The 52974-nt window shown below is 53.6% G+C and overlaps 1 protein-coding gene across 2 annotated transcripts; it reads right to left on the reverse strand.

The window, feature by feature from the left end:
• Positions 1–21527: 21527 nt before the first annotated feature.
• Positions 21528–50596, reverse strand: AP1M1 (adaptor related protein complex 1 subunit mu 1). 2 transcript variants are annotated; one of them, XM_028087019.2, is made up of 12 exons: positions 50437–50596; positions 44737–44893; positions 42642–42709; positions 40874–41004; positions 39749–39896; positions 30428–30554; positions 29190–29332; positions 28654–28725; positions 28111–28269; positions 23167–23292; positions 22538–22613; positions 21528–22409 (listed from the first exon to the last, which is right to left on the reverse strand). In XM_028087019.2, the coding sequence occupies exons 1-12, from the start codon at positions 50476–50478 to the stop codon at positions 22387–22389; spliced, it is 1272 nt and encodes a 423-aa protein (XP_027942820.1). In that variant the 5' UTR covers positions 50479–50596; the 3' UTR covers positions 21528–22386. The 2 variants fall into 2 exon arrangements, with proteins under 2 accessions (XP_027942820.1, XP_027942821.1); XM_028087020.2 differs by lacking the exons at positions 42642–42709; positions 44737–44893.
• Between the last annotated feature and the right edge of the window lie 2378 nt (positions 50597–52974).

Here is a 52974-nt window from a genome sequence, read left to right on the forward strand (position 1 = left end):
GTGCACAAAGTTTCAGCAGATTGGCTTCCTTAATCACTTAAAGCATAGACACGGAGCCCCTGCTGGGTGCCGGGGACTGTGGAAGTCACTTTCTTCATGGGGTTCTCAGTCCACTGGGAGATAAGTGATATCTCAGTAGAGAGACTAGTAGAATTCTACTGAAAGTAGAATTTCAGGTACTGAGGTGCCCAGGAGAAGAATGAAATAAGGTGAGGGGGAGGGAGAGGGTACATCTGTGCACGTGGGTGGGTGGGGGGTAATCAGGAAGGACTTCTCCCAGGAGGTGAGAGAGGCCAGGGAGAACTGTGCACCCAACAGAGGGAGCAGCCAGTGCAAAGGCCCTGTGCCATCTGGTCGTTCTGTGTGGTTGGCAATGTTAGCCCCGTTGCTTAAGTGTAGCAACTAAGCATCTCGGCTATCCTGGAGGACCCCCAGGGGGGTTGGTGGCAATGCTGGCTCTGACTCCGGACCCCTCTTTCTAGGAGAAGGGTCTGAACTAGGCTTCCCTCCCGACCTGTGAGGTCCTGCCTCCATAGACCACTCATAAGGAAGCTGGACAAGGGAACGCGGGAGGGTAAGGGAGGGCCAGGCCTTGCCAGGAGCCCGGGGAACCCAGGTGCCCGATGAGCAGACAGACAGGCAGACAGGCAGGCGGCAGCCTGAGGAGGAAGTGGCTTAGTAGGTAGACAGGTAGCGAATGTGCACGGAAACCCCAGGCTGGCCCGGTCTCGTGGGCGGGCAGGGGGCCCGGGGCCTGATGCCACATCTGAGGGGTGGCTCCTGGCACCTGTCCCGCCGGAGGAGGGGGAGGAACAGCTGGGTTGGTTGGAGTCCCTGGTGGAGGCTCACCTGGTTCTGACTTGGGTGACAGAGAACTCACCACCTCCCTCCTTCAGCACCTCCCCCGCCCCAAACACCTCTCTTGGGGAAGGGGGTGGTTCAGAGTTCTGCCCAGAGGTGAGAGAGGCCTCCTGCACTTTCCAGCTCTAAAGAGGAAGGTCCTCCTTTGTTTTAAGTTTTACTGAGATATAAATGCACATGCCATATAATTCACCCATTTCAAGTGTCAATTCAATGGTTTTTAGCTTATCCACAGGGTTGTGCAAGCACTTCCACAGTCCACTTCAGCACATCTCTATCACCTCAGGAGGCAAGCGAACCTTTAGCTATCACCTCCCTAGTCCCCCCGCCCCCAGCCCAAAGCACCCACTAATCTACTTTCTGACCCCATGGAGTTCCCGTTTCTCAATACTAGTGCCAGTCCAGGCCCCTTCCCCACGTCCCTGCTTGGAGCTTCTCCCTCATGCCCATCCCAAGAGGCCTCACTTTGCCCGGTAGCACCCCCGCGGGGTCAGCGCTCCCACCATCCCCATTTCACAGACGGGAAACCTGAGGCTCGGGATGCAAGCTGATGTCCCTTCACAGGGCCGGGGGCAGGACTGGGATCTGCATCTCACCTTCGTTCTCAACCTCCCCCTCCCCAGCTTAAACTGCGAAATCTCCACTGCCCCTGAGATGAGCTCCAGCTTATGAACCTGAACTTGCCAGATGGTCCCCCCATCCAAGCCTTTGACCATGTGGGTCCCTCCACCCTGCTTTCTGTAATGAACCCTCACTCACTCCCCCAAGACCCCTTCCAGTGTCCCTTCCTCCAGGAAGCCTTCCTGAAGCCCCCCAGCACAACCCTGCTTCTCCTCTCCTCAGCCCTGACCCCTTGGCTGTGAGACCAGGAGGCATCCGGCCGAAAATCTTAAAAATAAGTCCTGTAAACAAGTCATTGGGTGCGTTAAACGCTCTAATCGGCCAGGATCATGATGAGGAGGCCTGATAAGCTGGCTGTTTTGTGCCAGCTAACCTGTGATGACATGGGCCGGCTCTTCTGAGAAGCACACATACTGCGAGGCCCCAAAACCACCCTCACCCCGCCACTGATAGCAGATAACAGCCCCTGAACTGTGGTTTTCACAGAGATCAAACTTGTGGTGCCAGGTCGACCGAACAGAGTGAGATCAAAACAGTATCTGGGCCCGGCCATGGCCAGGAGTGGAGGGGGGAGTGCGTAGGGTGCTCGTGGACGCCAGGGCGAGGCAGGGGCCCCCCAGCACTCGACCGTAGCGTAGGTTGCTATCATGCACATTGGGGCTTTATCCGTCCATTTCACAGATGGGGGAAACTGGCATCCTGTCGGCCCTCATGTCCCCTTTCCTGGGGCTGGCTTGGCCAGTTGGGTCTCAAATGCCTGTTGCTTCATAGATGGGGTTCAGGAGTGGTTTGACTGAGCCCCCGCCAGGCCTGGGACTGTCCAGGGGAAATATGAGAGGCTGGCAAGAAGTGCCAGCAGCTCGGTTTCCTCGGTCCAGCATGGTGCCAAAGTCAAAGACAAAGCCCAGTCTCTGTGAAGGAGGCAGTGAAGTCTTCCTGGGTTCAGGCTGAGGTTGGCAGTTGTTGGCTCAGGGCTCGGGTCCTGGAGAGGCTGTCTCGGCTCAGCCCTGCTAGAGACAGCCTTCGTTCCCGAATGCATCCATGCTGTTCCACACAGTTTCACACTGTTCCAGCTTCCTCAGGAAAGGCTGAATTCTCTGGGGCCTCCAAGGGCAGGTATAAAGGGTCTGAAGCTCCAAAGGTAGGGCTGGGTCAGCAGAGCAACTCTAGTGTGCTGGGGGCCCTGTCTTGAGTATGTCTACAGGCATGCTCAGAATAAGATCCAAACCCCTTGCTGAGGCCCACAAGGGGCTGTGGTCTGGGCCTGGCCACCCTCTCACTCCATCTTCTTCCATTCCCAACACACCAGCCTCCCTCCTGTTCCATGATCACACCAAGCAACAGTGCTGCCTCAGGGCCTTTGCATGGGCTGTTCCTTCTGCGGAGAATGCTATTCCATTGGCTCACTCCCTCACCTCCTGCAGGTCTGAGCTCAGATAAGGAGGCCCCTCTTGGACCTTCCCGGCTAAAATAACCGTCCCAGTCCCACGCACATCCTTCTCCTGACTCATTTTTCTGTATCACGAAGGCTTTATCTGATGTGATTTGCATGTTTGGACGTCTATTGTTTCTCTCCCCATTGGCAGGAATCCTGTCTGTCTTGCTCCCCTGCTGTACCCCTCCCACCCCCACAGCTGCGTAGTAAATAGCTGTGGACGGTTGTGAAAGAAAGTCCAGCGGAGATGTGGGGAGCGGAGGGGGCTGATTTGGGTCGGGGGAGGTCAGTGGGAGGCTTGAAGAGTTCGCTCCTGGGGAAGTCAGGGCAGGGGTGGTCCAGGCTGGAACAGGGCCGTTGGGAACAGCAAGGGGAGGGGGTCGCCAGAATCCCGTATTCCGAGATTTTGGTTCTCTGCTCCCCCTACGGGATTCTGGGTGCCGCTGTGTGTTCATGCCCAGCAAACTCTTCAAGCTTTTTATTTTGGAATAATTTTAGGCTTCTAGACCGGTCGCGCGAGCCATCCAGGGAACCCTGTATGCGTTCCTTTCGACTTTCCCCATCAACGTTCGACATTGTCAGGGTACCTTTGTCAAATCAAAGGAACCAACGCTGGTGCATTCACGTTACTATTAATGAAACGCCAGGCTTTATTTGAACGTCACCAGCTTTGCCGCTGGTGTTTTTTCTGTTCCAGGATCCCACAGTGCATTTCGTTGCTCAGCTGTTTTCTAAAAGATGGATTTTATGTATCAGAGGTCCAGCTGTGAGAGCTGGAGGGTGCTTGAGAGGGGGCCGGGTGGTGTCTGTGGACCTTGGTGAGGCTGCCCCTGAGCAGGAGGTCCCCAAGGTCAGGGGGCAGGTTGGTGGGGGCAAGGGGAGAATTGAGACTCCATCTGAGAAAGAATCTCCTGATCCTGGGAGCTATGTGGGGCGAGGGTCCCAGGATGCAGCCCTATAGAGAGCGAGTACCCCATCACAGGGGCATGTAAGGAGGCTCTGTCTGGGTTCCTGGAGGAGGTTCCACTGGGCCTCTGGTCTGTTGGACGCGGGACAGCCTCCAGCCCGAAATGTCCTGTCCAGGGCTTGGATTCGTTTCTCAGGGGATTTGTCCAAAGCACGTGTGCCCACTCTCCCGGGGAACAACCAACATCCCTCTCTGTCTTCGCGTCTGAGTTTTCATGCTGGGCACATGGGTTGTCTCTCTGAGCCTCAGTTTCCCTGTCTGTAAGACAGGGGATTCCACCCCACACTCACTAGACTACTATCATCAAAAAGACAAACATGAGCAAATGTTGGCAAGGACGTGGAGAAACTGGAAGCCTCCCACATTGCAGGTGAGAATGTAGAATGATTCTACCCTGCGCAAAAGAATTTACCCGTCCCTCAGAAGTTGAGTATGGAGTTACCATCTGACCCAGAACTTCAAGCCTCAGTGTAGACCCAAGAGGTGAAAACAGGCATCCACATAAAAACGTGAACACACATGTTCCTAGCAGTGCTATTGACAATCGCCAGAGAGTGGAAACAACCAAGTGTCCATCAAAGGATGAAAGCAGAAACAGTGTGGTCCCCCTGCCCAATGGAACAGTACTCAGCCGTAAAAAGGAACGAAGGCCGGACACAAGCTACAATGTGGATGAACCTTATGAGCATACTGCCAAGTGAAAGAAGCCAGACACAAGAGGCCGCCTGTTGGAGGATCCCATTTCTGTGACATGCCCAGAACAGGCCAATCGTGGAGACACAAGGTGGCTGCCAGGGGCTGGGGGCGGCAGAGGGGGAGACTGTTCATGGGGATGGGGTCTCCTTTCGGGGTGATGGAAATGTTCTGGAATTTGATAGAAGCAATGGTTGCACAACATAGTGAATGTGCTAAAAGCCACTGAATTGTGCGCTTGGAAATGGTTGAGATGATTAATTTCATGTTATATGAATTTTATCTCAACTAAAAAATCAAATGAAAATTAAGAACTTAAATAAAAATAAAATAAAATAAAAATCAGAGCTAGCCTCTGTGCTCACCCCCAAATGGGGGGGCTGGGGGGGGCCCTCACATACTGTCCCCTCCCCCTCCCTCTGGCCTAGCCACCAGGGCAGATTTGGGGTCCTGGACCCTCAGAGCAGTTCGGAGCAGGGTGGGCACAGCCTATCAGCCCTCCCACCCACCACACCCAGGTGGCTGCCACCCAGGCTAAGGTGGTAAAGGGGGAAGTGGGGCCTTTCGAGGTCGTTGGGCCCCTGGATTTGCATTGGCTACTTTTACATAAAAATCTTTCCAAGCTGTGCCCAGTGGGCCCTGAAGCCGGCTTGTGGGGTCAGACCGTGCATGGAGGTCAGCCTTGCTGGAGGTTTCTGCAACACCAGGCCCAGCACACTGGTTCCTGTTTTGGGGGAATGTTATCGCCACTGGCTTCTTAGAAAGAGCATGAGGTGGGGGAGCCAGCCAGCCCCCATCAAGTCCCTGTAGCTCCCTCTGCCCTCTTTTTCTCTAGGGCAGAGGGCGATGGACAGGAACTCTATCCTGGAGTCAGCAGGGACGCAAGGTGGGTCTTGAGGGGGCATGACCATGACTGTTTATGGAGCACTTCCTGTGTCCCTAGCTTTCTGCATGATCTCTTGGAACCCCCCTTAGACATGTCGCCCCAGACCTGGAGTTTAGCTGAGAACACCAGGACTCAGAACTCTGATGGCTGGACTTTTGAGGCCAGGCTGGGCTCAGGGCGGCTGCCGTGGTGCGAGCCCAGGCTGATAAAGCCCCCTTGAGATAAAATGGGGAGCTGACCTGTCACCATTTATTCATTTATTAAATATTTACTGAGCACCTCCCAGTGCCAGGGTCCAGGCTGGGAGCCAGGAATCGGATGGGGAAGCAGCCAAGGAGGTCTTGCCCTCCCGATGACTGATGGCAGATGGCCAGTGGACAGAAGAAGCCAAATGAGCAAGGTGACTGTGGAGAGCACAGGGAGGGCACAGGACAGGGTGGCAGCGGCGTCCCAGAGCCACAGTGAGGGGCAGGCAAGGCAGGCAGGGTCACGGCCGCCTGGTACTGGGCGGCCCCTGACTCGTGGCTCCTCGGTCGGTCTCTCTTCTCTGCTTCGGTTTTACTCCCATAGACCTGAATTTGCATCCCTGGGATACGTCTTCTTTCTAAAACTCCTACCTTGTCCCCACTGTGCAGTATCTCTCTCGGGGCAGGTTGAGGGGTGCCACCACCATCACCACCACTGCAGGCAAAGGGTTTCCTCCTCAGCCGCGGGCTTCTCGGAAAAGCCACCCCCAAGGTCCCGGGCTCTGAGACGCTCCCTTGGGCTGGCCGGGCGCCCTCGGGCCCACTGGACTCACTGCCTACCAAGCGCCCCCTGCAGCGGATGACCTCCCTTCCCCCTCCCAGACCCCTAATTCCCAGAGGAGGACAAGGAGCCAGCGAGCTCGGACCAGGACTCAAACCCAGGGGGTTTCAGTGCATGGGGGCGTTGGACTGGGAAAAAAAAGAGGCCCTGGGAGAGCCAGACCAGGCTCCACCTGACATGGAGGCCAAGCAGCCTGGCCTCACTGGGCCTCAGTTTCCCTCTATGGCAAATGGGCTGAGCACCTCTCACTTGCTCCTGTTTCTGACTTTGGTGGCCTTTACACGTGTCCACCCGTCGTCATCAGCCTCCACTTAAACATCTTGGTGGGATCGCATATTGGTCTTGGAGCAGCGTCCCGTGCCGACCGCGGCTTCTGAGGCTGCACGTGGCCAGTCCCTGCCCTCCACCTGGGCCACCCGGGCCTCTGCCAGATCCCTAAACACATCAGGCTCCTTCAGGACCCCAGGCCTTTGCACCTGCTGTGCCTGTCGCCTGGGATGCTCTTCCTGCGTCCACCCATGCCCCCAAACAATCTGCTTACTGCCTGCTCGTGTGCCGGTGTCGGCCTGATGTCAGACTGCCTTCTTTCCTTCTCTTCTTCTTCAGCATTTCATTCAAGAATAGTACAGAGACATAAAAATGCCTAATCCCACATATAAAGCTTAAAAAATTTTCACAAAGTGAACACACCCATGTAAACAGCACCTAGGTCAAGAAAGAGAACATTCCCAGCCTTCTGATAAAGCTTTCCTGATAAAGCTCCCTTTTGAATTGATGATGAATGGTTACATGAGGGGCCCTCTGTTCGTGACATAGCTGCTCAATAAGCTGCTGGGTTCATGGGTTGCATTAATAGAGGATAGACTCCAGAATGAGGGAGGTGATTTTCCTTCCTCATGCTGGTCTGGTCAGAGCAGGCAGGCAGCTGCCCTGCTGGTTTGGAAGGGGGTAGACATATGGCAGAGGATTCAGTGTGGCACCTGCTCACACCTACCTGGCAGGGCCCAAGAATCTGCATTTTAACTGCAGGGTGTGTGTGTGTGTGTGTGTGTGTGTGTGTGTGTGTGTGTATGTGTGTACGCTTCTGAATCGTGCCCTGGGGGAGGGCACTGGAGGCTTCAAGGTGTTTAACTAGACAAGAACAGACCAGATCCTTGTCACCTGCTCCTGGTGGCTCAATGGCAGAGCAGGGTGGGGTGGGGGCCCACTCAGAGGGAGCCACCACCTCTTATCAGCCAGTTTCTAGGCCATAAAGCAGGCTGCTTTGAGTGGTAGTGAGCATCCTGTCAGGAGAGAGATGCCAGCCCAGTGCCCCCTTGGCAGCAAACCAAGCAGAAGCTCAGAACCCAGGCTGACCAAGACGGGGCAGCTTTGCCTTTTGCCCCCCACTAGGCCTTGCAGAGAGGTAGGCAAGGAGGACTTCGGGGACATGTAGCCACACTGAGACCTTTCTTGGGGGGAGATGAAGCCCCGAACTGGGATGACCTGCCCGGGTCATCCAGCCAAAACCAGCTCTCCAGGTACAGGCCTGGCTTGGAGCTCGGGCTTTGGGTGGAGTTCAGGTCGGGTTATATCTGGCACAGCCGTTCCCTCTCGCCAGCTGCAGCTGCCTGGGGTGGGGACGGCTGGGCATGCTCCGCCACTCGCCCACAGGTGCTGGGCCGGCCATTTACATAACCACGCTTGGCCTCCCCCGCCTGGTTTGCCGTCCCACCCCCTCACCTCTCACCAGGAAAAGGCTGAGGGTCTGAGAGCAGGAGCCGACTCCAAGCCCCACTGAGCTCTTTGAGTATTCTATTTCACTTCTGCGTTTCACTTTTACTGTCCCAGGTGAAATGTGCATGTTTGTCATCCCCCGGAGCAGTAGCAACTGGGCCTGGGGTGGCTCCGTCCTGGGACGAGGGGTGGGGGGTGGGCAGCCGGTGGACCCGAGCTTGAATCCCAGGCCTGCCCCCGGCTGGCCTGAGACCCCTGGAGCTGCCCTTGACCCCCCCCCCTTGAACCTCCTGTGAGGGGGATGGGGTGCGGGAAGGGACCCTGGGCCTGTGTTCCGATGCGCCCCTGCTTCCGCTTTGCTGTGTGGCCTCAGGCAAATCCCTTCCCCTCTCTGGGCCTCAGTTCTCTCCTCTGTAAAACAAGGCTGTCTACAGCCACATCCTCATAGTGCAGTCTCTCTGCTCCAGCACTTGTGCAGGGTCTGGCTGGGGGCTGGGCCGGGGAAGGTGAGGAGAAGCCTGGGAGAGCAGAGAGACTGGACCAGTCATATGTCCTTGAATTTGAGCAGCTTGAGCTTGTATGAGGATCTCAGTCTGAGGCTAGTTTAAAATTCAGATTCTTGGGCCCTGCCAGGTAGGTGTGAGCAGGTGCCACGTCGGGCCCAGAAGCTTCAGGAGGCACATCCGTGTTTCCTGGGACAGGACCGAGGGAAGGCTGTGAAGACGGGCAGCTGAGGCACAGAGAGGTGAAAACACTTGTCCAGGGTCACTCAGCAAGCAAGTGGCTGCCCCAGGACCGAAGAGGGGTCTTCTGAATCCAGAGCTGTGGGCGGGGGGGGGGGGGGTGCTCCAGTGGGCAGCGGCACTCGGCCGGCAACTGCCCCCGCCGCTCTGGACCACCAGATGCCCGTGTCCCCGCAGCCTCGCCGGTGGCAGGGGCTGCCGAGGAACGTGAAGGCTCAGGCTTCCCCCGGGAACAGCTCGGAGTTGAGTCGGGGTTTATATAGTGGCTCCGAAAATATCTGGCCACGGATAGGCCGAGGCGGGCAAGGGTGCGGCTGGCCAATGCCGTGGCTTCCTGTCCTGCCAAGATGTTTCCTGCTGATAGCGGGGCCCAGTGGCCTTATCTCTGACCCCAGGGCCACTGGGAGGACAGCCCCCCCCACACACACACAGAGGACAGGCTGTTCTGGCCCAAACAGGAGCTGCAGGGACCCAGGAGGGGGTCAGGGCGAGCAGCCCCTGGCAGGTGGTGGGTTGTTCAGCCAACACATGTTTTGGGAAGGAGCACTATACGTGGAGTCCAACTGCTCCAAAGTTGAGTTGTGAAATCTGGGGTTAAATGGCTGTGTGACCCTGGGCAGTTGGGCCCCTCTCAGAATTACTCTCACCCATTAAGTGGGGATGGTGGTGTCTCCAGTTTCTTGCAACCCTCCCCACCCCCGGCCCCCCAGCCTGGCCTCTCAAAGACCCCCATGTCTGGGGAATACAGAGCTTGACACAGACACTCCCTAGCTTTGCAACATCCAGACTCAGCTGGAGGGACCCAGGGGTCCATCTGGAACGACTGCCTGGAGGAGGGGAGTCATAGCTGGGGTTTAACGGATGTGTAGGAGCTCCCCAGGCAGAACTCGTGGAAGGGACGGCCAGGCTGAGGGAACATTGTGAGCAAATGCTTGAAATCAAAGTGCCACGCTCCCCAGTTTGCAGAGAAGGAAACTCAGATTCCCAGAGGAAATTATGCTTCTGAAACCCGGCTCTTCATCTCACACCCACTGCCCAAGACCTGAGCTCCTGGCGGGGGGAGACATGTCCCCTCTCAGTTGGGACCCCGGGTCCTTGGGGACTTTTTAGATTTCAGAATCAATTTTGCTGTGGCTTACGGTGGCCTACCTTAATAACTCCACATGCTTGATTTGGTGTAGGTGTGACACACTTTCTCGCCCGTCTGTGTCCTACGAATTCACTGCACCTACACTGCTTTATGACCTGATTTGCCAAAATTAAATGTTATTCTTTTCATTCACACTCTGATTCACCTCTGTCACATCAGCTCCGCTGCGGTGTCTGGAGAGGGCCTCAAGGTCCTGGTGGCTGGGACTCTGACCGGAGCCACCGGGAAGGAAGGGGCTGGGGTCAAAAGTGAGTCCCCAGGTGCCGGCCGGGGTCTGAGAAAGGGTCTCTGGCCCTGCCTCTGTCTTGCCCTGTGGCTTCAGGGAGGCTGTCCGCACCCTTGCTGCCTTCAGAGAGGCCAAGGCTCCCCCAAGGTGCCAGAGCCCAGGACTGTTCGCCCCAGAGGCCCCATCCCCCACTCGCTCACCCCGTCCTTCCCTCCTCGCTGGCTCAGGTCTGGGGCTTTTGTGCACAACACAGGAAGGATCTGCGGGGAAGGAGGTGAGGGCACCTTTGGTTTGGGCGTCTTTAATGTTTTTCAAGAGATGTGAGCCAAAGGTGGAACTTTGTTCAATAAATCAGCACTGTCTCTGTGGGGCCTGAGCGATCGCCTGGTGGGAGGATGCAAAGCCACGTGTCAGAGGGGCTCCTATGGATACATGTACGTGAATATTCACAGCAGCACGATTCACAGCAGTCAAAAAGCGGAAATCGCCCAAGTGCCCATTGTCGGGGGAATGGATAAACAAAACACAGCCCATCCGTACAGTGGAATAGTACTCAGCCATAGAAAGGGACAGAGCCCTGACACAGGCTACGACGTGGGTGAACCTTGAAAACATCGTGCTGAGTGAGAGAAGCCAGACACAGAAGGCCACGTGGAGCATGATCCCATGTATATGAAACACCCAGAGCAGGCAGATCCCAGGAGAAAGCAGACTGGGGGGCTGGGGGAGGGGAGTGGGGAGACACTGCTAACGGGGACGGGGTCTCCTTTCAGGACGATGGACATGTTCTAGAATTAGATATCAGTGCTAGTTGCACAGCTCTGTGAACGCACAAAATGCCACTGAATTGTCCACTTAATTTAAAATGGTTCATTTCATGTTGTGAATTGCACCTGAATTAAAAAAAAAAAAAAAAGATTGAAAAAATGTGTGGCAATTTCTTAGGGATGGTTTCTGGCTGGTTTTAGAAATTTTAAATGGTGAACCTTTGCACTCTCTGTCTTCTGATTTTTTTTGGCTGCGGGTAGGATGGGCTCCCCCGTTACACACAATCAGCGCTTGATGGGAAGACCAGTTGCTGGAGCTGGGTGGGGTCCATGTTGACACCAGTGCCTCGGAATGCGTTCGCGCTCCCAGCCTGCTGGGGCCCTCCATGCAATGTCCCCCAAGTCCCCTTGGAGACGCCTCCCTGAGAGGCAAGGGCCACTGTGAGCCCCCTTCCCACATGAGGGACTGAGGCCTGAAAGCCCAGGTCCCACTCAGGTCTGGCGGCCTCCACGCCTCCCAGGCCCCCTCTGTTGCGTCTGGAACCCACGGCCCCTCCCTTCCCAAGCGGTGGTGTGGTGGGGGCCGCAGCGTGATCCCATGCCTCCGCACACACCCACTCACATAGCCGGGCTCCTCCACCCGGGCCCTCCTGGGCCAGCGGCAACCTGTTCTCTCGGAAGGGAGCGGAGCCAGGAGTGGGCTGGGAAATGCTCTCAGCGTCTGAGCCGGTTGGGGGGTGGGGGGTGGGCAGGAACCGCCAGGGGGCTGGGAGTGTTCTGGGCTTTGGTGGGGAGAGGAAACTCCCAGGCTGTGGGTCTTAGGAGCTGGGACCTGCTGAGTGACGCTGGGCATGTCCCTTCGGCTCTCTGACCTCAGATCTCTTTTGTGGAATGGGCTCAGTAGCAGTCAGTGCCCCTCAGAGGAGATCTGAGGGATGAGTGAAACAAGCGAGGGGCCCAGCGGAGGAGAGCCCCCACTTTTCCGACCGAGGTAGGGACAGAGAGGGCTGTGCGGGTCTTAGATGGGACGACCGAGGAACACCGGTTTTAAAGCGAACAGCCAATCCTACAGCAGTTCCTCAAAAATTAAAAATAGAATTGCAGCCGATGAATGGGTGAACAAAACGTGGTGCATACACGCAATGGGATATTATGCAGTCTTAAAAAGGGCAGACATTCTGACACAGGCCACAACGTGGATGAACCTGGAGGACCTGTGCTGCATGAAATCATGTCACGAATGGACAAATACCGTACGATCCCACTTCCTGGAGGTCCCTGGAGTCGTCAGAGTCAGAGACAGTTGATGGTGGGCGCCAGGGGGTGGGGGAGGGGGTGGGGACTTAGTGTTTAATTAATGGACACAAGTTTCAGTTCGGGAAGATGACCAAGTTCTAGAGACAGGTGGTGGTGATGGACGCACAACGATGTGCGTGGTACTTCATGCCCCTGGAGTCTGCGCTTAAAGATGGTGACTCCTAGGTTGTATATTTTACCACAATTGAAAAAAAAAAGAGGAACCAGACTGATGATCATTCCTGCTGGAGCTGCTGTGGGCTCAGACTGCACTAGGAGAAGTTGCTGGGGTGTCCCTCTCACTAGAGGATTCCCCAGCCCCTTGGCAAGCTCCAGCTCAACCTGCAAAAACCCAGTACTAATGCCTCCTCCTCCAGGCAGCCCTCCCTGATCTCCTGGGTCAATTCTAGCTCTGCCACTGCACCCCCCAGCCCTTCCTCTGGCTCATCCCTGACCCCTTAGAGCTGGAGTGTCTGTCTATCTCTGTCAAGGAGCGAAGCTAGGCTGGGGTGAGGGGTTGGGGAGTGGGGAGCCCAGCTTTGAGGGTAGGAGAGTAGGGCAGCAGCAAGAGAAGGGACACTTAGGGGACCAAGACCCCTTTGCTCAATAAGCACTGTCGACTCCCCTGTGCCCACACCTTCCGTGTGGCCCAAGGAGGCCCCGCTGTGTCGCACAGAGCAGGATATGCGTCATGTGGCCGGGACTGGGCCGGGGCCGAGGCGCAGAGAGGGACATTAGACCGACTCGGCGACACTTGAACCCGGCCTGGCCCTGAGTGGGGAGTTGGGGGCCCTGCAGGAGGGGCAGAAAAGATTGTCCTTCCAAAGGCCAGCTTTGAAAACAAGCGTGTGTGTCTGTGTGTTGTATTCGTGTCTCTGTTACGTGTTTCTTTGTGTGTTTATGTGGGCTAGGCATGTCTATGTGTCTGTTGTGTAGCGGCGCTGATGTGTGTGCTGAGTGCTGTGTGTGTCCGTGAGTTGTGTGGGCATCTCTGCGTGCACGTTGCTCCCCTGTGTGCCCACGTGCCTATGTGGCAATTTTGAGGAACCGAATCCCCAGGTCGGATGTGTTTGCTGCCCAGAGGGTGTGGGAGGCTCCTCCACGCGGCCTGGCAGCTCCACCGTCCTCAAGCCTTCTCGGCGCTCTGGCCACACCCCAGTTCTGACCTCTTCTCTCCATCGCCCTCCGCCTCTGGCCCCCAGCTTCCCTCCTGCCTGAGCAGGGACCCCCTGTCCTCTCTCCCATCAGCTGCTAGGGGAAGCTGTGAAACCCTAAAACCCTCTGTGCTCCAACCCTGGGCGCCAAGCCTCTGCCCCTGTCCCAAGCCTCAGGCTCCACAGTGAGTTCGTGCCAGGGCCGGACCTTCCATGCTCCCATCAGCCCCCACATGCCACGAGCATGGAGATATCTGTCACCCCCACCCCGCTGCCCCCCCCAGGGGAGGGGTTTTGTCCGGGCTAGTTGTCTCCCTGCATTGAGAACAAGACGCAGTACACAGCAGGTGCTCAATAAATACCTGAATGAATGAGTGTGAAGGAGGGGATGGAGAGGGCAGAGGAGCCAGATGGGGTGAGGACTTGCCTGTGGGTTTGGGTCTGGTCAGGGGACAAAGGCTGGGGAGTTGGTGAAGCGCCATGAGCTGGCACCTCGTGGTTAAGGAGCGTCCCTTTGGTGGGCTGGACGAAGGGGTATGCGCCAACTTGGGGGGTTGGGAGCTGTCAGAAGCTGGGCTCATCCAGTGCAGGGGTTCAGGCGAGGGGAGGGGGGAAGGGAGGTGAGATTCAGGAGGTGCGAAGAGCAGGAACATCACTGATTGATATGGAGGGAGGTGAGCCTCGATTTCCCGTTTGTGCCGTGGAATAGCCAGGCCCGTGCTCACTGAAGCAGGAGTGGCCCCTCAGAGTGAGGATGAGGAGCAGGGTGTCAGGAAAGACACCGAGTTCTTCTGGGGACCCGTCTACCCTGTGGTTTTTTCCTGGGAGGCCGGAGGACCTGAGGACATCCCCGTTTCAAGGTCAAGTAGAGAAAGGATCAATCTGAGAGGTGGAGGTGGAGCGGTGGGAGAACACGGGAGGAGGCGGTGGCTCAGAAGCCAAGGGCAGAAGGCCTGCTCAACAAGGGGGTGTGGTCGGCACCCCACTGGATTCACCCCACTGGAGCCTGACCGGCGGCCGGTGGTCTGGATTGCAGTGTGGTTGGAACGTGCACGAACCCCAGCTGCAGTGAAAAAGTCTGCTAACAGTAAGTGCCGGTGAATCCCAGGCGCCCCATGGACAAATCTGAAAGGCACAGAGCCGAGCCAAAGCAGCCAGATCCGAAATAGGACACACTGTGGGATTGTGTTTGTCTAAATTCAAGAACAGGGGAGACAAAGCAGTGGTGTTCGCTGACGGCACCGTGGTTCCCTCTGGGAGGCCTAGGGAGGGAGCCTGTGGGGGTGGGGTGGTTGCGGGGGTGTTCTGTGTTGATCTGAACACACGGAGGTAAACATGCATCAGTCTTCATACAAGATCTGAGTATTGCGCACATTTTGCTGCCTGTTATATCTTGATCCAAAAGTGAATATACATAGTCACTTAAGCGAACAAAAAATTGGGTAGATTTTAAATACACGAACTATCAGTAGCATTAAAAGTGTGTGGGTCAGGGACGCCTGGGTGGCTCAGTAAGTTGGGTGTTGGACTCTTGATTTCAGCTCAGGTCATCATCTCAGGGTCCTGGGATCGAGCCCCAGGTCGGGCTCTGCGCTCAGCAGAGTCTGCTTCTCCCTCTCCCTCTGCTCCTCCCCCTGCTTTCTCTCTCTCTCTCAAATAAATAAATAAAATCTTAAAAAGAAAGTGTGTAGGTGTATGGATGTGAAGCAGTGTATAGTCGCTGCTCTGAGGTTTGGCAGGCAGGGGGCTGGTGGGCTGGGGTCCCTGGGACGACTGTGGTCAGTCGGGGCAGAGCAGGGGCTGATGGGAGAGGCAGGTGGGCGCAGAGGAAAGAGCTCATCCGAAAGAACTTGCCAGAAATTTCCAGGCACGGTATTTCCAGGTGTCATGACCTTTTAACCTTATAAAAATTTAGTGAAATTCCTCAAAAATTAAGCCCGAATTACCATATGATCCTCAATGTCACTCCCAAGTATATACCCCAAAAAGCCAAAGGTGGGGACCCAAAGAGATTGAAAGGATCATGGCCCCTAAAGAGGGCGACCCAAGAGCTCCCACCTGGTTGACAATAACCTGGAACTTCCTTCTTCAAGAGACTCTTTCTTCTAACCAAGTGGCCTGCAGAAGCCCCAACATGGACACAGAAATAGTCCTAGAGAGGAAAAGGAGCCTGCTCAAGGTCACACAGCAAGGGAAGCTGGTCTGTGGGGCTCAGTTTTGGACTGGGGACCCCGGGAAAACCTGGGTGGGGGACAGACCCAGTTCCCTGTTTGTTGAATAAGGAGCTGGAAGGAAGTGGGTGAGGAGCACCCAGCTGCTCTCCCCCCAAGCCCCCTTCCCCACCCCAGGGGGCAGCTGAAGCAGGTGGGTGGGCAGCACTGGGCAAAGGGGACTGCTCTGGCCTGTCTTTGGGCCTCGGTTCCCCCTGTGTACCATGGGGGCTGCAGGGATCAGGCAGGGACTGGGCAACCTCCCTGAGCGGAGGTTCCCTGAGTCTGGGAGGGTCAGCCTGATCCCTGACTGGCCCTGACTTGGTCCTTCTAGCCCGGACAGAGTGGCCAGTGGGGATCACAGGCCCCACCCCAAGATCAGAGCTCCCAGTCCCCCCGACCCCCATCTTTAGCTTCCCTAGCTTCTTCCAGAGGGTCCTAGAAGATGCCCCTGGGCCATCGGGGCACATTCAGAACCTGTAACCTTTCTGTGACCTTTCCAAGCCTCCACTTGCACATCTGTCACAGTCAGGCTGCAATGAGAACCCCCAGGAGGGCTAGCAGGGGTCTGGGGCACCCCCCTGTTCAAAGAGGGCCTGTCCCGCCCACCTCTCCCAGGGGCTTAGTCCTAGGTTTGATTTCTGACCTGTAGGCGCCCCCTTGTGGCGAGGACTGGCAGAACCTGTGGGCACATGAGTCCCACTTAAGGGGACACATCTCTGTCCCAGCCCCGGACGACCCTGGAGCCTGGGGACACAGCAGTGACAAACCAGACAGGGGACCCTGCCTTTGGGGGCCTTCTAAGGCAGATGGGGAACACAGGAAAATGTGGGACAAAGGACAATTGCATGTAGGGACAAGCTGGAGTGGCAGGGGGAAGATGCCATTTGCGTTGAACTGTCAGTGTCGAGAAGGCAGGCAAGAGAAGGCTGCACCAGGACAGGGAACTGCGTGTACAGAGGCTCGGGGGGGGGGAGGGGGAGACAAGCTTGGGGCAAAGAGGCAGGGGTGGCAGGAGCAGAGGGAAGGAGGGTGTGAGTGGAAGCCAGAGTGGACACTGGGCTGTACCTGCAGGACGAGAGGTTTTATTCTCAAGGGCACTGGGGAGCCATGGTAGGAGTTTGAGCAGGGGAGAAACATGGTCTGAACTGCGACCTTTATGAAGAGCCATCGTAGGCCATCACAAAAACACGGGTGATAATTTAACAAATATCCATTTATGCACCACTGACCGGAAGGAATGAACTTGACAGATGCAGTGGAGGCACGTGGTCTCCGGCCGTCCCTCTCCTGCCTCGGAACGTTCCGCTGTCTAGAATTAGGAGTCAGTCCTTCCTTCACGTGCTTTATACTTTATTACTTACTCTTGGCCATAGGCAACATGATTTATGTGAGTTTAAACTTTATATAAATAACAGGACGACATCCTCCTGCAATTGGCTGATTTCATTAATATCGTTTATATTTTTAACTATCAGTATTTTTATTTTTTAAGCTTTGAAGAACTGAGGTGTGACACACACACATGAACTCTGTAAAGTGCACGTGTGTTAGATGTCCATCTCAGCGTGTGTTACCTACCTGTACACGAGCGGGAGCAGCACCCAGATCAAAATGTAGGACCTTCCCTTCATTCCAGAGGTTCCCTCCAGTCCACAGCCTCCTGCCCCCAGGAGTAGACGCTTCCGCGTGGCAGGGAGCAGGCCTCTGTGCCTTTTCATCGCTGTGTCTAGGGGGTTGAGTGGGGCCCCCACCGTTTGTGTTTCCAGTTTGGGGCTACCACAGTGAGTCCAGCTGCTGTGAGCATTCGCTTCCATGTCTTTTCGGGGACTCATGTGCTCGCTTCTCTTGGGTAGATGCCCAGGGGTGGAATTGTGGGGTCGCAGGCTGGGTGAATGTTCAGCTTTGGTGGGAACCACTGAGCATAGCTGTGGGGTTGGCCGTGTCAGCACACCCAGCCCTGACTGGTCAAGTGAGCAGAATATTTGCCTGGATGGACACACAGCTGCTCCGCCCTCCTCCCCGCTGGCTGCACTTGGGCCAAGTCCCATTGTTTGTTCTTACAGGGCTATAGGGAGCCTTCTTGAATGTTTGTGCTGGTACGAGAGGGGGTGCAGGGGCATGATGGAACTCGGGCCGGGGCGGCAGGACGGCAGTGACAGCATCACTTTCACTAGTCTCTAAGTGAGATTCAGCACCTCCCAGCTGCACCTGTCACATCATGGGGGCTTTGGGGCCCCGTGTCCTGGCCCCTCCTGCCTGCTGTGCGCGTTGCTAGAGAAAGAGCCACCAGGCAAACCTTCCTTCCCTGCTTGTCTGCTACAAGAGGGGCACTTTCTTTTTTTTTTTTTTTTTAAGATTTTATTTATTCATTTGCGAGAGAGACAGAGAGAGAACAAGCAGAGGCAGAGGGAGAGGGAGAAACAGACTCCCTGCTGAGCAAGAAGCCCGATGCGGGACTCGATCCTAGGACCCTGGGATCATGACCTGAGCCGAAGGCAGAGGCTTAACCCTCTGAGCCACCCAGGCGCCCAAGAGGGGCACTTTCTGATGCTTGGTGGAAAATGGGATCGTTTGTTGTAGGGAAGCTGCTCCCTCCTATTGCTGTGTCTGTTAGGGATGTCTGTTGTGGCAACATTTCTTTCTCAAACTTACGGATATGGTTTGGTTTGGTGGTGGGATGAGTTATAGGGATTGAGTGGCCTCTGAGGAGCCCATTCATGTTCCTGGAATCAACCCCGCTTAGTCACAGCATATGATACGGTTTACCCACTGCTCCATCCCGGTTGCTAATATTTTGTCTAGGAGTTTTGTTATTCATAAGTAAGTTTCGCCCACGGTTTCTTCTCTACCATCCTTAACTGGTTTTGGCATTCAAGTGCCGGCTGCTTAAAAGAATGAATTGGGGGTTTTCCATCTTTTTTTGGTCAGGAACTGTTAAGTGGCATTAAATTCATCTGATTTTTGATGCATTAAATATCATAACATCATACTGTAAAATTCATAAAACATAAACATACAGTTCAACAGAATTACGAGGCAAACACCCATGTCAAGACCACCCACTCAAGAAAGAGAGAGCGGCCAGCACCCCAGAGCCCCCTGTGCCTTCCCCTCTTCCACCCAAGGTAGACCCATTCTGACTTCCTCTTCTTTAGATTTGCCCCTTACGATGGAAGCATCCCTAAAGAACAGTTTCATTGAAGTCTGTTTTCGAACTTCCTTCTAAAGCAATCACACTGTATGTGTCTTAATTACTATTGATGAAGTAGGCCTTGATGCCCAAATAGGTCATCCCTTTCTTTGAGAGAAAGAGCGCGCAAGTGGGGTAAAGGGCAGAGGGAGAGGGAGAAACTCGAGCAGACTCCCTGATGAATGCGGAGCCCGACACAGGGCTCAATTTTACGACACTGAGATCATGACGTGAGCCGAAATCAGGAGTCCGACACTTAACCAACTGAGCCACCCAGGTGCCCCATTCAAGATTCTTATTCTTTGCTCTGACCTTCCATGTAAATTTTAGAATTTGCTTATCAAGTTCCACAAAAACCTGACTGGGATTTTGAATGGGAATGCCTTCAACTTATACATAGTTTTGAAGTCTATTCGTTTCCTACTGCTGCTGTAACAGATTATCACAAACATAAAACGACACAGATTTATTAACTTAAATCCTGGAGGTCAGAGGTCTGAAAGGGTCTCACGGGGCTAAAGCCCAGGTGTCAGCAGGGCTGTGTTCCTGCTGGAGACTCTGGTGAGAATTCGTCTCATCCTTTTCCAGCTTCTGGAGGCGGCCTGCATCCTTGGCCCATGGCCCCTTCTCCACCCTCACAGCCAGCAACCACAGACCGGGTCCTTCCCACACCACCGCTTTCTGCTTCTCCCTCTTCTGTCCCCTTCTTCTGCTGTTAAGGACCGTTGTGATTACATTGGACCCACCAGATGGTTCAGGGTAACCTCCCCACTATGGTCAGCGAAATAGCAACTGTAATTCCATCTGCAAATTTAATCCCCTTTGCCAGGCAATTTAACATATTCACAGGTTCTGGGAACTGCAGACATCTTTTGGGGGGGAGAGCCCGTTACTCTGCCGACCACAAGGAATGTTGGCATCTTTGATACAGATGTCCATTCTATGACCAGGGTGTGCCCCCCTCTCCTTTAGGTCTTCCCTGAACACCCTCCATAAAGTTCCTTGAGAGCCTTGTGTATTTTTTTAATCCCAGGTACTTCATTTTGGGGGGTACCATTGTCAATAGTTTGGAGTTGGCATGTGTTGTTTATTCTTTTTGATCATGAATGAATGTTTATCAAACCCTTTACCTGCACCTATTGAACCGATCGTAAATGTTTTCCTCCCTTACTCTTTTTAAGACAGTGGATTCGATTAACGCATTTTCTAGCATTAAACCATTTTACCTAAGATTTAACCTTAGACACAAGGTTATGTCCTTTGTATACACCGCCAATTCCCCTCCGATTTTATTTAGGATCTTCACATCTATGGCCATCAGTGAGATTAATCTATAATTTTCCTGTTTCATAGTTTCGAGGAAATGCTGGTCTCATAAAATGAGTCAGGAAATGTTTCCTATTTTTCTACTCTCCGGGAGTGTTTGTTCAATTCTCTTTTTTCCCCTCGAGTGCTGGGTAGAGCTCTCCTAATAAGGCCCTCTGGACCCGGAGCTCTGACCAGCTCTGGTTCTTTAGTGGCCATAGGACTACTCAGATTTTTTCCCTTCTTTTTGAGTCAGCTTTTGTTCTCTAGGAATTTACCCATGTTAACATTTTCAAATGTGCTGGCACGAAGTCGCTCCCAGCATCCCACGCCCCCTCCGGGGTTTTTGGGTGGCTTAGACAAGGACAGCCCTCCCCAGGTGTCTGGCGCTCCGGGGCACACGGCGGCCTGCACGCCCTGTGAGATGGTGGCTGTCCTGCTGTAACTTCCTTGTCTGAGAAGCTGTAGTAAACTTTCATTCCCGGTGAGAGCGACCTGTGCCTTCTTTTCATCTTGATTCAACTTCCTAGCAGCTTTTGAATTCCATTCATCTTTTACAAGAACCACCTTGTGCTTCTGCTTTTCATTGAATGTTTTCTATTTCCTTCATGTCTGCTATTTTTTCCTTCTTTCTATGCTCTTAGGCTTCTTTTGTTTTTTCCCCCGACTTCTTGAGATGGATGCTTAGCCCCATTCTGTCTTTCTCTTACATATACTAAACACCACATACCATGTGCTAGTAGCGGGAGGGCTTGCAGACAACCATGTCCTAAGCGTTGCTGGGAACAGAGGCCCCCCCTCTATACTGCGGATGACCTGTGTCCCACAGGGTCTCTGGAGGGTGCAGCTTGGCCTCCAGGGGTGGCAGTGAGGACGGGAAATGCTATTGGACCCATGGTCTCTTCTGGAGGGAGGCCAGGCTGTGGATGTGGGTGTGGGCAGTGAGGGAGGAGCCATCAAGGGTACCTCCAGCAGCTCTGGCCTGACTTCTGGGCCAGGGTGGTATCCTTAACTCAATGCAGCTGAAAGGACAAGCTCCTACTTGGGCTGATGCCCACCAGTCCTCCAAGGGGGAGCTGGGTGATACGGGAGAGGGCCAGGGGAGCACAGTCTTTGAAGGAAGAGGGGATGATCCAGGCAGGGCCAGCAGCACAGACGTCGGCGGGGGGGGGTGTGAGGCAGGTGCCCGCTGTGGGAAGACAGGGTGCTTCCTGCCTGTGTGCCCCCCATGATCCCCTCTGTGGACCAGGCAGTGGTTCTCAAACTCCAGCGCACATGTGAATCCGTGGAACCTGTGAACTCTTTCTCAGCAGGTCAGGGTGGATCTGTGAATGTGCGTTCCAAATGAGCTCAAAGGGGACATGGACGCCGCTGCTCTGAGGAACACACTGAGGAACACCGTCGGGGGGGCAGGAGGTGATGTGAGCCCCGCACCCGCCCCTGCTCACCCAGGAGGAGTCGGCCACATGCTGTGTCTGAGGGAAAGCAGGCAGTGTGTTTCCGTAATGGACTTTAATGTAATCATGACATGAACACAGGCAGGGTGGCGGTGGGTGACCAAGCACAGATGTGGATGACCTGTCCCCCCGACCCTCCGAGGCAACGGTCCTCGCTGGACACCACTTCCCCGGGGGGACAAACACTGATGCGGCTGAGTGACGGCCTCACACGGCACAGCGGACCCTGGGAAGGCACCTCCGCCAAAGCCTCGGGCGAGAGGCGACGAGCCTCTGCCACAGGGGCGCGGGCCAGGGTCGGGCCAGACACGGAAGGGAACCCAGTGTCGTGTGGGCCTTGCTGAGGAGGAGGGCACTCTGCCCTCACTAAGTGCTGCCCGAGACCTTCAGGACGAGGGGCGGGAGGCGCAGACAGTGAGGTTCACGTGAACAACAAGGAATGAATGAGACAGAAACTAGGAACACTCATGAACCTACAACATTCAACAGAACGGCAACCAAACGGCGGCCCGGCCAGCCTGGCCAGAAGCCATGTGCAGCCAGCGGCCGGGTGGGCACTTCCCCCTCTTTGTGGTGCTTGGGAGCTAACCAGCACAGAAGAGGCTGTATTTGATCTCTAGAGGGAAAGATTTCGTTTCCTTCCCCTCAAACTGACTCAGGGGGCAGAGAGACAAGACTTCTCGAAGATGAGCTTCTTCCGGGAGAAGGGGCCCAGAGACGAGAGTGGCAACGGCAGAGCAGGTGTGCCTGGAAAAGGAGGGGTCCCCGGGAAGAGCCGGGAGGGTGGCCGGTGGCCAGGGGTGCCCCTCCTCCATCCAGCAGGCTTGGCAGGTGCTTCCTCCTGGTGCTTCTGCCAGGAGCCCCAGCGCCGGGGCCGGGGGTGCTGGCCGCATGGCCCCTCACTGGGTCCGGAGCTGGTAGTCTAGAATCAGGGAGGGAGGCCTTGGTTTTCTGCACTGTACCTGAGGGGGGAGGGGCCGCCCCCCCAACCCTGGGGCTGCTCCACGTGCACCACCCTCTCAGTAGCACGCACGGGTGGGCTGCACGCACCTCCGTTCTGAGTGATGTAGCGGACCCACGGCAGAGCCTGGTAGCCACTCTTCTCGATGATCTTCAGGTAGCGCACCTAGGGCACAGGCAGCAGGGCCCTGAGCATGTACACGCTGTCCCCTCCTGGTCCCCCCACCACTCCCCACAGAGGCCAGGGAGGGGAGGCTGTGATGAGGAGCGGGCCAGCATGGGCAGGGGGCAGTGGGAGGGGACGGGAGGGGCGGGTGCCTGTCCATAGCATGCAGACACCGTGGGAGGGAGGGGTCACTGCTGGAAGGGGGGGAAAAGAGCCAGGGTGTATGTGTGTACTCTCAGGCACGTCCCCTCACAAATCTGCCACGGAGGTGCCTAGGAAAAAGAGGCCCCACGGTGGCAAGTGCGTGGACACTAGAGGCTCAGACTCTAGTTCTGGGGGTCAAACCAATCTCTGAGCTTGGAGCCGAAACACAGGGTCAGGTGTGAACTGACAGGTGTGGAGAGAGGCAGAAGCAGGGCAGCCCCGCGGTGGGCCCGGGACAGGCTGACCAGCACCCTCACCTAAGCTGTCGTCTGCAGCTCTCTGAGCCGGGACGGACACCTGGGCCTGCCCATGTCTGCTCCGGGGCCCTGGCAACCCCAGCCACGCGTACCTGGATGCCAGAGGTAGTGAAGTAGGGGATCTCAAACTTGACGCTGATCGGGGGCTTGCCCTCCTTGTCCTCCGCTTCCACGCTGGGCAGGCCGAAGTGGGCCCGCATCAGGTACTCCTTGCCCCCCTGGAGGAGCACACGAGGTAGAGACGGTCAGGCCAACAGCTGCCCCCAGAGGATTCCAGGTTGCTGGCGTGGCCACTGAGCCCCTTCCTGCATGGCTGTGGACACCCGGGGTCTCAGCTCCTCCAACGCACTTGTATTTACCCCAGGCCTCACGGACTGTCCTGTCGGCTGTGCCGGGCAGATCAGAGGCATGCTGGGAAAACCGGTGAATTCCAAGCATCAAGAGTTTCACAAACTCTCCGGGAGGGAGGACTAGTTGCTTCAAGGAAGCCCAGCCTGACAGGACAGGCCTCAGGAAGGAAGAGGGGGCACAGACAGTGCCACCATGGGACACGTGCACCCCTGCCCAGGCCAGAGTCCGAGTGAACACCCCCACGTGCCCAAAGTCTAGTAGGCAGCGTGTGCAAGCAGCTGGCGGGGCGGGGGGGGAAAGGTCAAAATGAGGGATGGTGAGTAGAGGGAGGTAACAAAAGTAAGAGACCGAGGTCAGGGGCTGACTGATGAGTTAGACTGGCGTCCTGTCCCAGAGGGTAAGGAAGGGGGCAGCTCTGGCCCCGGAGGCTGAGCAGTGATTAGAGATGGGGCCTGGGGCAAGGCCAGGAAGGCCTGGAAGCCCGGTCCGGCGCAGGAGGAAGGCATCTCGGTCTGGTGGTCCAGGCGCCCGGTGTGTCTCACCTCGAGCAGTGGGGAGCAGAGAGAGCTCAGCTCCGGCCACACCAGGACCCTGCAGTTGTTGACCCCTGGGGCTCTGGCAGGAGTGGCTGCCCACCAGGGCCGGCGGCCGTCCTTGCGCGTCTCGGGTAGAGCAGAGCCGAGCCCCAGCTCCCCAGGGCTGCGCTCAGGCTCCCAGCCCTGGGATGGTGCCAGTCTGTTCACCAGCGCCGGGGCCAGTGCGAGAGCGGGGGCTCTGCCCGAGGCAGGGACATGTGCTGAGTAAAGACTCTGGGACGAAGGGAGAATAATGTGGTCCCAGCAGCAGACAAAGCAGGCGGCAAAGGAATAAAATCAGCTCCACCAGCCTGTGTATGAGACAATAACCAGACCCCAAATCTGAGCCTTATGAAGACAAAAGGGAAAATGAAAGCAAATGCGCATGCAGATGGGCAGGCCTTCCCAGCGGAGCGGTAGAAGTCTGCTCCCCTGCCCTGGGTCCACCGTGTCGATGTCAACAGGTTTAATGCTCGCCCGGACCAGAAAGACCTGCAGGCTGGCTCACAGACCAAAACACAGCTCTGTGCTGCAAAAGCGGACAAAAGCTATGCCAGCAGGAAGACTGGGTGAAGGCGCGCCAGCGAGGGGCAGATGAAACACAGCAGGGGCTGCCGTCAGGGCAGGAAGGGAGGGCCACGGTCCTAGAGGCTGCAGTCCTACGATCCACAGGGAAAGTATAATAGTCACGAGTGTCTACGAGCGCCAACTAACAGGGCGGCAACCCCTGTTAAGCAGATGCTACATGACGTGCAAAGGGAACCAGAGGAAGGCAGCGCTGAGCAGGCGGATGCTGCCACGGCATCACGGCAGACCTCGCGGGCCCCGTACCCCGGTAACAGAAGCCTCGTCTTCCTCCCCAGTGCACCTGCGGTATTTACAAACTCTGACCTTCTGTTAGCACACAGCGAACACTTCGAGAAATCCCAGAAGTAGAAACAGTAAGAATAACACTCTCTGGGTTTAGTGCTCCAAATCGGTGGTGAGGAGAAATGAAAATCAGAAGGCCTACCCCCTAGGAAATTTAAAAAGAACCACCGGGGCACGTGGGTGGCTCAGTTAGTTGAGTGTCTGACTCATGACCTCAGCTCAGGTCATGATCTCGGGGTCTTGCAATCGAGTCCTGCAATCGAGCCCCGCATTGGGCTCCACACTCAGCAGGGAGTCTGCTTGAGATTCTCTTTCCCTCTGCCCCTCCCCCAGGCTCATGCTTGCTCTCTCTAAAATAAATAAGTAAATCTTTAAAAAAACAACAACAATCCTCTATCCAGTTACAGAATTTCTAGATGAGCAAGTCAAATATTACATGTCAGAATCTATGGGTTACAGAGGTAAGGCAGGGCTTAGAGGAACATCTTGGATTAATATAAATACTTGGATTAATATAAATTTTAAATCAAAATCATCAAATGAAAATATCTAACTTGAAAAAATTAGAAGAAAGGATGAAGAAATGCAAATTAAAGACCTATAAAAGACAGAAAAATATCACAACAAAATTAAAATACAAACCTGGAAAGAAAAAACAAAAAGACAAGCTACTAGGCAACCTTATCCAGGGAAACAGAAGACCCAAATACACACAAGAAGAAAGAATAAGGAAGAAGTAACCATCATTAGTGAATGAAAAGAAAAAAAAGACCACTTTCTCCAACTTTGCAAACCTGGTTAGGATGGATAATTTTGAAGGCAAATATGATTTACCCAAACAGTCTCCAACAGAAATGGAAACTCTGAAGGACCCGATTTCCAGAAAAGAGATGGAGAAAGTAGTCGAGATCCAGAAGGTCACACAGCCAAATTCTATCAACCTTCTCAAGACCAGATGATGTCCCGGCCACTTAAACGGTTCTGCAGCACGGAGATGGGACACAGAGTAATTACGAAGCAGGTCTAACACTAATACCTGACAGAGAGTGCACCAAAAAAAATCAATCTCCGTTGTGAGTATCAAAGTGAAAATGTTATGTACAATGTCACTGATAGAATCCAACGGTGCACTGAAAAGGAAAGATACCTCGATCGGGTGGAGCTTACCAGAACGCAGGGATGGTCCAGCTCCACCCATTGACAGACCTGAACTGACAGACACTGAAGGGGCACCTGGGTAAGTCTGTTACCCATTTGTGCCAAAACCGCAGTAAAGTAGGGCTGGATCGAGTCCACAGCCCAACGTGGCGTCGCACTTGGAGGGGACATGGCTGGTGTCTCCAGGTGGGGGCAAGACCAGGAGGCCACTGTCCACCACCACTTACAGGTCCTGGAGAGAGCAGCCAAAGCAAGGAGGCGCCAGAGCCATCAAATGCCCAAGAAGAGCAGAGGAGAAGGGAAAACTGCATCTGGCTGCAAATGATACAAAAGAATATCTGAAAACCCACAGGAATTGAAAGAAAAACTACCCTAAAGCAGACACCCGGTAAGGAATCAGGACGTGAAATTACCATGCAAACAGTGGCTACCTGCTGGAAGACACGGTGGAAGACAAGACCCCACTCACCAGAACACTGACTTAAGGCTCATCTTAACAAGAAACGGGCAAACTGGTGGGAACCTTGGGGGCTCCTGAGGATGGGGCGGTGGGGGGGCGGGGCGGGCAGTTCTGTGGCTTTCATCTGGTTCCAGGCACATGAATGTGTCCCCCCGTGAGGAAATTCATCGAACTGTCCACATTTCATCTGTCTACTTTTCTGCATGTTGTACTTCAATGAAAGTACTTTTTAAACCAAGAGAGAGGCTATGTGAGGTGTATACAGTAAACACGAAGACAGCCCCCAAAGCACTGAGTTGAGACAGGCACAAAGCCTCATAAAGGTGTTAGCTCTTCCTACTCGACTTATAAATTTAGTGCAAACAAACTGATTCTAAAATTCAAAAGGAACACCAAACAAGTAAGCAAGGAAGAATCACCAGGAAACAAACAAGCGATGTGGGGGCGGGGGGCTGCCCTTATCAGATGTTAAAACAGAGAATAAAACTCTGAGTTAAAATATGGCCTTGCTGCGTGGACAGAGAGACAACAGGACATTCAGAAAGAGATCTAATGCCATGTAAAAATCTGATATTTAATAAACATGGCATTTCAAACCACAGGGGAGAAGATGGACTTTTTAGTAAATGATGTTCAAAAACTGAATAGCCATTTGGAAAAGATAAAACTGGACCTGTACCTCCCACCATTTACCAGACCTAGTTCTGAAAGCACCTAAAATCTAAGGTGAAAAATGCCACTGTACAGGTTCTAGAAGCAAATATAGGTGAATTCCTTTACATCTGGGAATGGTGAAGCCTTTCAAAGCACGACTTAAAATTCAGATGCAATAAAAAGAAAAGACCAGGAAATCTGACTACATTAAATAATAATGAAACAAAGAAGCAATCAAAAAAGATGACACAGCAAAAACCACCAGAAACAAAGCCAAAAGATAAACATTAAACTGGGGAAAACCATTTGTGACTTATATCAAAGAAAAAGTGCTCAACTTGCCCATATACAAAGAGCTCTTGGAAACAAAGAAAATGACCAAACCTGAAAGAAAAATGAGCAAGAGATGGCTGCTACGGTTTCCAGAGAAAGAAATGCAAATGGCCCCCAGACACAAAAAAAGGAGCTCCATCTTGTTTATCATGAGAAAAAGGCAATGGGCCATAACTGGCACAGGAACACACATCCACCTTCCAGGCTCTCTGGGCACTTCTGAGGCAAACCCAGACTCCAGTGCTGAAAATCCTGAACACAAGCCAGGCAGCTATGCCAGCATGAAGTGCTCTACATTCCTGGAGCTGGTGCTGGATTCCTGAAACCCACGCTGCTCAGGCCTTGAGGCAGTCTGCTCCCCTCGAGGGAAGCTGAGTTCTGAACCAGTGTCAGAGAGAGGGCGGGGGGATGCCCTGACCCTGGAGATAGGCTGGTCACATGCAAGCTGTCTCTGCCAGCTCCAGCTTTCCCTCCTTGCTCGGCCAGCCCCTCAGCTCTCCTCTGCTGGCCTCCCAGAACCCCCAGCTGGGGATTGAGGCCCTGTGCCCTGTTTCGAGGCTGCTGTACTGTGATGGGCACAGGGAGCAGGTGGGGTGTGGGCGGAAGAGGGGCATCCCACTGAAAAGGGCACTCACCGGGAAGGACTTGATGGACCACACGATCTCACTGTTCTCGGGGACCCACTTGACACTCCCCACCGTCGTCTTGAACTTGGGGGAGTCGGCATCGTTGGGCACGGGGATGTGGATCTCCACGTTGTTGGCCGTTGACCGCCGCTTGAACTGGCTCTTGGCCTGCAGATGAGACCAGTGCAGCCAAGGTTGTGGAAGGCACAGGTGAGACAACCCAGCCCCTACCAGGCCTGGCCTGGGGGCCCCACCAAGCCGACCCCCAGTCCTCCAGGCACAGCTCACACCCTCTCACCCACCTGAGATTCTCCTTATGCCCTCCAGTCCCCTTGACTTTCAGGGCTCCCCATGCTTCCCTCTGGCTCACAGTGAGGCAGCACAAGCTTCAGCCACAGGCCTTATCTCCCAGGATAGGGAGCACAGAGCCCCATGGGGCCCCTGCCCTGGTTAGGACCCTGTGCCAAAGGCCCTGAATAGGCAGGGCCATCCACCACCCCCCCTTACTGCCCGTGTCCCCAGGCTGACGCTGTGTGTGGGATGTGCACGCACCTTGATCATGTACTCTATGCGGCTGTGGGAATGCTTTTCAATCACGGACTCGATCCATATCAAGGGTTTGACCTATTGGGGAGAGTGAAGGTGGCACTCATGCATGGTAATTTTACAGAAGCCCATCTCACAGAGGGGAAACTGAGGCCTGGGGAAAGGGACCATGTGCCCAGGTGTGAGCCCAGCATGCCAACGCCCTATGGAAGGAGTCCACAGCGAGACCGGGATGGACATAGAGACTGATGGGCCTCTGTGAAAATGCAGAAAACATCACGGGGGCTGCCTAGAATGGGGTCTGGCCCCTCAGAAAGTTCAGAGCCCCAAGCTGTCGAACACGGGCTCTGTGGAGCTTGGGCAGCCCATGGGAGCGGCTGCCTACCCTGGGTATCACCTTGTGGATGTGAGACTCATCCTGGATGGGGACTATTCCCACCCACCGGGGAGGAGATGGGAGCCTGTCTGGGGCCTCCACACACTGCCCACTGCCGTCTGGGTGGAAGCCCGTCCCGGGGGCAGGTGCCTGTGGGTGCACTCACGTGGGTGTTGAGGCGGTAGGACATGAGCTCAAACTCGCCATCTGGAGGGATGAAGGAGATGGTGCGGTCATTCTCAAAGCGCGAGAGTCGCACACACTGGTGGAACTTCACGTCCTCCAGCTCCACGGACTTGCTTTTGCCACCTGAGGGGAGGCAGGGGTAAGGGCAGGGACAGACCCTAGGCCCTCTGGGTCACTCTGTCAGCAACGCTCCCATTGCCTGGGGCTCACCCCTGGCAGAGCAGAGCTGCCCCTCAAATCTGTGGGTCACAAAGGCCAAGGGGTCCAGGTTCCCAGACAACCTCCTCTGTCCCTCCTCAGCCCCTTGGAAGCCTTGTCACATCCTGACACTGGGCACCTGCTGAGGGCAGGGCTGGGCGGCCTGGTTCACTCGGAGTGCGCAGCAGCTAGCTCAGGGTCTGGCCAGGGCTGCCGCTTGGGACACATTTGCCGAATGACTAACAGACCGGGCTGGGGATGCACGGTGATGGCTCAGGGCTCCCAGTGCGCCCTGGCCCCCATCATCATCATCCCTTGGGTTCTTGGTTCCTGGCTTGGTGTTCCATCCCACAGAGGAGCTGTGCAGGCCGGGCCAGCCAGGGACAGGAGCCGCCCTGATGGGCCGACACCAGAGAGGCCCTCAGTCCTGCTGCTGTGGAGGTGAAGTCCGACGGCGCGGCCACTGCTCCCGTGGCTGGCGGTCCCGTTTGTAAACACAGAACCTCAGTAAGCGGGGCTCTGCGGTCACTGTGGCCCCTGCCCCAGCACAGCGAGTGCCACGTCCAGGCCAGGTGGTGAGAGCTGGAACCACTGTGTGCAGCCTTAGAGCAGCCCCGACCCCGTGCCCCACGCGGGGACAGGAGCTCCGCAGGGAGGGGAGAGGACTAGGCCTAACCTTGAGCCCGCAGCTCCCTCCAGGATGGTGTAGCGCAGGGTCTCGGACCTGCTGCGTGACCCTCCCTGAACTTAACATCTAAGGCACTGGCCCTTGTCTTCTAGCCCGGGGAGCAGTAGGGGGACTTGACTTTGGGATCTTCACTCTTCTGTATTTTCTATGTCCAGGTATCGATGTATTAGTTTTCACAGTTATCTTGTCCGCAATGTGAAAATGTGTCTGAAGCAAGTGCTTGAGATCCGCGTGTTCCCTCACGCAGCTCAATATCCCGTCAGCGCTGCTCTGAGCTCAGCGCGAGGCCCGCTCTGGCCACAGGGACGCCGTGGGGCTGGCGGGGTACTCACGGCCTGTGTTGTCGAAGAGGACCTTGTCATTGAGGCCCAGGCGCAGCTCGGGCATGCCTGACAGGAAGACCCGCATCTTGATGGAGCCCACGATCTCGCTGCGCAGCACGTTGCCATTGGCACTGACCTGGGGGATGGTGAGGCGGGCGTGAGGGGAGGTCCCTGCTCACCAGCTGCCCCATTCTCAATGCCCTTCTCACCATCCCCTGAGCTGGCTGAGCCTCACCTTCCTCCCATCCAGCCTTTGTGCAGGGCCACAGAGGCCGACACAGGGACCCTGCCCTCTCAAGTCTCAGGTTACACAGGCAGGCCTCTCTCGGAGCAGGCCACACTTGCTTTTCTTGAAATCTGTTTCTCCATGTGGGGACTGAGGCCACCCAGCCTATGTCCCTACTTCCTAAAGATGGGGCTTTCAGGGCCCTGACCCCTCGGTGCTCCCCAGGGTGCCCTGAAGTCTGATACCACTGATCCAAAGTAACCGTGCATTTAAACAGATACAGTCATGACAGTAACTGACTGAGCCCTTCTTCTGCGCCAGGCGGGGCTCTGCGCGCCTCAACAGCCTGCAGGCCAGGGCTCTGACTCGGGTAACCCTCTACCTCACGTGCAGACCAGGAAGCATCTGAGTGCGATGAGAAGTCACGGCAGGCTAACAGGCAAGCCCTGAGACTGTCCTGAGGGAGCCAGGCTGCTGCAGCACCTCTTCACATGCCCATTTTAGATACAAGGACACTGAGGCACAGGGCAGAGGCCGCACGGTGGCTGGCAGAGGCACTAGGGCCACAGCTGTGACCACCACCCCTTATCAGCACGTCCACATCCACAGGTGAGGGCCAGGGCTGCAAACGCAGGGGCCTCGGGGCCGCACGGGCCACTCCTCAGAGGGCCCAGCCACACTCACATGGTGCAGGGCCTGAGTTGCCTCTCTCTCTCTGCAGAGGAGGAGGAGAATCTGTCCAGCTTTTAACTCAAGTGTCTGGAAAGCACCACATGCAAACATGCGAGCACTCCGCCTCTGAGGGAGGCAGAGAACTAAGGCACCAAGTAGATGACAACCCCAGGAAAGGCACACAACAGGACAGCAGGCCCTGCACGGTCTGGCTCCATCACCCCCCCCTTGCTCACTATACTCCGGCCACATGGCCTCTCACTGTCCCCACTTGGCAGGCAGCTCCCTGACCCCACAGCACACAGCAGCCACCTCTTCCTCCCCTGCCCCTCAACAGCTCTGTCTGCCCACCCATCTCTTTCCCCCTTCTGGTGAGGGGCTGTGTCGGGCTCCTCCCCGCTGGGCCAGCACAAGGACAGTGCCTGGGGGCAGAAGGTCCTCAGAGAGCATGTGCCAACATGGGCCCTCGCTGGCTGGCCAGGCTCTGGCACTCTGACTGGCCTTACTCAGGGGGCCCTCCATGCTTCCAGCTGTGACTGCCCCTAGATTGGGAGGGCTGTCTTCCTCCTGGGGAGTAGGGACTGCACAGCACTCTGTAACTGACCATGTGAGGTCATGAACGCTGGGAAGGCAGGCTCAGTAGGGGAGCAGAAAAGCCGTGCAGCCCACCAGGTTAATCTCAGCCCTGCAGGCAGCAACCAGGATGGGTGGGCGCAGAAGAGATGTCTGCTGAGCTGCTTCAGTACATCACTACATCCTGATGACCAGAATCTGGAGGCCCATGTTGACTCAGCTGCCAGCTCTGCAATCAGACTCAGGAAGATGGTGTTCCGACACGTCTGCGATATCCACACCCACCTCATGCTGCCCCGTGTATGGAAGATCAGGGGTCCTTCGGGCACAGACACACGCTGGGGTGCACTGGGGCCGGATACACCTTGAACTCCTAGTGCTTTCACATACAGCTATTTGGAAACTGCTCCTTGGGATTTGCTTTTCTACCCCAAGACACTCTAGAGTTAGAGGGACCATGTTCTGGGCTCATGAACAATTCAGACAAAGGTCCCGAGACAGGAGGGGCATGTGGTTACTGAGGCCACTGTCTTGCTCCACGACTTAAATAGTAAGAAGACAAATATGCTTACATTAAGTCCACTGGGAGAATGTGTTGGGGAAGCACTCGCGACAATTCCACAACCGGGAACTCACCCTTCCAGGAATCCCGCCCAGGTACGGGACATATCCCAAACACAAGTCTGAGGATGAACAAGCTCGCTCATTTCTGCACTGTCTGCAGCACCTGGAAATGGGCACACCTGAGCGAGCCACATGACGGGATTGGCCCAGTCATGGTAATCTCCGAAGTGAAGACGAAGCAGGTTGCAGGTGACACAGGGTCAGCTTGCATCCCCTTTCCCTGCCACTGACAACAACAACAAACCTGGGCAGGGTGCCCGGGCAACCATGGAAGACTGAAAGGTGCAGCAGGTGGATCCGGGAAGAACGGCGGTGGGAGCAGCGCCCTCCCTGCCTCCCCTCCGTGGGAAAGTGCAGAGGAAACTTGGAAGTGGAAGTGAGCACTGGGGTGCAGACTGAGCTCGTGGAAGCCTCTAGCTCTGGCTTCAGGGCCAGAAGGGGAACTCCTGCCTCTTAAAGCGAGTACAGAAATCCCCTAATTCCTCCCTTTTATCTGTTCTCTCACACCCAGGCCCCAGGCAACCCAGCTGCTGTTCCCAGAGGGTGGGGCAAACCCAGGATGGGGGCCCACTGCAGACAAGGACGACAGAATGGGGATCTAGAGCCCCCAGTGAGGTGGTCACAGAACCAAAAAGGGATGCCCCAAGCAGCTGGAAAGTACCAGAAAGATAGCTAAGAATAAGGAGTCCAGGAAAACAAACCCATGCAGTTGTTTATGTCTCCAGAGCTCTAGAACTGGGCCTGAGTGGCTATGATCCTAATTAGTATGTCAAAGACTTTGAGAGACAAACTGCACAGTCCCAGACCGACCAGCAGGTGGAGCATACTCTGGATAAGCTCAAATAGCAAATGGCATGAAGGCTTTGAAAACTGAACTGATACTCATGGCCCACAGACTGGGGGTTACAACTTGTGGCCTGAACCTAACCAGGTCAACTGTCAGCTGAAACACAAATATTGACATTTCTGGTATAATCTAAACAATACCTAGAATCTTATAATATTCAAAAAGTCCAGGATCGAAACTAAAACTACTTGGCATACAAAGAACCATGAAAATTTTAGCTCACATGGAAAATACAGTTAACAGGTGCCAACACTGATGCAAATACTGGGATTATCTGACAAAGACTTTAAATAGCTAGGTAAAAATCACAAACATCCTGACAACAAATGTTAAAATAGAAAGTCTCAGCAGAGAAACAGACTGCGGGAAAAAGGATCAAATGGAAATTTTAGAACTAATAAATACAATGACTGAAATACAAAACTTGCTGGATGGGCTCAACAGCAGAATGGGGACAAAACAGGAAAGGGTCAGTGAACTTGAAGACGATCAAAAGGAATCCTCCAATCTAAACAACAAAAAGAAAAAAAAAAGATGGGATAAAATAAAAAGAGCCTCAGGAGCCCTTGGGTCACTGACAAAAGGTCTAACATTCATGTCCCTGGAGTCCAAAAAGAAAGGAGAAAGAGTGAAATGATGCAAACCTATTTGAGGAAACACTGGCTGAAAATGTCCCAATTTTGGTAGAAGACATAAGCCTACAGATTTGAGAAGCCGAACAAATCCCAAACAGTCGAAATCCAAAGATACCCATACCCAGACACATCGTAATCTATCTGCTAAAAATGAAAGACAAAGACAAAATCCGGAAGGCATCCTGAGAAACACAATGCATTACCTACAGGGGATACAAATTTCAGGGACTGTGGATTTCTCATCATGAAGCATGGAGCCCCGAGGGATGGCAGGACATTTTCAAGGTGCCAAAGGAGAACTGCCAACCCAGAATTTGTTACCCAGTCAAAACATCCTTCAGAATGAAGATGAAATGAAGACATTCTCAGAGGAAGGAAAACCAAGCTGACCTGTTCTGAAAGAATTGCTAAAAGCAGCTTTTTAGGTGCAAGGGACATGTTCCCAGAAGGAAACCTGGAAAGTCAGGAAATCAAGGGAAAGCAACTTAAGTGGCAAATGTCTCGGTTACGTGGAAGACTGTTATTCTTCCCCTCTTGATTGCTTTCAAGTACGTCTGAGAATTGAAAGCAAAAATCTTAACACTGTCTGGGGCACCTGGGTGGCTCAGTCAGTTAAGTGTCTTCCTTTGGCTCAAGTCATGATCTCAGGCTCCCTGCTCAGTGGGGAGTCTGCTTGTTCCTCTTCTTCTGCCCTTCCCCCCTGCTCATGCTCTCCCTCACTCTCTCACTCATGTTCTCTTGCTCTCTCAAATAAATCTTTTTAAAAAAGTCTTAACACTGTCTGATGTGGTTTCCAATGTATCTAGATGAATATATGGAACAACTCTAGCATCAAGAGGTAGGAAAGTTTCTGGAAGTTTCACTTCCAAGTGAAGTGATAAAATATTGATTCTAAGTAGATGATGAAAAGGTAAGTATGCATTTTATAGCAACAACTAGAAAAAACTATACAAAGAGATATAGTAATGACCACAATGAAGAAATGAAATGGAATGCTAAAAATATTCAAACAGACCATAGAAGGATAGGGAAGAAAAAAAAAAACCCAAAGGAATGAAAAATAGAGGGAACGAAAAGAAAACAAACAATACAATAGTAGACTTAATCTAACAAATTAATAGTTACTGTAAGTATAAATGCTCTAAACATAGCAATTGAAAGACAGAGACTCCCAGAACAGATTTTTAGAAATGACCCAGTTTGAGCACCGGGTAACGTATGGAAGTGTCAAATCACTATACTGTACACCTGAAACTAATATTACACTGTATGTTACCTTACTGGAGTTTAAATAAAACCCTTTTAAAAATGACCCAGTTATATGTTGTCTACAAGATATATGATATAGATAAGTTAAAAATAAAAGGACAGGGTGCCTGGCTGGCTCAGTCAGTAGAGTGTACTTTTGATCTCAGGGTTGTGAGTTTGAGCCCCCACATTGGGGATAGAGATTACTAAAAAACAAAATCTTTAAAAATAAAATAAAAGGATTAGAAAAAGAAGTAAAAGGATAGAAAGACATATAATGTGTAAACACTGATCAAAAGAATTCTAGAGTGACAATATTAATAGCAAAATAGACTTCAGAGCAAAAAAATTACCAGGGATAATGAGAGACATTATATAATGACAAAAGAAAGGGTCGGTTCACCAAGGAAACATAAGAATCCTAAATGTGCTTGCACCTATCAGCACAATGTCAAAATTTGCTAAGCAAAGACATTAATTTACAATTAACAGCTGGAGCTTTTAATACTCTGTCAATAATAGGTAGAACTAGTAGCCAGAAAATTAGCAAAAAAAGCTAGAAGAATTGAACAACATCACCAACCAAGAGGATTTAATTGGCATTTACAGAACACTCAACCCAACAATAGCAAAATATACATTTTTTTTCAAGTGCATATGGAAAATTAACCAAGATAGATCATATGCTGGTTCATTAAAATAAACTTTAACAAATTTAAAGAATTGACATTTAAAAAGTATATTCTTAGATAATAATGCAATTAAATTAAAAATCAGTGACAATAACAGAAGTATCTGTGAACATTTAAAAATTAAACAACACACTTTTGTTAAATAATCCATGGGTCAAAAAGGAAGTCTCAAGGGAAATTTGAACTTTTTCTGAACAAAAATGAAAATTCAACATACCAATTATGGGATGCAGCTAAAGCATTACTTAGACATTAAAAGCACTAGATATTTATATTAGAAAAGAGGTTTCAAATCAGTATCTTCAGTTTCCAACTTAAGAAACTAGAAAAAGAAGAGCAAAATAAACCCAAATCACAGAGGAGAAAATACTAGTGCTAATAGCAGAAATCAATGAAATTGAAAACAGAAAAACAACAGAGAAAATCAATGAAAGCAAAAGCCAATTCTTGGTAAAGATCAATAAAATAGATGAAACTCTCACAAAACTGACAAAGAAAAAAGAAATATGACATAAATGGCCAATAACTGGAATGAAAGAGGGGACATGAGCATAGACCCTGCAGACATTAAAGAAACAATAAGGGAATACTATAAACGACACTATGCAGATAAACCCAATGACTCCTATGAAATGGACCAGCTTCTTAAAAACAACACACTACCAAAACTCACCTAAGATGAAAGAGAAAATCTGAATAATCCTCTAAGAATTACAGGATTGAAATTTGTAGTTAAAAATATTCTGAAAAAGGGGTGCCTGGGTGGCTCAGTTGGTTAAGCATCCAATTCTCGATTTTGGCCCAGGTCCTGATGTCAGGGTGGTTAAGATCGAGCCCTGAGTCAGGCTCCACACCCAGTGTGGAGCCTGCTGAAGATTTTCTTTCCTTCTGCCCCTCCTCTCTCTTAAAAAAATTCTGAAAAAGATATCTCTAGGCTCAGATAGTTTCACAGGTGAATTCTACTAAATAGAATAAAAAATACACAATTTACGACACCTTCAAAAAATGAAATACTTAGTTATTACTTAGTTATAACTCTAAAAAAAGTATACATGGTAAAAACTACCAATGTTGATGAAAGAAATCAAAGATGACCTAACTAATCCAGCATTTGTGGATTCTGGGACTTAATATATTAAAGATATCAATTTTCTCCCACACTGATTAACAGAGTTATTTAATACAATACCCAGCAAAATTCCAGCAGGATCTTTTTGTAGATATAGATAAGCTGATTCTAAAATTTTGTACAAAGGAACTAAATAGCTAAAACAATTTTGAAAAAGGAAGAATGTTGGCAGGATCATATAATCTGAAATAAAGTTACAGTTATCAAGACAGTGAGGTATGGGCTAATGAACAGATATACAGATCAATGGAACAGAAGAGAGTCCAGAAATAGACTCACATGAACATGGCCAATTGCTTTTTGACAAAAATACAAAAGCAATTCAATGGAGAAAGGGATAGTTTTTTCAAAAAATGATATTGGAACACTGTTCTAGATGCAAAAACATTGCATATAAGCCTCCTACCTTATATAAAACTTAACTCAAAACTGATCATGGATCTAAATGTAAAATTATAAAACTTTCTGAAGAAATTTAGGAGGATACCTATATGACCTTGGGTTTGGCAGTGAGTTCTCAGACATGGCACCAAAAGCACACAGACCAAAAAATCGATAATTGGACCTCCTCAAAATTAAAAACTTTTGTCCTGGGCGCCTGGGTGGCTCAGTCATTAAGCATCTGCCGTCGGCTCAGGTCATGATCCCAGGGTCCTGGGACTGAGCCCTGCATCGGGCTCCCTGCTCCGCAGGAAGCCTGCTTCTCCCTCTCCCACTCCCCCTGCTTGTGTTCCCTCTCTCGCTGTGTCTCTCTCTGTCAAATAAATAAATAAAATCTTTTTAAAAAACCCAGAAAACTTATGTCCTGTGAAAGACACTGCACCAAAAGAATGAAAAGACAAGTGATGGACTGGGAGAAAACATCTGCAAATCACGTATCTGATGAGAGACTTGTAACCAGGATATATAAAGAACTTTCAAAATCCAACAATCATAAAAAAAACCCCAGTTTAAAAATACTCAAAAGACACGAAAAGACACTTCTCCAAAGATGATCTATGGATGACAAAGAAACACATGAAGAGGTGGTTATCATTAGTCATTAGGGAACTTACAAATTAAAGCCGTGATGAGCTAATACAACACGCTGATTAGGATGGCGAAAATCAAAACACTGATCAAGGATGTGGAGCAACCAGAACGCTCATCCACCGCTGGTGAAAAGGCAAAGATGGTGCAGCCACTCTGGAAAATGGTTTGGCAGTTTCTTATAAAATTAAACATACACTTACCATATGACCCAGCAATCCCACTCTTGCGTATTTGCCCTAGAGAAATGGAAACTTCTGTCTGCACACAAACCTGTACGTGAAATGTTTACAGCAACTCTATTCACAACTGCCCAACACTGGAAACAACCCAACAGTCCTTCAATCAGTGAATGGATAAACAAGGTATGGTTCAGGATATAAAATAAATATAAGTAAATATAAGAAGAAATAAACTTTCGATAAAAACAGTAACTTGGATGAATCTCAAAGGCATTATGCTAAATAGAAAAAGCCAGACTCAAAAGGTCACATACTGTATGATTCCATTCATAGGACAATCTCAAAAAGACAACATTAGAGAAGTCCCCCCCCCGCCGCCCACCGTCCGTTATCTGCAGGAGATACATTCCAGGACCCCATGGACGCCTGAAGCCGCAGACAGTACCAAACCTTGTATATACTATGTTTTTTTCCTATACACATATATCTCTAATAAAGTTTAATTTATAAATGAGGCACAGTGAGAGATGAACATTGAACTAATAATAAAATGGGACAATTAGAACAATATAAGATATGTGAATGTGGTTTCTCTCTCTCTCTCTCTCTCTCAAAACATCTGATTTTACCAGACCCACCCTTCTTCTTGTAATGATGAGAGAGGACAAAATGCCCTCATGACAACACGAAGCGAGGTGAATGACATGGGCCTTGTGATGTAGCATGAAGCTGCTGCTGACCTGACAACAGTCAGGAGGCGGACCGTCTGATTCCGGACCACGGTTGACTGGGGAAGAGAAACATTGGAGTATGGGGGGCTACTGGATAGTGATGGGGACCTGAGCGGTGGCTGCTGGGCAGGGGAGAGGCGGAAGGGTGGGACTACCAAGGGGTGGGCAGGAGGGAGATTTTAGAGGGGATGTGCATCCTGATTATATAGCAGTGGGCTCCAAAAATCTGTACATGTGCTAAAATTAACAGAAAAGAAGGTCAATTTTATTTAGTGATAATTTAAAAAATTACATCAAAGGAAAAAACAATGTGCACAAAACAGTCAAACAACACTAACGAAATAAGTTGTGGAAGAACCACATCTTATGCTCTTGGCTTTATAGAAAGACAGCACGTGTTTGTAAATGTACAGAATGGGGCCCGAAAGGATGATAATGAATCTTAAGTGAGGTGGTCTCTCTGAACATAGAGGCCTTTGCTTTCTGACTTCCCACCCTGCTTTAAACAGCAACAACCGCGATGTGCTTGCATTGATTCTAAGTAGAAACAAAAGCTAGTGAAGAGAAAACAGGCTCCCCAGCTGCAATGAGGGGCCTAAACTGAATCCTGCTGATCAGCTGTCACACAGAAAGTAAATGTCTCTCAGGGCCTTGCTAGTTGTAAAAGTCCAGTTGCTTTTATTTCAATCATGGAGAAGACAAAATTTCTCTAAAAGAAGAAAAGAAACGAAAGGAAGCCTACCAAGAGGTTGACGGACTCGATGACGTCCAAGAACACCTCATTCTTCCGGTACTTGATGCCCTCAGACCGCCAGGACACTGCGTTGGTGACGGTGGCTGGAGGCCTTGGGGCCCCCGTTTCCAGCTTGTGGCCTTCCTGAGTGATGTACCTGTGGGACCACACCCAGGGTAAGGACCTGGGGCACCAACATTTTGAGAACAGCCCCTCCCTGTAGCAGGTTCTAGAAAAGGCAGGCTCTGGTTTCACCAGAGCTCTTTAATACAAGAATATCTTACGGGGCGCCTGGGTGGCTCAGTTGGTTAAGCAACTGCCTTCGGCTCAGGTCATGATCCTGGAGTCCCGGGATCGAGTCCCACATCGGGCTCCCTGCTCAGCAGGGAGTCTGCTTCTCCCTCTGACCCTCATGCTCTCTCTATATATATCTCATTCTCTCTCTCAAATAAATAAATAAAATCTTAAAAAAAAAAAAAAAGAATATCTTACGATACCCAAAAAGCCCCAACAAACTCAAGTTACAATGAGCGTAGAGCGTTCATTTTGCGGGGGGTGGGGGTCAGCAAGGAGACAGCACTGGCGAGGAAAACAGGAGTGGGCACGAACTGCTCTCCTGCTGGGCGGGCAGAGGGCACTGACCCCTGCGGTGAGGGGGAAGCTGGTGACCCCGATCCCACCTGGGGAACAACAGGCACGAGATGTGGGCCAGTGACATGGTTTCTCCGAGTGCCCCTCTGTGCCATGTAAAATGGGGAGCCGCGCCCCTCGCTCTGAAAGGAGTGAAGGTGAAGCACTCGCAACAGGGCCTGGTGCACAGGAGGGACCTGATCCACCCGCCCCGGTGTGGAGGGCAGGGCAGGACTGCCGAGAAGAATGCGTGTCATGTATGACAGTGAAGACAAAGGTAGGTGACTCCCTAATGACAAGGCACTTAGCGCACCACCTGGCACCAGGGACCTGCTCGTGCTTGGGGGGACACTGAGCGGCCAAGATTCTACAACCGCCCAGGGACAGCTGGAGACGGGGTGGCGGCCCCCAACATGAAGGCACATTCACTTCCTCCTGTCTCCACACCTGACCACATAAACGATGCGATGTTGCCAGGCCTGGGTCCCCGCCCTGCCCACTCACTCCTGCAGGATCTTGCTGTCGGTGGTCTGGGGGTAGCCGAAGTCCATGAGCTCGTCCAGCAGCTCGTAGATGATGACAAAGTTGTCACGGATGCTCTCCTCCTCTAGCTCTTTGAAGTACTCTGAAAACACCTGTGGTGAGGGCCGTGGGGGCAGGGATGGGGTGAGACGGGGCCAAGGAAGGGGGGACGCCCACACAAAGCCACATGCCCTTTATGCCCACAAGCTGCAGCTGCCCATGTGCGAACCGTGGCGACGTGCCACACGCCAGGCCTCAGGCTCGGAGACCGTGGGCGGAAGGACAACCCTGGCTGCCTGAGCAGCAGGAAGCAGGCTGCGGGTGGGGCAGGCATCCTCGGGGGGGATGGGGGGGCCTGGGCAGAAGCCCTGCATCTCTACCCCTGTGGGTTCCCTCTCCTCTCCTACCTGATGGTCCCCCCTCCCCAGGTCTAGGGCCCCATCAGAGCTTCTCTTTAATCCCCACTGTTAACTGTCACCCTTTGCCTCTGAGTCACAAGTGACTCAGGTGAGGGAAAAGAGCCACTGGGGTCAGAACAAGCGGTTCTTCCAGACTCTTCCAACTCCCCTGAGCTGTGGACACATGCCCCCCCCCCCCTCCAGTTCAACAGAAAATTAGGAGGATCAAAGAAGGGAAAGGAGAAAAGTTTCATTAGCACCAACCCTGAAGGAAAGTCACCGAGGCAAAAAGGAAATGCCAAACGCTGCAGGGAGGAGAACCTTCCTCCTTCCCCCTTTCCCCATCTCTGGTCCGTGGATGTCCCTCTGCACTCTGGCACCAGCCGCTGGGCCTCTATTCGGAAGTCACTCCTGTGATGGCGCCACTGCTCTGGCACGAAGGCTACTCCTCAGCCCAGACTCAGGGCTCCCCAGGGGGACACATGCTCTCCTGCCCACTGCCCAGACCAACCTATTTCCCATTGTCCAGCACAGTGGCTCCTGAACTAGCTGCACGTGGCACCACCTGAGGACAACAGCTCTCCTGCGCCCACCCCAAGCCTCCTGGGTCCGATTCTCCACTTTCTTCAACCCCACAGCCCCTGCTCCAGCCAGGCCCCTCCATTTCTCCTCTGGAAGCCCACAGCAACCTCCTCACTGGCCTCCCTGTCGCCTTCAAGTTTTTCCTCCACTTAGCAACCAGCCCAACAATCTCAACTCCAGTCAGGTCTCGTCAGTCTCCTGCTTAAAGTTCCCCACCATCTCTCATCAGGCTTGGAATGAAATCCGAATTCCTCACTAGGCCCTGTGCGTCCCCGACCCCACAGTCCAGCCCCGCCCACCTTGCTGACCTCAGCCCCTCACCGTCCTGAGCACACTGGCCAGCCTGATGGTCCCTGACCGTACCATACCACACGCCCTCCTGCCTCAGGGCCTTTGCATGTGCTGCTCTCACTGCCTCCCCATCTCTGAGCAGAATTTGGTTCTGCCCTCCTCCTGGCTAGCCTACCTCCCTAAGCTCTGACTCTCAGCTGGCCCCCTGCCACCCTTCCACAGCCAGTTGTGGGGCACAGCTGTCCCTCCTGGAGTCAGGGCGCACTGACCCGCCCTGAGCTCCGCCTCTTGTTCACTTTCCCCTCCTCACCATGTCAAAGGGACACCGAAGGCCATAAAAATCCCACAAACGGGGCAGCTGGAGCTCCCCCTTCCCATTTCCTGGGGTTCTAGCCCCAGAACTCCCTGGGAGGCTGCAGCTCTCGGGTGGCTGGTGGGCGGAGGCCCACAGCAGAGAGGGGGACTGTGACTCAACTCACCTGTACCACCTTATAAAGGAAGGAAAACACCAGCGACACACACGCGTTCTTCTTGGATGTGGCAACCACTGCATGGCGGCCCCAGTTAAGGAGTGTTCAGAGGCCTGGGCTGCTGCCTCGTAGACCCCGATTCACTGCAGGTCTTGGGAGGACGCCCACGGCCACTCTGGGCTCAGAACGTCCCTCAACCCAACCCCCAGCCATTCACTTGGCCTTCAGGGGGTTACTGAGCTTATGGTCTGAGCCAGGCCTGAGACACTGCAGTCACCAGACGTGGCCCCAGCCCCAAGGGAGTCCTCCATGACAGAGAGGCAGCAGGGGACACAGAGAACCCACCCCAGCCACTGGCTTGGGGGTGAGGGGTTGCCCTGAGGAGGTGGTAATCTGAGCTGAGAGCCAAAGCCCAGCATGGTGGTAAGGGTACACCTTGGGTGGGGTGAACAGCCCAGGGTGGGGAGGCAGCGCGGCTCTTTCTGGGAGCAGAAAGCAGGACCACAGTTGGTCCTTCCCCAAAAACCAATGGCTTATGTGATACCGCTGCCCAGCCAGGCTCCAGCAGGAGCAGCTGGGGCTAACGCTGGCTCGAGCCCTTCCTGCAAGCCCTGGCTCCTAAAGCAAACTTTTTTAATACAATCTCCATTTTCTTACTTGTTTGATGGGGGCATGACAGTGGATTCATCAAGGTGATGTGTGTAAAGTGTGTGGTACAGACTCTCCCTCCCACATAGGGAAGGGTCAGCATGTGCTGGGCACTTCCTGCTTCTTTCCCTAAAGAGCCTCAAGCTACCTTGAGGAGGTAGGCTGGGTCCTCCACTGCCGGTCCATGTGCTGTGCCCTGGACGTGCCCATTCATGACACGCCTGTGCCACCTGGACCCTGGGGCTGAGCTGGGAGCTCCAGGGGAAAGGGATGGCAGGGCCCATGTCCACCTCACTTCCTGCCTTAGAGCAGGGACCCAGGAAACGGATGCTGGGCCAGTCAAAGGAGTGCTGGCCTCCCTCCTCCTGCCTGGGACCACATGCCCTTCAGGTGCTTTCTAAGGAGGGACAGTAGGCCCTCAAGGCTGGGCCCTGCTGGAAACTGTCACCCGACAGTGGAACGAGGGAGTAGGAAGAGGGTGTTGGGCAGCAGAACCCAGAGAGGTGAGGCACTGCCGTGTCCTCCCTGGCTGCCCACGCATGAAACTGGGGCCCAGCTGGAAACTGGTCAGACAGCTCCTGCTGAGCTCACACCACCGCCACCTCCACACCTGGGCAGCCACCGCCCAGACCCAGGGCGGCTTCACAGATGGCTAACTCCTGGCTTACAGGCCGCCTGGGGTACTCTGTAGAGCTGCCCCCCAGGCCCTCCAGAGAGCAAGGGGAAGGAGAAACAGAGGCTGCAGGAGCTGGACCTCAGGGGGCCAGACGAGGGTCACAGGCCAGCACCCTCGCTGTAATGTGCACACGAGGCACTAGCGATGGGCACGTTAACGTGCACACTCTAACCCCAGCCTCGTCGCTCCCTCCCCGTACCCGCTCCTGTTCCTTGCAGTCTGGCCTCTGCACTGCAGCCAGACACCTTCAGCAAACGCAAATCTGGCTTTGTGTCACCCCTCTGCCTACAACCCTCCAAGGGCTTCCCATCAAAGGTGATATCCTAGGAGACCCCTCAGAGCTGCTGACCACTTGGGCCTCACCCCCACCACACGCCCCCTCTCCAGTGCTCTAGCCACCCCTACTGCAACTTCCAGAATGAGCCTCGCTTTCCCTCTGCAGAGCTTCTGTCTGGGCCTATCGTTCCTCGTGTCTGCCTACCGCTCTGGAGAGTGGACACCTGGTCTTCCTGAGGTCTCCTCCAGATGTCACCTCCTCAGGGAACCCTTCCTGGATCCCCAGACTAGATGAGGTCCCCTGCCGTACCCTCTCCTCTCCTAGCAGCCATCACATGTGCTCCTGTGTGTTCCCCGCTCATCCCCTCAGGCCGCAGGGAGCTCCGGGAGGGGGTGCCCGAGCCAGCCCCAGGGCCAGGCGAGGCCGGGTACTGGAAGCTCTCGGTTGCCCACGTGTGTGCGTGCACACAGGAGGCCCCTGGGAGCTCCCCTGCAAAGGGATACGATACAGATTGTTGTGCTTGATCCACATGAAGCGGACTCCCCCGTGGGCCAGGATGGGCGACAGCATCCCTTCCTCCTCCTTCTCCATCAGGATAGGCATGAAGTGCTCCACCTCTGACATGTCCACATCGCCGCGGTAATTCCGGCAGATGAGCACCTGGGCCGGGAGGGGGGGGAAGGGGATGACACTGCTTTCACTGCGAGCCCCACAAGCCAGGTGCTGGGGTGGGGAGGTGAGAACACCAACCTCCCTCACCGCAGGGACCCTAGTCACACCCCTGTCCGTCAGAGACTCCAGGCCATGCTGATCTCTGTCCCCCAGGGAATTCCTCAAGGAGAGCATTTCCCAAAGTGAACTCCACAGGGGCCAACCGGGTGCTCTGCAGGGGAGGGGAATATGGTGCAACGGTCCAGGACCGAGTCAACTGGGAGATGCCAGGTTAAAACAACTTCCTGTAGGCTCTCGCTGCAGACCTTCCCAGAGCCTTTCCTATGCTAATGTACCCCACTTTTCTGCCTGTGTCAGGGTGCCCATTCAGGGGACACTGCTGAGTGTTCACATCCACCAGAACCCACTGAGACCTGAGGAGAAGCTCCTCCTAGGGCTGCTGCTTCTTTCTCACTCTTTCATAGCCTGTGGGTTAGGACTCGCAGCATCTGGAACCCTCGTGCACTGCTCCTGGAGACTTAACATGGGACAAGCACTTTGGTAAAGTCTGGCAGGCTCTCACACAGGTAAACCTAGCTTAAGACCCAGCCATTCCTCTCTTAGGGAAAGTATTTACCCAAGAGAAACGAAACCGTACATCCATGTGAAGACCCGTATCCACTGCAGCTTTACTGTACATAGATCGGGCTGGAGGGAGAGCCAATGTCCTCCAACAGGTGAACGGAAACAAGAACTGTGTCCATCCACAGCCCAGAAGGCTCCTCAGCCACGAGAAGGAGTGACTACTGACTCGGGCGGCAGCACAAGGGCCTCCCAGGACCACCGGGCCAGGTGAGCGACCAGACAACGGACAGCATATCCGGTCTCATGGGATTCCACTTACAGAAAGCCCTCGGAAGTGGTGACAGAAAGCACGTCAGTGGCAGCCTGGGGACGGGCTGGACACAAGGGGTGCGAGGAAGCCTCAGGGGGTGATGGAGTGTGTGTGTACGGCTTCCTGGGTTTACACAGTGACTGGACTCATCAAAGAAATGCAGTCTGGTCCAGGGGGTAAGCGACCCCCCCGAAGGGACAAGGAGGTGGCCGAGGCTCTGCCAGGCTGCGAGAGGCTCTATGTGGAGACACGGCCTAGAGCCGCTCCCATGAGCCTGGGGGGACAGCCGCTGCAGGACTCAGCCCTGAGCTGAGCGGGGCCCTGCAGAGCTGACCGTGCTGTGCGGCGCCAGCCTCAGAACCTGCAGTTCCACAAAATACACTGTCTTTGTTGTTTCAAGCCAGGACAGAGAGAGAATCGGAGAGAAAGCGTCAAAATGAGAACCTCTTTCCTAGTTTCCCTTTCCTGGTCTATGTCCTCTTCCTGCTGAGGTCCAGAAGGCCTTAGGGACCCAGCACCCAGCGGGTGAGCTGATGGGCACATGGGCCAGGCCTGGGCTAAGGGACTCCCGTGCGCCCTGTCATATACTCCTTGCCGGGAATACATACCGGCCCTGCCACGAGGCGGGACTGTTACTCTGAGAGAGATGCACGGTGGTGTCCAGAAAACTGGCACCACCTGCCCGAGATCACACAGCCAGCAAAGGTGAGTCCAGATTCTAACCAGTTCTCACCGCCTGCATGGCCCCTTCTTCTCCCTAAACTGCTTTCCTGGGCTTCCCAAGGCCCATCTTCTTCCCCAGGTATACAGCTCCGGGGGCTGCAGCTGGCAGGGAGCCCCAAGCCCCCAGAATGCTCAAAGGAAAGAGCAGAGAGCAACTTCCCTTGCTCACTTCCATTACCAGGGCTGCAAAGAGGCCAGCTCATCCAACAAGCAGGCACTGGGCGCCCTCTACCGCACACCATGCTGGGCCTGGGGCCACAGAGGTGACCAAAACAGAGTCCCTGCACTGGGACGCTTGCTTAGGAGGAACTGAGAGCCTCCCGAGGGTGTGACCTTCAAACTGAGGCCCGAGGGGACAGGGCGGATAGAGGCAGAGGGACCAGGGTGGCTGGAGCCACGGGGTAGAGTCAGGGGTGCAGCCCACGGTGGGACCTGGGAGCACGGGTCAGGTGGAGTGAGGACAACCTCAGAGCTTGGGCTGCACGTCCCAGATGAGAGGACAAAGGCAGGAGACAGGACAGATTGAAGGGAGGCAGGCAATGTTGAGGTGACAAACCCCAACCCTTATGGTTGCTCTTGACCCCCACAATTCCTTCCCCACAAAAAAGCGAGAGGGGTCTTCTTAAGAACTCAAGACTGGGATTCTCCATGCTGAAACTGCTGTCTTCCCCAGTCTCCCCTCGTGCTGAAAACAAACTGCAAGTTGAACCTCATGGCAAACTGATTCTTCATGGCCCCGCCAATGCCTCTCTGTCCATCTGGCCCCCACGCTCACCGCCAGGTCACCCTATTCCAGCCATCCCGGTCCCCTAGCCGCTCTCTGAACCATCCACATCTATTCCTGCCTCGAGGCCTTTGCACTTGCAGTTCCCTCTGCCCAGAATGCCCTGGCCTCTGCTAATTTCTCAAGCCTCACCTCAGGTGGCACCTCCTCTAAGTCTTCCTTGCTTGCCCTGCCAAAGAGATCGTGTTTTGTCCCTCCTTACCCCAACTCCACTTTTCCTTCACTGCCCAGAACACTGCTGCACTATAATTTCTATCCTCTTTTATGGTCTGTCCCTTTTGCCAGAGTCTAAGACTCCCCGAGAACGGGGACCACTTCCATCTTGTTCACGACCGTGTCCCAGCACCCACAACAGAGCCTGATGCCAGTGGGTGCTCAGCGAATGTCTGTGGAGTGAACATGGGCATGAGGAGAGAAAGGAGGCGGGGATAATGCCCAGGTCTCCAAATGAGGGCAGTCCCATGGACAGTGGTGTCACTCACTGAGATGGGGAGAGAGCAGGTATGGGGTGGCAGCAAGTTCCTTTTGGGAAATGCCAGGTTTGTGGTGGCTGTGGGACCTCCGAGGTATCCCAGAGAACAGTGGATCTCCAGATAAGTACCTGGACTGCGGTACAAACTTGAGTCACTGGCACACGGACGAGGGTCAAAGGCTGCCCAAGGAGAAGGACAGTGCGGATGGACTCCTAGGCCTGAGCAGGAGGAGTCAACATCCAAGGGAAGCGGCCAGGAGACGGTGACAGAAAGGGGCAAAACAAGAGGGAGTAGCAACTCGGAGGCCAGTGGGAGCCCACTGGGGAGTATGGTAGTGGTGTTAGAAGCTGCAGAGAAACAAGAAAAGATAAAGGCAAAGAAGTAACCATGAGGGCTTTCTAGCAGCTAAATGTGGCTGGTTTCCTTGGTGATCAGAGGTTCTGGCTGGCAGACAGACGTGTGGTCATGAATTTCTTAATGTGCCATTACCTTACTTTTTATTAAATATAGTCTGCACAAAAGGTCCTTTTAAAACCTGAGGTCCATGTGGAATGGAGTAATAAATAGCACGATAGTTGCTGAGGACCGGAGGCAAGTCCATGACTGCCCTGGGAGCTTCCCGAAAGGCAGGTCTGGTCATGCTCCTCCCACGCTACAATTTCCTCTGGTGGCTCCTCCTTCTTGGGATCAGACTGGTCCCCTCTGTTCCTCATTCCCATCTGGACATCCTCAACCACCCATGGCCCTGCTGGTGCCATCCTCCAGGCTCCAGTGTTACCCGGGTCTTCTGGCCCACCAGCCCCAGCAGGCTGCCCCTGACCCCTCAGGCCAACTGCGATGCCTCCTCGTCCACCTGACTGTCACCTGGTCCCAGCTCTGGCACCTCCCTCCTCCAGGAGGCCTTCCGTAACCACCTCTCCTTCTGCAACCAAAACTGAGGTTGGCATTCATACTACGTGGGGCTGTGTCCATGCCCTTGCAAGCTACCTAGATCTGACCATTTGGATCCATCAGCTTCCGTGTGTCTCCCGTGCTAGAACCGGAGGCCCTAGACGGGATTAACAAGGACTGTGGGCCATAGGTGGTGCTAGCCTGTCTCAAACATCTGCTCAGGGAGTTTGCACAATAACACCATAACCAGCCTGCGTGAGCAGTGAGGAAAACAAGGTTCAGAGAAGAGAAGGTACTTGCCTCAGGTCACACAGCTGCGCAGCAGAGATGGGTTCTGAACTCAGCCCTAACTGCATAGTCATGATAAGAGTAGGCACTGGGCTTGGTGCATGCTAGGTGCTCATGAATTGTTTGCTGAAGGAATGAGAGATCTGAGATAAGGCAGCCTTTGGGAATTCGGGACACCGTGTCCAGTGTGGAAGGAAGAACACATGCTACGAGGACTCTGGGAACACTGCACCCACCTGGCCCCTGGTGTGCCCTGTATCTTCCCTTGCCTGAGGGCTGGGGAAGGGAGTCCAGCACTGGGCCTCACTAGCTGTTGACTTTGGGTGGCATCCAGGGCAGGCGACCCACTCAAGGGACTCTCAGAAAGTACTAGAGCAGGGTACTCTGGGAGGGGGGCAGGAAGGGACAGCCACTTCACCTCTTCACTCCCCACTGCTTCTGAGCTAACTCCTGCCTGCCCCCCTGGGCCCGAGGCCCACCTCTCTTCCAGTGATCCATGCAGGACTTGTATAGCATTGCTGGTACTGTTCCTGTTACTTCCAGATGCAAGAGGCCAATACTCACTTGCCTTCTAGCCAGGACAGACTTGGGGGAAGGCTGCAGCCCACCTGGAAAGGCTTTGAAATCCCTCCTTTAAGAAGTTTTCCCAGAGTCCCCTGGGAATGGCACCTGGGTCCTAGTCACGTGCAACTCTTCCTTCAGGTCTCTGCCAGATTTGTCACTCCCTCCCGGAAGCCCTCCTTGACCCCGAGCCCAGGCATAGTCTCCTATTACATTCTCACTGCTTCATCATGGCAACTGACATAGATGTGTGCTTTCTATCAGTGTCCCTTTCTCCCACCAGACTGTGAGCTCCAGGACTCCGATTTTGCTCACCAAAGGCAGCCCAAGCCTAAGCACCCCCTACGGGTGCTCCCCAAATATCAGCTGATTCCTAGACCGGCCATTCTGTGGCCGGTGTGACCTTGGGCAGGTTGCGCGCCTCTCTGTGCCTCAGTTTCTCCCTCTGTAAAATGGCCCTCCCACCACACGCGTCACTCAATCCTGGAATCCGTGCGGGGACTGGCAAAGAGAAATCTCCAGATAAAGAGGGCGGGACTGGCCCGAGGGCACACTGTCCCCGACACGCCTCACCACCTCTGGCCAAGGGTCGCACAGTCCCTGAGCGCCTGTCCTGGCTTCGAAACCGGCTGCGGCCCGCCCTCCCCGCTGCCTCCGGTTCCCCGATGCCCCCACGAAGGCTTGAGCACCCGACCCACAGTGGGAGGAGAGCCGTGCAGCTGGGCGTGCCTAGCAACAGGGCGGGGCTCCCAGATCGAAGCCCCCGCCAGGTTACCTAGCAACAGGGTGGGGCCCTCAGGGGAGGCCGACCAGCCTCCCCACCTAAGACTAGGGTGGGTCCCATTGGCGGGTTACTTTAGGAACAGGGTGGGTCCCCCCCAGAGGGCGAGGCCCCACCGGTTGCCTGGTAACGGGGAGGGTGGGGGGCCATATGTACCTTGCCCTTTAGGTCCAGCACGTAGACGGCGCTGGCGGACATGACGGCTGCGGGACGCCTCGGCAGCTGCCGAGGGCGGCGGCGACGGCGGGGACTGCCGGGCGTTGAGCAAGGCCGGGCGCGTCCCGCGACAGTTCGCCTCCACTTCCGGTCCGGGGAGCCGCGCGCGGACCGTTATGTCCGGTCGGGGAGGGGCTGCCAGAAAGGCGCAGGCGCGAGGCGGAGTGCGCGCAGGCGCAGTACGCCCGATGTGACCTTATTTCCCGCTCCTGCCTCAAGCATCCGGAAGTAAGGCCCGGAGGGGCGGGGCCGACTGACGCCAGGCACTCTCCAGGTGCCAGGTGGGGCGAAGAGACCAGGGCAGCTGGAAACCCCCGCCCGGCCTCCGTGGGCCAAGTGAGGTGACATACAGGTGGTAGAACCCACCTTGGGCCCAGTCCCAGGAAACTCATAGTCTGGTGGGGGTTCCAGGAACAAATATAGTCACTAATTATTATACACTTTATAGGGGAAGGGAAGGTGGTGGTTACTTGGAAAGAGGCCAAACTCTCTGAATGGCCCTCAAGCCTTACCAACAAGTCACTACTTGTTACCTGTCAGTGCCTATTTATGATCTGAAAACCATGCCCCGCCGAACCTCGGTGAAAAGCACTTCTCTCATTCCCGTAGGTAGTGACCGCAGTGGGTGATGCACATTGTGCCCCCTGATCCATCAGTTGAGTATCTCACTGCCTTTATGAACACTCAGGCTGTGGAGATATGCCTGCATTTTGTCCTAGTGAACCATCACAGCGCTCTGGGGACCCCAACCCTGCAGCATCAGGACCATTTTACTCAGGCTGCCTGCCTCTGACTTTTGATCTTCCCTTCTATCTCCTTTGGGGTTTTGAAAGATGGCTTTTGCAATATATCCTCGGCTTAGGATAGAAATGAAGTGCAAGAAAATCCAGAGGAGAAAACTGGAGTATTTAAAGACAAGTAAATCCTGGGCTGGAAGCATTCTTTCACAAAACGTCTGGGAGAGTTTTTGACAATTGTCTTGTACAATACCCTATTATACCTAGCCTCATAGTTTGCCCCAAATACTTCAATATTTTAGGAAAACATGTCTTTTAAAAATTACAAAATTATACACTTCACAGGGAAAAAAAACAAACCCACGGAAATGCCAAAAAGTGTAAGAGAAAAAGAAAAACCACCCAGGAGAGGTGACCCCTCTCATTATGGAGCATTTCCTTTCAGCCTTGCTCTAGGCAATGTTTAGATGTTTAAAATCAGTATGGGGAGGGCAGGGCTGGGAGGAACAGATTGGACAAAAGTCTTTTGAAGAAACAAGACACCCAAGTGCCAAGAGCACCATCACAGTAAACACTGTTTACATAAATTACTCCATTCTCCATGCGTGGGGCGGGAGGGATTCAAATCACCGTCCTTGGCATTTACACTTAATACATAAGCCAGATTTGACCTCTGCACCATCTCAGAAAAGACCAGACCCATTGCAGTAGACCAGGGTTTCTCAAACTTTACTGCCTGTTAGGGTCATCTGAGCTCTGGGGAAAATCTCAGGGACTGAACCCCACCCCAGGCAGCATCGGTGGTTCTTAATGCTCCCAGAAGAGTCTAACATCCATGAGAGTTCGAGAAACGTTGTGGTAGACTAACAGCGATGGCCTGAATCAACCATGTCTCCCGGTGTCCGCACCCATGGAGTTCTCTCCCTGACTGGGTTTGGCAATGTGACTTGTGTTGACCAATGGAATAGACTACACAGAGATTCTGAAGGAGTAGCTGTCACCTTAGCTGTTCTGGCCCCAGGCAACTTAACACAGTGACACAGGTGAGCTACACCACATGGCATAGAGCCAGCCAGCCCAGCAGTCGACCCACCGAAGAGAAATCCTGCTGTTTTAAGTCATTCGGCTTTAGATTGGGTAGGCAGAGAGATGGAGTATCTATCTTCCAGCATCCCGACAATGGCTTCTCACAGCATCCCATCATGCTCACAAACCCCAGCGGCTGACTCATGGATGGAAAAGGCCTCCAAGTGCCTTTCGGCTAGGCAGTAGAGAACTCTAGGGAACCTGCCCCAAGGAGCCACTACTAATGAGACAGTATATTACCTCTCAGGTGGGCTGCAAGCCACAGGTGGAAAAACATGTCACCTAATTTCTTCCAAGTTGAGGGTAAATGGTCACTTTGCAGTATGCGCATTCTACATGTGCAATAAATCCAAAAAGCAGTGTTTCTAGTGATAATCAAACCGCTTATAATTAAGACATTCAGACTTCTGTTTCATAACCATTTTTTGCTTTATTCTGTTCACAGGTGACAGCCCCGAACCCAACATCTGGTTTTTCTCTTTTGACTTTGCTATTCTGTCACTACCTAGGGTCAAGAGAGTCTTCCTCCCAAGAGTATATGCAGTCTGATCCTCAGCAAGTAGGTACACGTCGGTCCTCAGAGATTATGGCTCTCCAGCACCAGGACCTGGGTCCTCCCCTTTGACTGCACGGTCTGTGCTGGGGCTCTGCCCAG

This window comes from Eumetopias jubatus, unplaced genomic scaffold, assembly GCF_037043125.1.
Source record: "Eumetopias jubatus isolate StellerSeaLion01/CBP00866 unplaced genomic scaffold, mEumJub1_p1.0 scaffold_1, whole genome shotgun sequence".
Taxonomy (NCBI): domain Eukaryota; kingdom Metazoa; phylum Chordata; class Mammalia; order Carnivora; family Otariidae; genus Eumetopias; species Eumetopias jubatus.

Excerpts from the sequence above, each read along its gene's own strand:
- AP1M1 (XM_028087019.2), bottom strand. The coding sequence starts at position 50,478 with ATGTCCGCCAGCGCCGTCTACGTGCTGGACCTAAAGGGCAAG. Across the intron at positions 44,894-50,436 it reads TGCTGGACCTAAAGGGCAAG|GTGCTCATCTGCCGGAATTA; the intron begins GTACATATGGCC and ends CTCCCGGCCCAG. Across the intron at positions 22,614-23,166 it reads TCACTACCTCTGGCATCCAG|GTGCGCTACCTGAAGATCAT; the intron begins GTACGCGTGGCT and ends CCTGTGCCCTAG.